Below are 71611 nucleotides of genomic sequence, written 5' to 3'. Positions count from 1 at the left end.
CTCACCCCAAGCCACCTACACACTGGTTAGAGGGTACTCATTCCAACAAGAATCAGAGGTTCTCTAAATTAATGTTTCTCATTACTTTTTTAACTCTGGGGTTAAAAATGTTTGATTGGATTTAATATTTCTCCGTGTATTATTAAAAATTTCAACTATAAGTTTGTTAATGAAAGAAGAGAGGAACTTCAGTCTTTATATGCAACCTGTACTATTGTGATTTCTGTTGTAAAGAAAACTAACACCATTTTGCAAATCTCATCAATGTGGCTATGAAGAATTTATAGACATTGTCACTAAATATTGAATCAAGAACTGTATAAACTCATTTCAAACATAAATCCTAACATAAAAAGTTAAGACCATTCAAGAAGGCTGAGGATATTTTTATTAAAAGTTCTTTTTTTTTCTTGCAAATAGTGTATTAGAAGTTTCATATAAATTTAGTATGCTGGGTTTGATCTTTAGCACCGCATAAAAAAATAAAATAAAGACGTGTGTCCACCAAAAACTAAAAAATAAATATTTAAAAAATTCTCTCTCTCTCTAAAAAAATTAATATCTTTCATGATACCTGCATTGATTTTGCCTCATAATTACATGTTGATGAGAAACTGTAATGAATTTTTTCTTCTATGATCTTAGTCCATTTTCTGTTGATATAACGGAATACCAGACACTAGGGAATTTATAAAGGAATGCAGTTTATGTAGCACACAGTTCTGGAGGCTGGAAGTCCAAGATTGGGTGACCGTACTGGGCAAGGGTCTTGGGCTACCTACCATCATAACATGTTAGAAAAGCAAATGGGGGTGTGAGCGTGGGTGGGAGGACAGAAAGGATAAAGAATCCAGTGCCTTGAGAGGTAGAATTCACTCACTCCGGGGAGAAATAGCCCAACCCCCAAGAAAGCACCATTAATCTCTCTCCACTTCCTGACAACTTCCAATAATGGCAATCAAATTTCAACCTGAGTGTCCGAGGGACAAACCATATTTTAAACTGTGGCTCATATAAACACCCTTAAATTAATAAATTCTCTCCAAAGGATTTATCCCAGAGATTGTGCAAATGTACCATCTATGTTTTTCGTGGGAAATCTTCCCTTCAATGAACAGCCTTCGGCTGTAAAACCTATGGTGACCAGGGCTTTGCACGGGCCCTGGTGCAGTGTCGGCCCGCCCTCCTCTTCCTTTAATATATTTCTGCATTTAAAGTCTATTTTGATGAATGGCTAGACGTCAACCATTGCTCAGATGACAGTTCATCCATTTATTAATTGGTATGTCGACATTTAATCAAGCAAACCCCTTACCTTAGAAGAGGAATCTCCTGCTCATCCCTGAAGATGGCAGCACAGGTGCCACCAATGCCAGCTCCTTTCCTACTCCCAGAACCTCAGACCGTGTGCACTGGGGCCGTGTGCACCTGTGCCCTTAGCTGGGTGCATAGTGGAAGGCTGAGGAAAGCCCAGGGCCCAGGGCAAAGGGCCCAGGGAAATGACTCTGAGGGCAGAGAGGTAAGGCCTCAAAGCCAGCTCTCCACTTAGCAGCTGTATGTCTTTGGGCAGTGCTTTTATAGGCAGAATGTAGACTATGATCCTAACTCATTAAGGTTGTCACAAGCCAGGGGAGACGCTGGACAGGGAAGAGAATCAGAGACCGTGGATCCTCCCATCCCGGCCTCCCAGCAGTAGGAAAGCATCCATTCTGGGCAGCCTATCCTGGCCTCAGGGTCTGGGAGACAACTGGAGGGGCAGGTGTGGGTGACCTGGAGGGCCAGCCTACAAAGTGGGAAGCTGCAATCAGGTTTTTGGTGGAGGTATTCACAGGCTCCTTAGGAAAAGATGAGGGGGCAGATTTTAATCTGTTTTTTTTCCTGATTTTTAATTTTGTTTAACTTAAACAAAAAGACATTGTACAGGCTGAACAGTAAAGTTTGCAAGCTCTGCCCATACTGAGTCGGGGCGATGAGCTGTACCACAAGCAAGGCCCTCCAGGAAAGGGGCAGATGAGGGCAGCCACAGAGGCCATTTCTTTTGCTCACAGGGTTCCAAGGGACACTGAAGCCACAGAAGCTGGCCACTCGGGATGAGTTCATCTAATCCTTCAGGGAGAATCGGGCTAATTTGTCAACACTCTGGCCTCCTTTAAGAACTAAAGCTATCAGACTTCTAGAAAAATCATAGGAGAAAAGCTTTGCCACTCTGAGTTAGCCAAAGATTCTTCTTAAAAAAAAAAAAAAAAAAGAAAGAAAGAAAGAAAGAAACAATCTGTGAGGTGAACAGAGAGCCTACATCCTGGGAGCAAATCTTTACTCCTCACACATCAGATAGAGCACTAATCTCAAAAAGCTAAGCGCCAAAGAACAAACAAACAAACAACCCCATCAATAAATGGGCCAAAGACCTGAACAGACACTTCTCAGAAGAGGATATACAATCAATCAACAAATATATGAAAAAATGTTCATCATCTCTAGCAACTAGAGAAATGCAAATCAAAATTACTCTAAGATTTTATCTCACTCCAGTCAGAATGGCAGCTATGATGAATACAAACAATAAGTATTGGTGAGGATGTGGGGAAAAAGGCACACTCATATACTGTAAATTGGTGCAGCCAATACGGAAAGCAGTGTGGAGATTTCTTGGAAAATAGGGAATGGAATCACCACTTGACCCAGCTATCCCTCTCCTTGGTCTATACCCAAAGGACTTAAAAACAACATACTACAGGGACACAGCCACATCAATGTTTGCAATTCAAAATAGCTAAACTGTGGAACCAACCTAGAAGCCCTTCAGTAGATGAATGGATTTTTAAAAATGTGGCATATATACACAAGGGAATATTACTCAGCAATAAAAGAGAATAAAATCATGGCATTTGCAGGTAAATGGATGGAGTTAGAGAAGATAATGCTAAGTGAAGTTAGCCAATCCCCCCCAAAACAAATGTCAATTGTTTTCTCTGATATAAGGAGGCTGATTCACAGCAGGGTAGGGAGAGGGAGCATGGGAGGAATAGATGAACTCTAGATAGGGCAGAGTGGTAGAAGGGGAAGGGAGGGGGCATGGGGTTAGAAAGGATGGTGGAATGTGATGGACATCATTATCCAAAGTACATGTATGAAGACATGAATGGTGTGAATATACTTTGTATACAACCAGAGATATGAAAAAAAATGTGCTTTATATGTGTAATAAGAATTGTAATGCATTACACTGTCATATATAAATAAAAAAAAAAATATATATATATATATATATATATATATATATATATATAAATAGTTGTATGGATGTATTTTCCTCTGAATTTGGCAAATGTCAACATTTCATCACATATATTTCAAGACTTGTATAGAACTAAAGATTACCAAAAAGTTCTTTGTGACCTTTTCTAATTCTACAGCATTTCTTCTATCCCTAGAAGCAACTGCTATTCTGGCAACAGCAATAACACTTCTCCACCACATTTTTGTATGTGTACACATCCCTGAGCAACGCGTGGCATGATTTCATGTATTGTGAGAGGTGTTTGGCAACACCATATATAAAGCCTGCAGCCTGCAAATGAGCACCTGGCCAGCTACTTATAGGTCCTGAGAACAGATTTGGTTTATACAGATTTGGTTTTTGCACTTTTCCTAGAATGAGACATTGAATTTCTGGGTTTATGCTTAACTTTTTAAAATACCAAGCTGTTTTCCAAAATGACAAAGCCACTTTACATTCACACCAGTGACATCCGAGGCTTCCAGTTTTAAGCACATCCTTACCAATGCTTGACAGGCACCAGTCTTTTAGACGATAGCCAATTTAGTAGGTGTGTGGCAGGAACTCATCATGGGATTAATTTGCATTTCCCTAAAGCCTAAATATACTGAACACATTTTTGTGTGCTTATTATCCATTCACATGCTGCATTTTTCTTTGGTGAAATATACATTCAAACCTCAGCAATTTTTTAAAACACTTTGAGATAGTTTTAAATACTCTAGTTGGACACAGTATCTTTATTTTATTTATTTACTTTTATGTGGTGCTGAGGATCGAACCCAGGGCCTCACATATACTAGGCGAGTGCTCTACCGCTGAGCCACAACCCCAGCCCTCAGCAATTTTTAAGTAGGTTGTTTTCTTATTATGAAGGTGGTAAGAGTTCTTTGTATATTCAACATAGCAATTATGCTCCTCGGTGCCTATGTGATAGAAATAAAACATGTATTCATATATGTAGTTGATGTGAAGACCTTATGTGAATATTCATAGTATTCATAATAGCCCAAATCCAGAAATGATCTGAATGTCCATCAACTGCTAAATGAATAAAATATGGTGAATCCATAATGCAATACTATGTGGCAATACCAAGGAAGAAGGTATTGAAACATTCTATAATATGGATGAACCTCAAAAACATGCTAAGTGAAAGAAGCCAAAAGATTAAACACTAATGAATCCCTTTATGTGAAATTCAGAAAGACAAGTCTACAGACCAGTGGTTACCTGGGGCTGGGAGTGGGCATGAGGGAGCTTTTTGGGGTAAGTGACATGTTATTAAACTGAATTGTAGGTGGTGGCTGAATAACCCTAAGAATTTATAAAGATTATCAGTGGGTATGCTTCTATAGAGTGAATTCTATGGCCTGTAACTTATAGCTCAATAAGCTGTTTAAAACACAAACACACAAACAGAAAGAAATGATACCAATCATAACTAAACCCTTTCAGAAAATAGAGTAGAATCCTTTTCAATTTTTTCTATTAGGCTAACATAACCCTGATACTAAAACTCAACAAAGACTTTAGAAGGAAAGAAATTTATGTACAGACATCCCCCATGAGCGTAAATGCAAAAACCATCAGTGAAATGCTAGCGAATGAGATCCATCAGTAAAGAACAAAGGTGGCACATCACAGCCATGTGAGGCTTGTTTCGTGTGATCCCAAGGGTATTGAACATTTGAAAAACAAGTGGTGTTCACTACCTTTCATAGGCAGAACGACAGTCCTCCAAGGATGTCCGTGTTCTAACCCTTGGAATCTGTGATTATCTTTCATAACAAAGGGAAATGAAAGTATCAAATGGAACAATGCCATCAGCTAGCATTAAAATTGATTCCTGGATTATCCAAGTAGGTCTAATGTTATCACAGGGACTTTAAATGTGGAACAGGGAGAAGAAAGTGGTGATGTGATATAATTAACTCTATTGACCAATGGGAGTTTTGAAGATGAATGGGGGTCATGGTACAAGGAACGCAGGAAGACTTTAGAAGTTGGAAAAGACATAGAAGCTTCCAGAAAAGAACAGTCCTGCTGACTCCCAGTGAAACACTTTTTGGATTTTGACCCATAGAATCATGGGATAATACATTTGTGTTGTCTTAAGTCATTAACTCTGGCAATTTGTAATAGCAGCAACAGGAAACCAATGTACCACATTAACAGAGTCAAGAAAATAATCATGTAATCATCTTAGCAAAAGCATCTGACAAAACCCACAATAAAACATTTCATTTTATACTTGAAATAAAATAGACTTTATGTCAAAAAGCATGTTCCAAAAAAAGGAGAGATTTAACAACGGTCAACGTGTCTAAATTCACTGGAAGATATTTTAAAAAATATCCCCAAACTTTGAAAATTAGGCAAGAAATTTGTAAATACACATGGGTGAAAAAAGAAACCACAACTAAAATGAGAGAGTATTGAAAATACCACATATGAAAACATTTGGTGTGCCGCCCACGATGTGCTTGAAGGGAAATTTAGCTTGGTCACAGTATATTATCCTTTTTCTATATCGCAGAACTTGATTTATTAGTATTTTGTTTAGAACTTTTATAATTTTCAGTGCATATTGTAGAAAAGAAAAAGGTTGAGAAAATAAATGAACTTCCTATTCACCTTAAAAAATTCAGAAGGAGCAAGGAGATTAAACTCAAAGAAAGTGGAAAGAAGAAAGATCTAAAGAATGGGAATAAATGAATTAGAAGACAACTCCACAATAGAGAAAAAAAGGCAAAGTTGGTTTCTTTGAAAACACTAATACAGTTGATTAAACTTTGGTTAGATAGATCAAGGGAAAAAAATGAAAGAAAAGGTTCAAACTGCCAATATTAAGAAGAAAGAGCAGACCAGTATAGATCTGAAAGACACTAAGAAAAAGCACAAACAACTCTTTGCCAATAAATATAAAAATTTAAATACAATGGCTAAATTCCTTTAAAACACAGCACACCAAAATGGATACAAGAAGAAATAGAAAATCTGAAGAGTCATATATAATTTAAAGAAATTGATCCCTAATTGAAAAACTTCCCACAAAGGAAACACTGGGTTCAGATGGCTTCACCAGTGGATGCTTCTAAATATTTAAGGAAGAAATAAACCATACAAACTCTCCCAAAGAAATGATAAAAGGGCAAACAATTCTCTTCTCATTTTATAGGCTTGAATAACCTTGATATCAAGTCTGACAAGGACATTTCAGAAAAGAAAATCCCAGGCTAATCTCTCAACCAAATATAGATGTAAAAATTCTAAACAAAATACTAATAAGTCGAGTTCTGTGATATGGAAAAAGGATAATATATTGTGACCAAGCTAAATTTATTCCAGGCATGCATGTTTTATTTAACAACATCCCAAAGGGTGAAATATTGAACACTTACCCTGAGACTAGGAACCAAAATAGAATACCCACTGTCGTCATCCCTCCTACCCAGCACAGTCAGACAAGGGAAGGAAGAAAGAGGTAGAACATCCAGAGAGGAGAAAATAAAAAAATAATTATTCATAAGCATTGTGATTATGTAGAAAATCCCAAAGAATCTCCCTATAAGCTATTAGAATTAATAAATGAATTTAGTAAGATCACTATGGACAAGATCAATAGGCAATACTTGTATTTCTACACACTGAAAACAAGCAATCAGAAAATGAACTTAAAAATTGACATCACGTACCACATCATCCCAACAGCTGGAAAAGATATCTAAGAAAAGATACTTTCAACAGCTGGAAATATATTCAAGAAAAGATACCCAAGACTACAATAACCTACCTACTAAGCATAGCTAAGGGAAAGTGAGGGTTTGCTCCCTCTGGAGTGTGAGATGAATAAGGGAGAATGAGGTTGGAAGGGCTATTAGATGTCCAAACAGCGTCTAACATCAATATTTGATATTTACCTTATTATGACCTTGTAAATATTGACATATAGTCTACTATGATTACATTTAGTTTGTTGTACAAGTTTTTCCCATGGATTTTTACCAGTTCCCTAGTTTTCTGCATAATTTTCACCAACTAGCTCTTCCAAGTCTTCCAAGACACTCTCAAATTCCCTCAGTAATGCCCACTGCATCAGACAGCCACATACGGGCGCCATTTTTTTTCCCCCTGTGGCGTGCCTCCTGGATGGGTCTGCCCTACTCTCCCTGGACTGTGTTCATCCTCTTCATGACAACTGTTCTCCAGATACTTCCCATTTCCATCCTCCTGGGAATTCCCTGGGTCCTTCCCTTGTGTAGGAGCTTCCTGGTTCTGAGTGGACCTTTCTTGGTCTGCATTCTTGGATGACCCCCATGGCTCATGGAAGGTGGATTTTCTTTGAGACTTGGAGTGTTTCTAAACATTTTTATTGTGTTCTCACCCTTGATGGAGATTTTGGCGAAGGCTAGGACTCCAGGCTGGAAATCATTTTCCTGCAGAGTGTTGAAGGCATGGCCTCCCTGTTTTCCCACTTCTGTGCTGCTGGGAAGCCTGACGCCATTCTGATTCCTGACCCTTTGCAGGCAACTTATTTTATTTCTATTCTGCAGGACTTATTTGTCTCCAGTGCTCTGAAATTCATAATCATAGCTTTGAATGGGTCTGTTTTTATTCATTTCTCTCTCTCTATGTCACATAATCATGGGAAATTTAGCTGACTGACATCTTCAAGAATTCAATCCTTAGCCGTTCCTGGCACAGATTGGGCACCATGACAGTGTTCCCTGGGACCATCATTCTCTTCCTGTCCTTTGAAGTCAGACATTTTCCTCAAGTCTGGGAATATCTGGAGGTCCTTCCATTTTGAAGAGTGAGATGCTAACATGCTGTGTTGATGACCTATGGCTGTGTAATGACCTCTCTCTGAGGGAGAATAAAGAGGAAGCCAAGAGGCTTTTCTGTCCTAATCTTTAGTGTGTTGAAGACAGGATCTCTGGGTTGAGTTAGAGGCTGAAACCATCGACTGGTGTGATTTTGGTGAGGGCTTTGACACCTTTGAATCCTTTAGAGAACAACACATCAATATTGTCATCATAATGCCAATGACAGTGGACAGGAGGGTGGAGCTGGCTGGCATTTATGGAGTACTTTACCTTTTGGGAGGGACTTTTTTTGGTCACTGTATCACTATTAACTCATGAAACCCCACAAGAAAATGCCATGGTAGGTGTAACAGTTATCCCCATTTTACCAGTGAGGAGACGGAGATCAAGAACTTGCCTGAGTCAGGTGCAGATGGCAGAGCTGGGCAGGACTTGGAAGACTTGCTTTGGGATCTGCATTCCTCACCTTCACTCTGTCCTGCCTGTTGGCCATCAGGGTCCAAGTCACAGGCCTGCCTGAGTCAGAGATCTGCAAGGAGGGGTCCCCAGCTCACGGAAAATCTCCCCCAAGCCAATCAATATTTATAGAGGGAAACTGGAGGCTTCAATCATACATTAATGGCTCCTGACTGCACAAGACAGCTTTCAGTCAAACGAGACTAGTGGCTAAGAGGCCATCTTTCCAGAAAGCAGCCCATTGGATTCTTGCCTAAATGGCCTTTTAACACTCTGGTTGAGCTTTAAAAAACATCAAGTGAAGCTTTTATTGCCAGCGGCTTCCCTCCCACAACCAGGTTAACAGATTCGCTCCACTGAGTTTCTCCTGGGGCTTGGGGAAGGGGATCTGATGCTTATGACACGGAGGCCAAAGGGTGTCTGGGACCCACGCTTGCCTCATTCCTGGGGGTGGGACTGCAAAGGACATGGGGAAGAGGTGGCCTCCAAGTGCCTCCTTTTACTTCATATTTGTATAAAGTCATAAAATGATCAATATTAATTTTCAGGTCTCCTTGGTGTTCACACATATATACGATACGAATATCAGCAGTGTTCACTGGGCACTTGGCGTCTTGCAGTCATTTCCTTTTAAATAAAGCTTCCTCATTTTCTCTACCAACGTCCTTTGTCCCTGTGGGGACTGCCAGGGGGTCCCTCGTTCCTATTATCTACTCTTCACTAATCACACAGCTCAATTGTTCTTGGCCATTCATGGTTGTGGCTGCCCTTCTGTCCTCATGTCCCCAGCCTCTCCACAGTTGTCCCTGCCACCCTGGAGGGGAGTGTCCCTGCTTTGGTCCCTCCACAGTCAGAGCAAAATGATGGCTGATTCCTTGTGTCATGGAGGCAGTCAGCCGCCCCCCAGTGGAATCAAAGCCATCTCAGCACAGGGCGGGTGCATTCCCTTAGGAAGGACTCTCCTCTCTAATCAATCGCTTGCCTAAGCTTTGATTGTTTTCCTGGAGGCAAATGCCATGAGCCTTCAGCCAGGAGGCCATTTCTCTTTTCCTGTAAACACACATTCCCCACAGGGACAAGGGAGCTCACCACTGTGCCTCTACTTCTTTAGTTAGTTGGGAAAAAGAAGGAAATGACTATTTAGGGTCTTGTAACGCAACAGGCTTTTTGGTAAATGGACAAGTAAATAACCCAGAGATTTATTATTTCATTTTGGAAATGACAGATTGAAAGACCCCAGCCCAGAAACCCCAGGCCCCATTGTGAAACCATCAGGGCGTGTTGCTAACCCACGTAAACACCGGAGAGGTCTATCTGTTAATCAGTTAAGGGTAGTCTATTGTGAGAGGACAGGATGGTTGAGAAAGAACAGAAAAACAGATCCCAAGGCATGCCTGAACAAACAGGAACTGATAATGATAAGCAGGAACAGAAAAACCAGAGTGTTAATATGTAACTGTCATGAGGTTTATCCAGGAACATAAAGTGAAAAACAACTTTGCCCTTTAGGTAATCTATATGTTGGGTTCAAAATAACCAATAAGAAACCTGTTACTTCCCGCGCGCGCGAAACCTGCCCCTTTATCCTATAAAAGACCTGTACCCCAAAGCCCGGTGTGCCAGTTCACCAAAGTTCCGGCTGAGGTTTTGCTGAGCACCCGCAGGCGCCTGTGTATTAATAAATTGCCTCTTGTTTTTGCAGCCAGTGTCTCGTGCGTCTTTCTTGGACAGGGAATCGGAGGGTCTTTCAAGATCAATACGACTTCAAAGTAGTGACCATGTGTTCTCAAGGTGGAGATGCTGTTTTATCCAGGAGATGAAAGAACTAGCAGGGGTGGCCCACACTTTCTCCCTGGAGTGAGCCACCTGCGAGCTCCTGTGTGCTCCAAGTGGGGGTGTCCCCCGACTCTTCTTCAGAGGTGGTTAGGAGGTCGCTGGAGCTTCCAGGGACCTTGGCAGCTGACCGGTTGACAGGCAGAGCGCGGGCTTGCCGGAGCCCATGCTGCCCACTTGTCTGCACAATCCCCTTCCTTTATGGTCTTGGCCCTGATTTGGCTGCTTGCAGATCAGGATTGGCAAACACGTGGCACACCCCTCCCTTCCATCCAGCGCCTAGGATCCTTACTCATATCATCACACTCTTTCCTACTGAGCCCAGAGTGGTCTCAGTGCTGAATATCTAGATGACTGGTTGGAAAGGTGACATCTCTTTGTGGACCCTGTCTGGGCTTCTTTCCCATTCTCAAACCCGCCAAGCTCAGCTGTCCACTGGATATACCAGATACCTTAGAGCTCTTTGCTCTTTAACACTTAGCCCAAGTTGCTGCCTATTAAATTTATTTTTATTTTTATTTATTTATTTGTACTGGGGATTTAACCCAGAGGCAATTTACATCCTCAGTCCCTTTTTAATTTTTGTTTTGTTTTGAGACAAGGTCTTCCTAAGTTGTTTGGGGCCTTGCTAAGTTGCTGAGGCTGCCCTCCAACTTGTAATTCTCCTGCCTCAGCCTCTTGAGTCACTGGGATTATAAGTGTGAGCCTGGCTAAGCTGCTTCTCTTTAGAGAATCAGTGCTGAGGACAACCATGTTCGGAGAAAACGTGAGCTTTGAGTGTTCACTTGAACGATGTTTTTTAAAATATCAACTACCCTGAAGGTAGTTCTACCTGCTCAAGCTTTGCCAGTAGAAAATACTTATGCCTTCTGGCCCTAATTAGATAAAGCTTTGCCATTTTGCAACCCTTTCTTAAGATAATAGGTTCTCCTGGGGTCTTAAGAAGTTTTTTTGTTTTTGAGAAAGATTTATTGAGCTCTGGGTGGATGGGGACGGGATCAGCATCCCTTAGCTATATTTGTCTGTTACTTTGGGTTAAGCAGAAGTATCAAGATCAGGTTATAGAATCTCCTTTGAACAGGGCAGGAACCAAAATTAAATAGAGGAAAAGCAATTGTATAAGACCATTCATGGCCAAAATGCTTGACCCGACTCTACCACCCACCTCCACAGGCAGGGTGGCCACTCTTGTCACACTGGAGTCTTGCATATAAGTCACTTTCTGCAGAGTAAACCTGTGCCCTCTTTTAGAGCTTCGTCAATAAGTTTAGGCAGTTGGTCTTGGTAGAGTGACCCTCCACTCCTTGGAGAGCATCATTAACTAACTCCTCGGGTGATTATTCCACGCTCTCCCTCTACTCGATTCCTAGTCCTCCCTGGGGTGTGGCCCTCCTCTGAGAGAATCTTGGTCCAGGCTGTGGCATCCAGAGCCGAGCAAAGATGCTCCATGGCTGGTCCTGGTGAAATGGGAAGACACTTAGCAAATACTCAGTGAAATGTCCCTGGACGGCTACGTCCTTTCCCTGGCTCTTTCTCCACATTCATTCTCAGTTTTCCCAGAGAAATTTTCACCAAGCTTTTCTGAAAAATCTAGTTTATGTCAAGAGGGAGATTCAAGGAATAGGTGTTCAAGGCATTAACAACCCAGGGGGCAGAACATCCCAGCACCCTGTCATCACAGAATCACATAGAAAGATGAGCCGCAGGTGTGAAGCGAACGAGGAGGATGTGCAGACACTCCCATGTGGGGCTGGGTGGTGGAGGGTGGGAGGTCTGGTGGAAGTGGTGGGGCTGGTCCAACCCCAAAAGGCCAGGCATGGCTTCTCCACCAGAAAGGTGGGGAAGAGTGTCAACATGACAGGGAACAGTATGTGCTAATGCAGGATGGTGTGAGGGTCTGTGGCTGTTGGGTATCTCTTGATTGACTGGTTTTGTTTTGTTTTTTGGTACCATGGATTGAACTCAGGGCCACTCGACCACTGAGCCACATCTCCAGCCCTATTTCATATTTTATTTTAGAAACACGGTTTCACTGAGTTGCTTAGTACCTTGCTTTTGCTGAGGCTGGCTTTGAACTTGTGATCCTCCTGCCTCAGCTTCCTGAGCTGCTGGGATGTGGTTAACTATTCTAAGGGGACAGTTAAGAGAGACTAAGTTGAGAAAAAACTGTGAGGACAGATTAGGGGGCTGAGCCTCACTCTCATGCAATGGGGAGCAATTGGAAGGTTGTAAGTAAGAACATCACGTGGGCAGATCCTTCTAGCTGTAGTGTGAGGCTGTCCTGGGTGATGGGCAGAAGTAAGGAAGGGGCTGCTTTCTGTCCAACTGGTCTACAGGATCTTGAAGGTGGGTCCTTGGAGGGTGCATCTCTCCAGTGCAGTGCAGAGGCAGCCCGAGCTGGAGCCTCATCTGGTCCCTTCCACAAACCATCTTGTGAAGCTTCACCAAGGGTCCCCTGGATCCAAGATGACTTTGGGCAGGCAGCCTCCATTTCCAGAATCCTCACCCAGCCTTTCCTGAATCCTCTGTAGGATAGCCAAATTCCCTTGTGCAGCCATAGAAAGTTTCATTCAGCTCTCCCTTCTGGAAAGAATTTGCTGATAAGCTGGGGGCCTCCAGTTGTTCATGCCTCAGAGACTGCCTTAGCTTTTGAGCAGAGGCTAAGCTCTACCCAGGCTGCTCCAGCCAGGAGCTGGGCATGGTGGGTTGTCCAGGATTTGGTCATTTTTGCTCTGTTTGAGACTCTTCTACTAGGAGATCTTTGCTCTGGAGCTCCATGTTGGGACTGGGTGAGCTTCCTACCACTGTCTGAGGGGCTCTCTCCCAGATCCTGTTCCCTCCCCTTTGATCTGTCATAGGTATTATTTTCTTCAACAACATTTGCATTTCTAACTGTCTCAGCATCCATCTCCCAGGGAACTGGACTGGTGTACCTAAACACATGACCAGTACGGTTGTTTTTTTTTTTTTTTTTAAAGAAAAGTTTTAAATCTATTAAATTATATAGATGATGAAGTACATAATTAAAAGATAATGGCCAGCATTTCTACTGAGTACTTTTTATTTCAGAAACACATCCATATTTGATCCTTGTTCTTCTTTCATACACAATAGCTCTAGAATATATGTAATAAGACTCCTTATATGTAATACAAGATGATCAGATTTAGCACCAACATAACACTTGAACTCAATAAAAGACTATAAATACAAATTAAAAAAATCATCTTAGAGGATATGCTTCTCAGTGTCATTTTAGATGATACATTAAAGGCATTAAGTCTGATAATAAACGGTCAAAAGATAGATCTAAAAAGTACATCTATGTGCACACCTACTACATTGAGATTCATTTTTTGAGAAGGTTGCCAGTAGGGTTGTTGATCCTGGAGGACTATAGGGGGATGATGGCTGAGCCATGAGTGTGGTTAACCTGATTTTCAAGGTACATCTTGTTCACCTGCAGGCAAGGTTTCCTTCTGGGGCTCTGCCACTGTCCCATTCTTTACCAAGGAGTAAGGACTTTTGCACCAAGTCCATTTAGAGAAAAAAAGAAGGAAACTGGGTTTTTTGTTTTTTTTTTTCCCCTAATGAAACCAAAATTTTATTGAAGACCTACCTTTTCTATCAGTTGCCTGAGCTAAATAATGCTTTCTCCAAAGACAGTGAATGTCTTTCTGGGAGTCTTTCATGAAAACCTGTCTCAACGCAGCCTGGTTAACTGGTGTTTCCACGGGAGGCCAACATGGATGGAAATGGAACAGGTGGAGCTCATCTCATCACAGGGGGGCCACCAAACAGCATGACTGAGATGGCAGACGGCAGGAGGACCTGGACTATGGGGCTGCAGGTTGGGGGAGGGGAGGGAGGGGAGGGGGAAAGGAGGTCAGACCTGGGGGGCCTTTGCAATGGACCAGATTCCATCACCAGGGCCTGAAGGAGTCACCGGTAACCCCCACAATTCTGACCTAGGTATCAGGTGGAAAAGGGTGCATTGACTGAACGGGGGGGTCCAGGGGGAGTTGGTGATCTGGGGGAAGAAAGTGACTTCTGTTCTGCACCTTTTCACTTGGAGACGCCTGTGCAATATTCAGAAGACAGAGCCCAGCTGCCTTTCAGTTTTCCTCGGTTCTGCATGCGAAATCAGAGAGGACCCACATCCTGTCAGAGGCTGTTGCTTCCCCCTGGCCCCTCTGCTGGGCTCTCTCCAGCCCCTTGCCCCCAGGCAAGAGAGGGGCCAGCTGCACAGTCTGCCTGGGGCTCGAGGAGCAGGCTCTTAACGCAGCGGGGCCCTTCAGATGTTCTGCAGCTGACAACCCCAGGCCCCGTGCCTGCCAGCATCTGTTCACACAGACACAGCTTCACAAACTCTCCGGACTGGAAGGGACGTTGGAGGTCATAAGATTCCAGTCTCCCGGTTGGCATTTTCAAACTGCTCTGATAATGCAAGAGTTCTTCCTTCTGCTGTACAGCGTCCGTGTCTTCTGACCGCCCCTGAATATATTGTTAAAGACACGGTCCCCCCCTCCCCGTGAGGCTCACTCCCAAGGAGAAGCATGCTTGCAATGTCTCAGGCTTGTGGCTCTAGCAGCAAGGAACACGACAAGCCCAGATTTGGGAACACAAGTTCTTTTTGTCCTTCACACTACAGCTACGAGAATGGTCTCCATGGTTACCGCAGCTTCTCAGAGGTGTCTCGATTTTCATTTTCTATATTCCTCTAAATGTCTAATTTATGAATAATCTGTTTAGGTAACCTGCTAGAAAGTTCCTGCATGTATATGAATATCAAGAAACAGATATTATGTATTCAAAAACCAAAAAAAAAAAAAAAGTAGGTCGACAGGCATTTTTGGTATATATATATTTTTTCTCCCACTATAAAAAGCAATTTGGATTGACTTAAAAAATTTTCAAGTTAAACAAGATTCAATGAAAGAAACATTGCCTTCATGTTCTTCAAAGGCATGTAAGCCAACGAGGGGTAGGAGCTAACCTAATTATGTTTTCTTTAATGTGGAATAGTTATTTGCCTGACATTTGATTTGCATTCACCATCACATTCAAATGGCTGGGACATTGATTTTTTTTTTTCCTCCTGTTCCCTTTGAACATGAAAGTGTTTTTTGTTTTTTTTTTTAATTTTTTTCCCTCTTATGAACACCGTGATAAAAATGGATCGATAATTACATTGTTGGATAAAAATGAATATAAATTTTATTGGAAAACACCAGCAAAATGTGGGAACAGCGTACATACACTACAGCCACGGGCCCACACAACTCAATGTGCACGTTATGAGCCATAATCAGGTCTCTAACTACTATTTACTCTAATGAAAAGAAATTATAGACCTCAGAGGAACCGATGTGGGCCACAGATGCATGCCACCTTTGAAATCTTTGCCAACAGCGAACGATGGGGCAATAATGTGTTTGCTGTGAGCAATCCGGTATACTGCAAGAATTAATTGGTTTAGAGAGAAACTAATCCTTCCAGTGAGCAGGGCATCTAAACCTCCACGCTATTGCTTTTCAAGTCTTTTGAGAAGAGAATCTCACAAACTTTTTTTTTTTTTTTTTGGCAACGTGTTCCTCCCGCTTGACAACAGGAAATAGTTCTTGAAGTCTAGCCTGAATCCCTCATGCTTCAGTTCATTGATTTATTTCTCTTTAATCTCAGCAGGCTGTGAGGGGTTTGTCCTGGTGGAACAATGTAACATATGGGGGGGACTCGCAGTGATCCCAATCAGACTGAAAACAGAGGCCAGCTGTGCTCCTGGCACTTCTGAAACAAGCTGAAAAGAAGTTAATTGCGGTGGTGGCTGCCACCCCTCTCCTCTGCCCCAACATCACTCCCCCACCCTTATGCATCCTGGCACCCATCCTGGGACTTTCCTGCAAATGCTCTGAGTTTGATCAGTTTCGGTCCTTCACTGGCATAGTCATGAGCATGATCAAAGCTGCCCCCATCCAGTCCCACGTCCAGCGTTTCTGTTTCAGAAAGGGATTTCCGGGCAAAACGCTCTTAATTCTTAACCACCATCTCTTCTCACCACGCCAGGCTCCCCTCACAGCTTGTGCATGGCAAAGACGGGCTGGGTGCACACACGCGAAAACGCCGAGAAACCACGAGAAAAGCACCCAGTGATTTTTAACATAAACACTCCACACTATTTTTTCAAGTTTTTTTGCCTAAAAAAACCAGGGAATGCATTCCCTCCTCGCTGTTTGCAGCGCCGGCAGCTCCGCACTTCGACCACCAGGTGGCGCTCGTGCCATTCCACCCGCCACGGGGAACTCGTGGAGCAGGAAACAAAGATGGGGATTTGAATAAAAGCCTTCAAAATGCAATTCCGAATTCCTAGCTTGAGCAGCGTGCGTGTAAAAATTCATGAAGATTGAATTTCGTTTCATGTATTTTTACTTCCGTGAAAAGAAAGGCAGGTGATTTCCTGACTGCGCCCACAGCTGTCTTTACAAAGGGGGTGCCTGGTTAAAGGAGGAGGGAGGGGCTTGCGGATGCCCGGCGGGTGCTTTGAGAGGCGGGGCCTCCCTCCCTGGTGCTGGGGACAGCTCCTGTTTTGCTGGGTAGCATCCTCTACATGCTCCAGAATGTAGGGCTAGCTGTGACCATCAGCGCTGCTTGCAGTGAGTGACGTGAGTCACCGAAGGCACTTATTATTTTGATGAAACGCAGCGCATTTCTTTCAACCCATAAAATCAAAGGTCTGAGAAAAGGCTGTTTTTCAGGGTGTAAACACTCCCCTTGTTTCCCTGGGATGGTGCATAGTGGTTAAGCCTCCCGGGCCTTTGTGCATTTTTCAGGCATGAGTGACACAGTGCTGGGTGGCAGACCCTGTTAGCGGATGCTGGACACAGGCCAGGGCATCTCAGCCTCCCAGGGAGGATCCATCTGGTGGAAGTTGGGCACCTTGTAACCAGGCTCTGGGCCAGGTCCATGCTGGGTGGCAGTGGGAACCTAAGTGGGAGGGGCCCCAGGGGATGATGGACTGAAGTATTGGGAGCCTGAAACTTCAGACAGACCTGGGGCCATCCACCCTGAGCTCTGGATGGCTGCGACTGGGCCACCCTGGGTTCACTTGTGTAGCCCCAGCATCTGGCGCAGTGCCTGGCACTTACCAAGTGTCCCAGGAGCATTTGTGAGGTACACACCTGGCGGATGAATGCAGAGGCCCCTTCCTGGGCTGGCTGGGGCTGCTGCTGAGCCTTGGGGCATGTGGAGCGACTACCAAGGATGGGTGCTAGGTCGTGTCAGCTCTCAGGGACCTGACATAGGCAGGGGCAGCAGAGACGAGCAACCCAAGAGTTCATCAGGGCCCACCCCAGAGTGTGTCCATGTGCCAGGACCACATGGGAGTGGCCTCACGGGGTCTTTCTTTGTCCTTCCCTCCCTGCTGCCCTGCTAGAGCCAGTTTTTCCACGGTTGCCATGACAACTTCAGCCTCAGTCACCGCTGAGGGTCAGCTGGGCAGTTGGGGCTTCTCAGGACAGGCCTGAGCAAGCAAGGGGCCTTAAACTCCCCCCACCACCCCCACAGAAGGCAGGATTGGCAAAGGCCAGGAGTGTGTGTCTCATCGCAAAGAAAGACAGAAAGATGGGATAAGGCTTTTCCCCTAGTACAAGCACAAAAATTGCTCCCAGGACAGATGCCCCCAGTTTGGCAGTGTGGTGGGGACTCTGGACCAGGCAGAACCCTGTTACCACCCGAGTCTCCTGAGAACTTCGATATAACACATTGCTACGCATTCACCCTACCTCCTACCCAGGCACTGGTCTCTACCGGGGTTACCAGCAAGGTTCCCGAAAGAGTCGACCTCTGGAGGCTTCCTGGGAGGGCAGGGGGCTGAAGAGGGCTGGGGGCAGCCCCAGGCTTTAGGCCAGATCAACCGCCCCGCATGTTTGTAGGAAGTCCCATAGTCAGGCCTCGCAACCTCAGACTCGGGTTGCAGGACTGAACACCACCATCCATCCTCCAGTCCCTGCTGGGCACCCATGAATAGGTGCTGGGTCTGCTCTCTGCTCTCGTTGTCCCATTCCTGGCTACCCGCAGGGACCAGGGATGCATAGACTCTAGCCAGGTGGGAGTCGGGTACCTTCCTTTCCACATTCTCTTTATTCCAGGGCTTTTGAAGAGCAAGGAGTGGCTAATAAAGAGGCAGTGGGAATGCATGAGATGGCCAGACCCCAAATTCCCTGGGTCCAGGAGCTGCAGAGAGATACCATGCGCTACTTGGAAAGGGTTCCATGATTTGGGGGTGACCACCTGGCAAGTCGTGCTCCTCTGGCCCATGGAGGAGAATTCTGTAAGTATCACGCAGAAAACTTGCAGCCTGGACCGCAGCCCGGCTGTCCCACATGAGCCCTGTTAACAACAATGGTAGCGTTAGCACAAGAAGGGGGCATCTGGGTACTGGGGTACGGTTCACAAGACCTTGGATTTACATAGCACCTTTATATTCTAAAAGGCCTTGCCTGGGTCCCTTCAGCAGTGGCCACACTGAGGGAAGCCTTTAGGATTCAAATATCTCAGCACCTGCAGCGGAGCAGGGAAACCGAGGCAGAGGCCTAGAAATGATTTTGTGCAGACTCAGTGGTGTCCAGGGCTCTCTGCACTTCCCCGGGGGGCCCTCTGAGGTGGTGTGAGTGGGGTGCAGGCCCTCACTGGGCGTTCACTTTGTATTTCAGGATGTAGGAGTAGAAGTTGTGGTTGGCATTCTCTAGCACCATGACGTAGACTTCCTGGCAGCCGGCAGTGCTACAGCTGCCCTCCCAGTAGCCCTCCTGGTTCAGGGTCAGGGGCCATGTGTCCTGCCCCTTCACCAGGGCTTTGGCGATCCCGTGCAGCTTCAGTTTGAATGGGACATTCCGGTTGGCAGGAAGCACGCCCGACAGAGGTTCCAGCAGCTCATTGTCCTGCCCCCAGTTGCCAAAGCTCTCAGGGAACACGGGCCAGTTCACCTTGGTGTTGGCGCAGCACAGGAGGTAATTGAAGACAAAGATGTAGTTGCCGGGCTCCTGCCTCTTCTTGACAAAGATCTTGAGAGCAAACTTGCCGGCATGGGGCAGCTGGACTTTCAACTCTGTCCTCTTCTCCCGGTGCAGCTGGAAGATGTAGCGGCGCTGGGTCTCCTCGGTGATGGGGCCATCATCTCCGTGTAGGGAAGCCAGCACGCTGATGCCCTCCTCCACACCAAAACTGACAGAGCAGCGCCCATCGCTGGTGTGGATGATGGGGTCAGGGTGGGAGGGCTTCACAATGCCCATCTGCTCTGAGAACCAGCTGGGGCCCACGGGCTGGTGAAGCTCTGCCGGCAGCCGGACACCCAGGTCCACGTAGTTGCACTTGATCGTGTACTCCAGCACCGAGCTATAGATGTCGGAGTTGCCTTTGGCGAAGATCTGCAGCTTGTGGGTGCCCATGGTGGGAGGGTACACGTCCAGCTTCATGCCGTTCTTCCTGAGGCTCAGCAGCCCATGCTCCTGTTTGCCATTGAGCATAAACATGAACAGCGTTGGGGCGCAGCTCTCAATGGTGATTGTGGCCTTGCCGTTCACTGTGGAGAGAAAGGCAGGGGTCAGGTGAGATGGGTCCAGCGGGTGCTTGCGTGCTGATACATACTTAACATACTAACTCTAACTTACTGGGTTTGCCCATTTCTGTGGTGTGAATATTTCACCAAGATTGACTTGAACCAACTGAGGTGATGTTACTGAACATGGTATAGGCCAACTGGTAGAGCTCCTCTACCCACTTTAGGTGGATCTTTTAGAGAGAGCTGAGAGCAGGGGTCTCAAGAAAAATCTGCCTGCAGCTGCATGGGCTCTTCCTACCTATTTGATGCACATTAGATGAAGGTTGCCTGGAGTCTTGGCCTGATTCCAGAGCCGGGGAGAGGGTCAAGGGGCAGAAGGGCACCATCTTGTTCAAGTCTTAGGTCTTGCTTTCACACCACTCCTTCCAGTATCTGTACATTATGGCTCAACAGCTGTCATGTCAACACGGTCCCTTAAAAACTTTACTCTTGGAGACTGTGCCCAGAGGGTGAGGGTGAGGTGCTTCCCCTGTCCCACCCACTCCTTCTCACATAGGCAAACCTGAGCCATGTTTCTAGGAATGGGACCTAGAAGACGCAGTGTGTGCCCCTGAGGGTCTTTTGCATACCCTCTTCCTTGGTCTTTTCCCTTGCCCTGACATTTTTAACTCCTCTGTCCTGGCCACTGTTTTTAAGGAACAGGTTCCTGGGTTTTGCAGCCCGTGAGGACTCACCTACCTGCCCTCCCTGGCTCCCAGGACCTCAGGGAGGGGCAGTGATTTCTCTGAGTCTTGCCTCACCTTCACCCAGAAGTTGACCCGCAGCCCCAGCCCCAGGATTCTTCTCAGCCCTGTCTTATAAGTGGGCACCAAGGGAGCTCCTCCACCCCAGCTCTGTCCACGAGTGAAGACAGGGCATCTGATCCTTGCTCACTGTGAACCCTTCCCCCAAACCTGGCCAGACCTCAACTTAAAGGCTCAGCTGTTAAGAAGCCTGTTCTGACCGTTCAGGCGAACCTGAGTTCTCAGGAAGCTTCTGTCCTGACCCTGGCTCTCTTCAGAGAACTCATCAGGGTTGTAATTAATTATGTGAACATTTTTGTATAACGTCTATCCTCAGCTGGGCTGTGGGGGTCTTTGGGAAGGGCCTATTCTGCCATGTTTTAGAGCCTGGCCACATTGCCTGGCCCAGAGGGTTCTTAGCAAAAGGAACAGAATGGCTGAGAAGCCTTTAGTAAAGGACTGTCGACCTTCGGGGCCCTGGGTAGAAGGCATGGCGTTTCCCCACCCTCCGGGGCTCCTGCTTCCCTGTCCCCATCTGTGCTCTCTCTCCACCCCTCTTGGGGTCCCCTTCCTTCCCTTCCTTTTTTGTCCCCCTCAGATTCCCTCTTCTTTCCTATCCCAACTCTTATGGTAAATTGCTACCATCAAGAAATATTTTTTTTTTTTTGATGTGTATCACAAATGTCTAGAATAAAGTTTTAGATTACTATAAATTAAGAAAATCTGGCATTCACAATTTTCTGTCTCGCTATGAGGCAAACTCAACTCAGGGACATTAGTTTGATGCTGTAGCCAGGTGGATTCTTTCCTGTGGCTCAATGACCCACAACAGACTGAACAGGCCTCCATCTGATGCAGGCGCAGGAAACCGATTCTCAAAAGTGAGCAGCCTCACACTGTTATTTTAGCAGCAGGAGCTGCCAGGCATTTGTGGCTGTGAAGAGAATGCAGGAGCTCAGCCTACTGGTTAAGGAGGCCCCTGTGGGACAGGAGAGACAAGGTGGCCACAGCTAACCTGAGGGCATGTGGGCTTCCTGTCTGCCTTCATGGCCCTGCAGAGTGGGGTGGGGCTGGGGGCCCCTCACAGGTCACCCTAGCTGATAGCCAATGTGAGATCAGTTCTCCGTCCAGGACGCCCCCTGGTGGCAATGCTTTGCCAAGGTGTGGGAGATGGGCCCACTGCCTTCTGAGCCCTGCAGGATGCCCAGCTGCACACCCAGCCCTGGAACGTGCGCTGGGCCCCCAGGGAAGCATGAGAGACAGTCCTCTAGAGAAAGGCTTTCGAGGCCTAGACCACACTTCTGGCCCCTCAGGCTTGGCCCTTCAGGCTCTGTAGAGCTGCCCTGGCCCCTCTGGGCAGGTGCGGGGGCAAATGTCAGCCCTGGCCAGCTGTGGGAGATAGCTAGGTGCACTGCCCTGGGCCTCAGGGAAGCTGGTTTCTGTGGGGCCCAGACATGCTCCCTGCCTGAGCCCAGGAGAACACAGCAGTCTGGTCAGCTTTTGTTGGGCTCCTGAGCAGGTGGGAGTCTGTGGTCTAAGAGAGTCCTGTCCTCTGACACGTGAGCTGAGACAGAGGGGCCCCTCCAGGCCTGGTCCTGTGACAAGACAGGCTATGTGTCCTGCCTTTAGGTGCTGGGACATCTCCTGACATCCTTTTCTTATGCAAGTGTGAATGGGGGCTTCTGTCCTTGCCAATGTGACCTACAGCCAGGTCCTGCCCTGATGGTCTTGGCGGTCTGGTGCCCACACACCCATGTGCACCTATGGGCTCTGGCTAGGGCCCTGCAGGGTGGCCTTCTAGCAGCACAGAGCAGATGGCTCTGTCCCTGCTGCTGGGGCCCAGCCTGGCCACCTGCTCCGCGTTACCTGTTCTGATCATGGAAGTCTCTGGGTGGGCGCTCAGCATCCCCTTGTTGTAGAATTCGCTCTTGTGATACATGTTGTTCTCAAACTGCCTCAAAGACTGAGGAGGTTTTAGCAGTTGCCAGTTCTTATTGTCCGGGAAGTGGTCCTCGATGAACAGGGCGGGGTGGGTGAGGAAGTAGAATTCGTTGTAGCTGGAGGAGGAAGAGCTGGTCAGGAGCCAGGAGCAGGAAGCAGATCAACCACTCCCACCCTGCTCTGCAGGTAGCAGGGCTTATGGGGGAAACTTTTCAGGCTTCTTTTGATTGACACACTCACGGGAGGGACCCTGCTGGCACCCAATGGGAAGAGGCGCCATCTTTGTTCTGACATGGCCACTGGACTCCTCAGTGGTTGCTTTTGGACCCTGGAGCCAAAGCAGAGTCCCAGACTCCTCTTAAGAGAAGGCCATGCTTGAAATTGTGGCCTGTCATGAACGAACTAAGGTGTCCAAGGGAGAGAAATGGTTCCCCTCTCAATGTCAAAAAGAAATTTGAAGAGAATAATGTAACCTGTGGACCAGGTGCTGGCAGTAGAGGTGTTGGGGGAGGGGGGCAGAAGGCAAAGTGCTTGAACGTCCCACTTCCATGTCCCCCCATCTGTGCAGTGGGGACTTCTATGGCTCCTGGAGGCCAGCTAGAGGCTTTGAGGCCAGTGATAGAGACCAAGAGAAGAATGGGCAGGCTCATCCTGAGATGGGGGAGGCTCCACTCCACCTAAGGGGACCAGCATTCAGAGCATCAGAGGTGACGAGGTGTCTGTGAGCACATGAGCCCTGTGTGTCGGACACTGTGGGCACGTGACATGGGGTTTGTCACAGTGTGGGAGGGTCAGGACTGGAGCTGCAAAAACCAGAGAGAATGTTCTCATTTTTCTGAATAAAAAGGAATCTGAGGGCTGGGGATGTGGCTCAAGCGGTAGCGTGCTCGCCTGGCATGCGTGTGGCCCGAGTTCGATCCTCAGCACCACATACAAACAAAGATGTTGTGTCCGCCAAAAACTAAAAAATAAATATTAAAATTCTCTCCCTCCCTCTCTCTCTCTCTCTCTTTCTCTCTTAAAAAAAAAAAAAAAAAAGGAATCTGAGCCGGGAACAGTGGCGCACACCTGTAATCCCAGTGACTTGAGAGGCTGAGGCAGGAGGACTGCAAGTTCAAAGCCAGCCTCAGCAACTACCGAGACCCTGCCTCAAAATGGAAAATAAAAAGGGCTGGGGATGTGGTTTAGAGGCCAAGCACCCTTGGGTTCAATCTCTGGTACCACCAAAAAAAAAAAAAAAAAAAAAAAAGGAATCCGAGCTGCTGATGGACATCATGATCCTTCAGGATGTGGCCTTCGGAGAGGGCCAGGGTCGCCCAGACCACTTCAGGGTAAAAACAGTCCAGTTTGCAACCCTGCCATGATGTCCTTCTATGGCCCACGGGGAGTCTGCACCACCCACAGGACTCCTCCCCACACACATAGCCCTTCTTCAGTACACAGAGGAGCTTGGCATGTGAGGAGGGAGCGGGAGAGCATGCTGGCATCTGGGTATGGTGACACGGGCTGGGCCTGAGTGGGACTGCAGACAGCTAAGGTGGCCTCTCAGCCCTACCCTCTGGACCCACGCTGGTGGTGAGTGAGGGAGGCCTTGGGGTTTAGGCGGAGGGAGCAGTAGGGAGCCAGAGGAGGGACTTGTCAGTGGAGGGTGAGGTCAAAGAAAAGTCTGGGCCCTCCCAAGTGGCCTAGAGCTGGCTCCTGTCACAGCCAGCTGCAAGGTGAGGCCGCTAGCCTCTCCTCCTGCCCACCAAGCCTTCTCTACCTGTTGCCTCCTTCAACCCCATGTCTTCCCAGCCCACCAGCCAGACACCCGGTAGGAGGGAGACTGGCACTCACAGGAAGGTGAACTTGGAGGTGGCGGTGTCCACCAAGCCGCTGCCCCACGTGCTGTCCACCAGGTGCCATCTCCCCTCCAGGTGCACAGCATTCCAGGCGTGGTCAAACTCGCCAGAGAAACTCTGTCCTGTCTGGTAGCCGAAGCCCTTGGAGTAGCCGGGCACTGTCACGCACTGCACGCCAGCGATCCTGGGGGCGGGACAGGAGTCTGAGAGAGTCTCCTGCTGGGGCTGGTCCCCAAGTGGGACTGTCCATGGCCCCAGGTTGCAGGTCCCTCCTTTATCCTGCCTCTCACACATTCACAAGTGTGCATCCTTGAGTGCTTTATCTTGGGGGTGGGGACAGGCAGACTCAGTGCTGGCTGATCCTGCCACTGCAAACTGGCTGTAGTCCCTCCCCTGAGACTGTTCAAATCACTTCTGAAATGTCTCCCTAGAGCCTGCTTGACACGATCCGCCACTAGCTCTTCCACAGGAGAAAAATGAGGCCAAGAGTAAAGATGGTCTCAAGAATGGAACCAGGGAAATGATGATGTCCCTGTAAGGGAGGTGAAGAGAAGCTGGAGGAACCAGTGTCCTTAGGGGGAGCTGGTCATGAAGGCAGGAGAAAGCTGACCCCTACCCCACCCCCCGCTAACTTTTCCAAATATGTCTGCAGGCAAGCTGGTCTCTGCATGCTGGCCTAGGGAGCCCTGACCAGTTGCCAGTTCCCCTCAGGACTGATGGACAGGTCAGTCCTCTGTGAACATCATGGTGCATGAAGATCATTCACAGACTGACTGTCCGGGCCACCAGGATGTCTTGGGAGGAGTGGAACAGCTGAGCAGTGTTAGCCTGAGCTTTGGGGTCCTTTTGGCAGTGCTCACAGCCTCCATAGCACCACTTTCTGGAAGCCTGGACAGTGGGGAATGGCTGTTGATCGCCTCTGGAGACCCCAGAAAACCAGGCATGTGGAGCTAAAACTCATGAGGTCCAGGCCTGGGCTATGAAACCACCAAAAGCAAGACCTCTGACCATCCCGCCATGCCAGCTGGCCTTCCTCCCCAGCAGCCCTGCATCTCACATGGCTGCCAAGGGATGGACTGTGTGGATAATTCCATGGCCAGTATGACCCAGGGGCACTCCATGCCAGCCCTTCCGAGGCCTTTGTGTGAATTAGAAAAAGCCACTCCTTCCCCAAATGGGTTTTCTTGCACTTGTAGAAAATTGTTGTAATAAATGCCTACATCTACTCAGATGGGGCTCCTTTGGCATCTGACAAGCTGCCCAGCCCTCCACACAGTGCTGGTCCTGCAGACCTCTCAGAACTGAGTTTGTAGCTCAGGACTTTAGCCATGCCTGTTTCAGGAGGGTGGCCCTCTGGGGGCCCGGGCCAGGTCCTGTCATGGACCGACTCCGTAGCTTTAGTTGCTCTAAATCATAGGGCCATGGGCTCTCAGGATAGTGGGGTGAAATTGTCATGCATGTACTATAAGGACAAGGAGAATTTTCCCTGGGAAAACAAACATTGAATTAAAAGTTAGCAGAATATCCGTAATATTAAAAATTACTGATCGAGAGGTTGAGTCAGAAGGATGGCAAGTTTAAGGCCAGCCTCAGCAACTTAGCAAGAACCTCAGCAGTTTCATGAGAACCTATCTCAAAAATAAAAAGGGACTGAGTTCAATCCCCAGTAGCACCCCTCCCCCCCACATTATCTATACATCATTTGTTGAGAGTCACTGAGGTAAAATGTGGTGTCCTGAAAGTGAGCTGATTTTATTTTCCCTGTCCTCCATGTTACCTCATGTGCATATAATGATTATGTTAACACATTGGCTTTAACCCTCCTCCAACTGCAGGGTCCAGGCCACTCATGCTGAGGTTCCTTAGAGGCCTGGAAGTTTGGCAGCCTCTGTCCTCCACCCACAGTTTCATGAAAGGAGGTCCAAGTCTCCTTGGCTCTCCAGAGACCCTGGTGCACACATACCAGCTGGGCCCTGCGGGAAGGACTTTGGGAACCCTTGTGGGCACCCACTGGCAGGCAGACCCTGATGGCAGAATTTTCTACTGGAAAAGGTCAAAAATGACTTCCAGAGCAGAAGGGCTGCCCAGAGGCAGGAGGAGCCCATGGGAGAGGAGAAGAAGCAGCACCCACACTTGAAGAGCCAGTGACCTCATTTCTCTGCAGCAGGGTGCAGGATGGCAGGCTGGGCTGAGGGGATACTGGGCTCAGGATAGGAAGCCTATCTTATCATCAGCAGAGAGGGGAGGGTGGCAAGCAAAGCCCGAGGGGTGGGATGGAGGGGTGGGATGGAGGGGTGGGATGGAGGGGTGGGATGGAGGCATGGGTGGGGCAGTGGGCCTTCCATAGGAGACAGGGCCCCATCCACACAGAGGTTGGTTGAGGGGGAAAAAAAATGTTGTAAAAAATATTTAGGGAGGTAGGTTAGTACTTGTGACCTAATGCTAAAACTCTACAATCAGTGCAATGTCTGCGTGTGGGTAAATATGTGCATGCATGTAGAGCAGGGGGCCAGTGGAAATGAGAGAGATCCAGGGCAAATGTTACCAGATCTCCTGATAATGGGATTATGGGTGATTTTAATTTACCTTTAAAAATTTCTCTATATTTTCTAAATTTTAAGTAACAATTATGTGTTATTTTTAGAATTGGGAAAAATCCATAAATACTACTTAAAATTATATTCTTCAGTAAATGATTTCCCACTGTTACAGAGATGTCTGTGCTTAGGAATTTCCAGCGTGTCGTGGAGGGATGAGGGGAGCCCTGGGAACCCTGGTGTTTAGTGAACGGCTCATTTTGCATTAAGGTAAACTGATCTGTGCAGCTCTGGGCAAACTGCCTGCTGATGCTGGTTCCATTCAGAGCCACCTGGGGACAAGGGAGGAGGAGGAGGAGCATTTGGGATCCACATAATCTCCAGGTGTTGGTGCAAGCTGGAGATGTGGGCAGCCTGAGGTCCCTCTGCAAGAAGCCGTGTCGCCACCCACCCATCAAAGGGGTGAAGTGGAGAGAGGGTCTGAAGAACCACGTGGGGAGCAGTAGCGAGAGCCTCCCCAACCATGAAAAGGGCTGGAAGAAAAACTAGGTGGCGGGGACATCCACCCGGACTGCTCCAAGCTGGAGGGGGTGGCTGGTCATCAGGCCTGGCCAGGAAATCAGGGTTCTACTGGAAGGTTTAATGGTTGCTTCCAGTGTGACCTTGCCAGACTCATGATGGGCAAAAAAGAAAGTTGGCATTAAATGATCTCCAGGGGGTGATTCTCCTCTGACAGCACCAGGAGAGTCTGGGAGGGCCATGGGGAATGCCTGCGGCAGAAAAAAGATGAAAAAAAGAGAACTCAGCTGTAAGCCGCGCATTGCTTGACTATGACATGAGCATATTTTATTATCTGGCAGCCACGTGCAAGGTGGAGTGGGCAGAGGAAGTTATAATGTAAAATAGTGCTGATAATCTATAGTTTTCACACAAAATAAAGTATACTCCATATGTATCAGATAATAATTGCAGAACTAGTAGGAGTTTTGTGTCTAGCCTCTGGTTGCTAGTCACAACGACCCGCGACCCTTTCCTGTCATCAAAAGATCACTAACTAGCCATGTGTGGTGGTGCATGCACACTACTGGAAGCCCAGCTGTTGGAGGAACTGAGGCAGGAGGATTGCAAGTTCAAGGTCAGCTGGGGCAACTTAGCAAGACCCTGTCTCAAAATAAAAAATGATTTAAAGAAATGAAAGGCCACTAGCTATATAAATTATGTACCAAGCACTGAAGTAGGCACCAGGGGATCATGTACCGTGGCACAGCATGACATCATGTGACACAACACAACACAATCACATAATAAAAAACTCTTCTAATGAAGCTCAGTGGCTGCCCAAAAGCAGTTCACGGTGGGAGGAGGGTAGATCTTTGAACTGTCACTAAAATGCCAGTGTACAAGCATATCCCCAGGGAATTTACTAGAGGTGTGATCACTGCCAACAGGAGCTGGGAGAACATGGTAGGATGGACCAGCTCGAGAAATAGCTCCACCTGTTGAAGAGCTCAACCAGGTCTTCAGAGCTAGAACACCCCATATCACCAAAGGCCATCTACAACCATAGGCTGCAGAGTCTTTGCTTTTACTTTTGACAGTCTTTCCAACCCCCAAAGCAGGCTGCACAGCTTGAGGCTGATGAGTATCTCAAGCCGCAAAGGAAACAAGCAGGCAGGAAGCCCCAGGGAACTTCCAGAGGATCCAGAGAAAGCTGCAGTCTGGTCTCCAGCAAGTGCCAGGACACAACCAGAGGAACTGTGAGAGCAGGGGTCCCTGAGGCTGCAAAGAACTAGGTGGCTACTCAATATGGCCTGATAGAGATGGATTGAACACAAGTGCAGGCAGACAGAAGGCAGTGTCATTAGCCGGCTACCACTGGTAATCCCTAAGGCCACTGCAGGTCTAAGAGGGCATTATCCTTATGTTAAAAAGATGGGTGTTTCCCAGCTTAGTGCGGTGTATCCTCAGGTGTTAACTGAGCAGGTGTGTGGGGGGTCAAGATGATGAGATGGTCCAGGACCTGCCATAGACATCCTACGACACTGCTAGAGCCATGTCACTGCCAGGCTCCAGGAACAGTATGGCTGAAGGTGGGCAGGCAAGGTGCCCTGCACCCACTGGGCTCTGACCAACTCTCCCAACTCTGATCATCTTTGCCAGGATGTCTGAGCCAATCAGGAAAAAAGGGAAGGGGTGGAGGAACCATAGCTGTAGGTGAGGCAATGAAACATGCTTTTCTTCTGCCATTTTGTTGAAAATAGTGCAGTTTCTGTACTCTGCAGGACAAACAACCCTTGGCTTATCTTTCACAATGTATGTAACTGATCTCTCTGCAAAATTGACAGGGGCTATGTCTCTGCTGTGTCCCCTCTTTCCCCTTTTCTTACACTACCCTCCTGGCTAGATCAATAACTTCTAATGATAACCTCACTCAAAGGCATTTAGAGCTCCTCCTAACTTACGACCTATGAGGTCTCCTCTCCAACCAGTCAGTTGTTCAGAGAGGAAGACTGCCTGACCTGGGGACACAGAGTGAGCTAGAGGCTGAAGTGAAACCAGGATGCAGTTGTCCTGAGGCACACGGATGGACAAAGAGACTTTCTGTTGCATCAGGCCTTTAGTAAAGCTTTGAACTTTGGTCTTCACCTGTGAACTTGTGGGTGGTGGGTTGAGTAAAATTAAAGCTGTGTTTGTTACAGAGATGTCATTCACCTTTGTATCAGAAAGGTAGAGAGAGTTTAGATGTCCCTTTCAGGGGGCTTTCATGACAAAGGGAGATTTGCAGTAACTTAAATTTATCCATCTCCTGGGGAATCTGCATCTCTCAGGAGGCTTAGATGGCTCCTTCCTGTCTTTGGGGGCATTTGGATCCAAGTCTGGTCATGCGGACCAGAAGCAGCCATCTGAGTATGCATGCCCCTGCACTTGCTCTCCGTGGCAACTGGAGGATGGACGACTGGAAAGCCAGATGACATTGGATTAGTGACGACCACCCAGTCTCAAAGCCTCAGACTAACCATAAGCTCCTGGTTATCCAAAATCTCTGGAAATCTGCTAGCTGGTGGTGCTAGAGAGAATTTAAAGAGGCTGACTCCGTAGCAGGAGCCTAGGGAATTAACCTTGGCCCCTGCAAAGAATTAGGCAGAATCAATTCAGGCTGTGGGCCGTCAAGGTGAAAGGGAAGAGATTAACATTTGATAGAGAATCAGAAAGCAACTGAACCAGCAATTATTAGCAATAGCACTAACAGAAACAAAAAAAAACCAAAACGTCATGTCTAGAACTTGAGAAACACAATGAGGAAATGAATGATGCTATAAAAATCTCTGAATTCCCCTCCAAATTACTTTATTAAATCAGTCTTTAATGAGACCATTACAAGGAGGCGGACTGCCCTGGTAAGAAGTAATGATGGTCAGATGGGTACAACTCTTGCTAAAAGGCCACCCTGTCAACCAATGAGGGATAAATCAGCAAGTGTGGATTGCATGTCTTCCGTGGTTAAGGAATTGGCTGATGAATTTACAAACCTTCGGCAGTTATTTCAGAGGTAAAGGGAATTGAGAAAGTGAGGCATGGCTGGATTACTGACCTTTAAGGCAGAAGTTAAAGGAATTTGGGGGAATCTGTGAGCTATTTCTGCACATCCTGGGCAGCAATGAGGAATTTTGTGCCTGCTAACTGCCAGGTTGAAACTACCTTTAAGTGATGCAAAATGTTGGGATGGATTTTAATGATCGGCTGTGGGCCAGAATACGGCCACTGCTAAGCATCTGGATTGGGCCAAAAGCTGACAGTTTCACTCAAGACAAGTGTCAATTTTCTTGAGTCTATGTGGGCTGGCGCAGTCTGTAGGAAAGTTCCACAGAACAAAAAAAAAAAAAACTCCAATACTCAAGAAAGACAGGACTTGTTTAAAAACAGCAACTCCAAAGTCAGGTGACCAAATCCCAAACTGCATGTCCTCACTCAGTCCCACAGTCCTGCCAGGTAGGCAACATGACTCCCCAGGTAGGCAATATGGCTCCCCAGGTACAGATGGGAAGACTGAGGCCCTGAGAGGTTCAGTGACTTACCCAAAGGAACAAAACAAAGAGGTGGTCAAATGGGGACTGGAACTCAGGTCTTTTGGGCTTCAAATCTGGGACTCCTACAGCATGCTAGAAAGCATGTATTAGATAAAGAAGCATTTCTCTTAGACTTAAAACAAACAAACAAACAAAAAAAACCAAAAAACTAACCAACCCATTGTTTTCAAATTCGCAAATCAGATGAAAATGATCATATTGTGAAAGGCTGGGAAAGAAGGTGACAAATTGCTAGACACAGTGGAGCTAAAAACAGACTGGTAGTTATTTCTTATGAAAGAGAATACACAAGGGGCTGGAGTTGAAGCTCAGTGGTACAGCGCTTGTCTTGCACGTGTGAGGCACTGGGTTCGAGTCTCAGCACCGCATACAAATAAATAAAGGTCCATCAACAACTAATAAAAAATGTATTTAAAAAAATGCAACTGTGCCAGGAATTGCCCTTCATTTCCTGTCGTTTTGAAAATACTTATTGAGGGCCTACTGTGTCTAGGATTCTGAGATGAGTGTTCACAGGGAGGCAGGAAGAGAGGGGGCTAAAAAGATCCCCAAAGTCACGTAAGAGTTCTAAGACATAAAGGAGAAATGAGCACAGCCGCGCCTAGACACACAGAACGAAGCCTCGGAAAGAAGGTGACAAATTGCTAACAGCGTTATCTCTAAGTGGTGGCATTCGGAGGCACTTAATTCTTTTTCTATTCGCTTTGTGCACTTTATAGATCTTGTACAATGAATAATTTTTTTTAAAAAAATTGAAAAAGTTATTAAATGAAATCATAAAGCAATGCACGAGCCGGCGTACAAGGTATATGCGGAGGACCTCCGGGAGGGGAAGGTGCTGTGGTCCCAGGGTGGGGCCTGGAAAGAAAGAAAGGAGCGGGCAACAGCGTGATGTCAAAGGGTGCAGGGGCTGGAGAGAGGGTTGAGGTCAGATTTTGGAGGACATTGTAGGATAGTGTGAGTCGTTAGTGGAATTTGGGAACCCAGGCTCAGGGCAGCCTGGGGAAGGGAGGTGGGTGAGGATCCAGTTTCCTGGACAGACATGTGAGTAGGGGTCTGGCGGTGGCAGTGAGAACATGGAGGAGTAGAGAGGGCTACACTGGCGGGGTAAACAGGGGTGGCTAGGGTGACTCTCTGCACCCTAAGCTACCCTGGTGTGTCAGAGGTGGGCCTTGGAAGGGAGGGAAGGGAGGAGTGGAGCTGGTAAGGAGTTTGGAACATCTCGGAGGCCAGGTGCATGTCTGTGTTTTGCACGGGGTGGGGGCTGGGAGGCAGGACAGTGGGGGAATAGGTTGCATCTCCACTACGAGTACCCTGCAGCTGCCTGAGCCAGAGTGAGGCAGCATAGTTGCCTGACTGTGGGACCGTTTGCTGCTGCTTCATCTCCATCTGCAGTCCTGGTGCCTGGCACCTGGGTGTGTGACCAGCTTTACTCTCAGAGGCCTGCGGAGACACAGGCAGCCAGGTGTTCCTTTCCTGGGGTTAGGGCTCTCGGGAGGTCCCAGGACTGGCTGTTTCCTGTGAGAACACAGCACACTTCAGAGAGGGAGTCCCCGGAAGCTCTGGGGGTTGGCAGTGTTCTCTGAGCCTTGATCAGTCTTGAGGTCACTGGGAACTAGCAAAGGCCCATCTCCGACTCAGGCCAGTAACCTGGTCATCCGCTCACTCCCAGAGCCCTGGAAATAGTGCCCCAAGACTCCCAGAGAAGCTGTTTCCTGCTTATTCAGCTTTCCATCTGACAGATCTTTTCAGGTAGAATTTCTGTTTCTCCCATGTGAGGACCCCGTGCCAGCCCAAAGGACAGCCTTTCCTAGTCCCCTTGGTGCCAGCAGCCACATCCTTTGTTCCCAGGCCTGCCATTCTTTAACCTTCAGCTGCATGGAGAAGGGAAAAGGCAGAAAAAGGGGCCTTTTATAACCAAATTATCTCTGTGCATTCATTTGCCATTATGTTAATGCCTCACGAAGCCCGGCAGATGGTACAAAGTCAATTATGTTGGTGTTAAAAAGGGAGAAATTGACCTTTTCAGCACTCACTTGGATTCCAGAGCAGAGTTTGCAAACTCAGGCTTCCGGGCCTGGCATGTGAGCCAAGGCACACAGCTCTTTGGAAGAAGGAGAAGGATGGGGTCGGGTGGTCAGCCCGGAGACTCCTGTCCCTTGCTGGCCACCTGTCATACCTGCACATTCTTTCAAAGAGGCCAGCATAGCCGTCACAGTTGGTCTTCTGGGTCCGCAGAATGTCAGTGGGCTTGAAGGCCTGGCGGTCCTTCTCCTGGGCAGCCTCAACGTCGTACTCTGGAGGGCAGAGGAGGGGACAGTGAGGAACCAGCGTGGAGCCCGGTGCAGAGGTGAGAGGAGGCCTCACTTCCTCTGGATGGCCCCCATCCAAGCGTGCTCTGGGCATCCCAGGCCTGTGTGGGGAGCGGGCCAGTGGGTTGAAGGGAGCCAGGCCCCCAAGAGCTAGCCAGGCCTGGGAAATGGCTACTCAGTTCAGCCATGGGGAGTCCTCCTCCCATACTTTCAACTCGCTCTGCACATACCGGTGATTGTGCAGGCAGGGAGAGGATGAGCAAGGCCAAGGCAGAGAGGCACTTGGTTCTCAGGCCTCTGATGAGGGCTGTGTGTGCCTGTAATAATAAATAAAATAAATAAAGGATCTATTTCTGCTCCTGGCATTGCTGGAGGGGTTGGGATGGGAGGAGACAGCTTCATGGCTCTATGCTCAGACCTTCTGCCTATGTCAGGTGAGTTCATCCTTTAAGCTGCCTCCAGAGAACAAAGGAAAATCCTCATGGCAGCAGGTCAGGGAGGGCCTGGCTGCTCCTCCTGTCAAAGGACTCAGAGTCCACCACATCCCCTGCTGTCCACCCTTTTATCTGTGCTTTCAACACTCCTCCAGGAGCAGCCTCTGCTTGCAGCCCCCTCTGGCTTGGTTTGCCCTGTTGAGGCCCCAGGCTGTCCTGTGGAGAGCTGTGGGCAGCAGCACAGGACCAGGTCCCCTGAAACGGCCTTTGGAGACTGGACTGAGACCAGTGGCCAAGGTCATCAGCATGGAAGCAGGGAGCAGGAAGCAGGGAGAGGAGAGCCTGTCCTTCCTGGCACAGGTACTGTATGAAACCTCTGGGTGGCAATGACTTCAGGTAGCCAGGACTCTCCTCAACCACTGGTCATCCTTCTTGGAGATCACTTCCTGTCCTGGGTTGTTATCTCTGTGGAGCAGGATCACAAGGAAGCCAGGACCAAGGGAAGGCTGCTGCTGGGTGAGGGGTCTCCTTGGTTAGTCTTTGGCTACTCAGTTCAGCCATGGGGAGTCCTCCTCCCCTACCTTCAACTCGCGCTGCACATACCGGTGATTGGATGGGAACAGGGGGCTACAGAGACTGACTTCTAGGGTTCTAGAGCCAGTGTGCTACACCATGAGCCTACCTATGTGGTGACAGATCCAGATCCAGATGGCGCGGACCCTTTCCAGATCACTGTGGGCCTCCTGGAGCAGGTCACTCACCAGCTCATCCAGGCCACTCTTGACTGTCACCTGGGGAACAGGACAGGTGTGCTGCATTAGGGCCTGGAGGAGGGTGGGGGAGGCCAGCACCTGCCACCTGCAGTCAGGGCTGCTAGGGAAGCCAGAGCTGAGGTGCAGAAGGACAAAGGCTGGTTGAGGGGTCAATTGCATGGACACGGGGGTGCTGGGCAGGGAAGGGGTGCTGACCAGCTGAATCACCAGCCCCAGAACCACCATGGGCTTTTCTGTAAAGATCCACCAAGATCTGGGCATCTGGGAGGCTATAGCGGCTTCTAGTCATGATGAATACTCTGGAAACCATTTATGAATTCAACCTAAATCTGATCAAAATTCTAGAAGCTCTTTTGGATGAAATGAAGAAGTCAATCCTCAAGTTCATGTGAGGTTACCAGGGATTCTGAATAGCCAAAGCCAATTGTGCAAAAGAAAGAGCAAGATGGATGGACTCACCCTTCCCAGTGTCACAACTTTCCGTAAAGCTAATCCAAGCAGTTTGGTGCTATTGTAAGAATCATATAGACCAGTGGAATAGAACTGAGAACCCAGAAGTAAACCCACACATCTATGGCCAATTGATTTTTTTTTTTAAGAGAGAGAGAGAGAGAGAGAGAGAGAGAGAGAGAGAGAGAGAGAATTTTTTTAATATTTATTTTTAGTTTTCGGTGGGCACAAAATCTTTATTTTATTTTTATGTGGTGCTGAGGATCGAACCCAGTGCCCCGTGCATGCCAGGTGAGCGCGCTACCGCTTGAGCCACATCCCCAGCCCGCCAGTTGATTTTTGACAAGGGTACCAAGTTCATTCCATAGGGGAAAGAGTAGTCTCTTTAACGAGTGGTACGGGAACAACTGGATTTCCACATGCAAGAGAATGAAGCTGGACTCTGCCTGACACCCTGCATAAAAGTCCAACTCAAGATGGATCAATGACCCAAATATAAGAGCTAAAGCCAGAAAACTCTTAGGAGAAAACATTGGGGTTCATCATTATGACCTTGGATTTGACAATGGGTTCCTTGATAGGATGTCAAAGACCCAAGCAAAAGAAGAAGAAATAGATTAAATTGGAGCTCATTAGAATTAGAATTTTGTGAACTTTAAAAAATATTGTTAGCTAGGCAAGGTGGCGAACATGCATAATCCCATGTGTGCTACTTGGGAGGCTGAGGCAGGAGGATTACAAGTTGGAGGCCAGCCTTGTTGACTTAGCAAGAAGGGCCTGGGATGGAGCTCAGTGGTAAAGTACACCTGGGTTCAATCTCTAGTATCCCTAAAAATAATAAGTGTGAGCACGACTGTGGAATAATAGGAATCCTGACACTTTACTGGTGAGAATGTCAAGTGGAGCAGCTGCTGGAGACAACATTGTGGTGATGATGGGTCTGAAAACTGAGCAGAGAATGAGCAGATGATCCAGCAATTCCCCTCCCAGAGAGATCCCCCCAGAACTGACAACAGGGGACTCGGACAGATACTCATCCACCTATGTTCACTGCAGCATTAATTCATGAAAACCAAAAGGTGGAGATAACAGAAGCATCCACCCAACACAAAATGTGGCACAGGCACACGATGGAATATTATCCAACCCATAAAAAGGAGGAATTAAATTCCGTGCATGCTACCACATGGTGCCAGATGAAATAAGACACAAGGACAGCTGTTATGTGATTTCACTTAAGCGAGATAGCCAGAAGAAGCAAATTCATTGATGTAAGCAGAGTTGACCAGGGGCTAAGGAGGGCATTGCTTAATGGGACGTGGGACATGGGACTCGGGACGTGGGATGTGGCATTGTTTAATGAGCGCAGAGTTTCTGCTTGGGATGATGAAAAAGTTTTGGAGATAGACGGTGGCAATGATTGTGCAACATGTGAATGAAATTAATTAATTAATGTTAGTGAATTTTCCACTTAAAAATGAATAAAATGAAGCCAGGCATGGTGGCACATGCCTGTAAATCCCAGCCCCTTGGGAGGCTGAGACAAAAGGATCCCAGATTTGAGGCCAGTCTCAGCAACTTAGTAAGACCCTAAGCAACTTTGCGAGACCCTGTTCCTAAAACAAAAAACAAAAAACAAAAAAAGAGCTGGGGATGTAGCTCAGTGGTTAAGCACCCCTGGGTTCGATCCCTGGTAGCTCCCCTCCAAATGAATAAAATGGCAAATTTTATGTTACATATATTTTATCATTGAAATAATAATAAATATGATAAAAGAACAAATGGGCTTTTCTACAGAGACCTTCCGAAGGAAACAGGCTTGAGAAAAGCAGCCCTGACCCTGTTCAACTCTTGAGAAAGGGTGGAGCAGCTCCTGCCTGGGGCCTACGTAGGTGTCTGTAGGTGTCCCATAAGTGTCCACACCTGGCCTCAGGGGACTCCCTGACTTGCTTTCACCTGGAGCGGTTCCATCACTTACTTGGGAACTCCCAGGCCCCACTTTCTGGCCACTCCTACCACGCTGGTACTTTGGCCTGGTGGGGAGAACTTGGAACCTGCTGCGGGGGGAGGGGGGTGTCTGAGGAGGGGGGAGGGGGGTGTCTGAGGAGGGGGGAGAGGGGTGTCTGAGGAGGGGGGAGGGGTGTTTGAGGAGGGGGGAGGGGGGTGTCTGAGGAGGGGGGAGGGGGGTCTGAGGAGGGGGGAGGGGGGTGTCTGAGGAGGGGGGGGGGTCTCTGAGGAGGGTGGGGCACTTGGTAATGGCCACCGGAAGTGGGGTGGATGAGACAGTGCACAGTGCCCAGAGCCCAGCCAAGGCTGGAGAACAGTGGGTGGCCCGGAGGGAGCCAGGAGGAGCAATGCCCCACCCTCCTTGGACCCTGGGCCCCACCCTTTCCTCACGTGGAGCCCTGGCAAGGCCTAGGCCTCCCGTGAGGCCAGGAAACACTTGCTTACTGATGAGGTCCTGCTCTTCCAGGTCTCCTGCCTCCTCCTCAGTCAGTGTCCTTCCTCTTCTGGGTCCCCACCCCTTCCTTCCTTTCCTGGCTGCCTTATGTCTTCCTGCTCCTCTACCTTAAAACGCCCTCGTAATCTCTTTCCCAGTCCTGCCAACAGCCGGCCCCCCTTCTCTGACAGCCTTCTGAGGGTCTACTTTTACCTTCTGTTCTGTCCTTCACCCACTAGTCAGAGAGCCCTCCAGTCCCCTCTGAGGGGGCACTTTAGCTCTTCCTCTTGCCCTCCCACCCTCCTCCAGACATGGGTAGGCCTGGGGTGGAGCCCATGGCAGCTCTTGCTCTCGGGGCTGAGCACTGCTGTGGTCAGTGGCTCTCACCGTCTGCATCCGTGGCCCTCCCCCATCCTCTCCATCCTTTCCTCCATGGGCTGCTGGCAGAGCTCAGCAGCAGTGACAACCAAGTGGTCAGGGCCAGGACACAGCAGGGCTGGCCAGAGGGGCCTGCCAATGAGCAGCTCTGGGGTGTGCTCCCCCGGTGGATGCATCAGGATGGTGGGCAGGGTTGGGATGGAATGCCTTTGGTCCTAGGCAGGGCCCTTGGGACATCCAAGGCCGTGAAAAGGCACCTCTGGGGCCATCCAACCAGGTGACTCAGGGTATGTTCGGGAGGAGCCCAGGTTGGGGAACTCCAAGTCAACTTTGGGAGACTTTGGTTAGAGGGGCCATCTCTCCTACCTGTGAGGCATAGGTGTCCAGTTTTTCAAACTGCCGCAGGTCCAGAGGCATGGATTTCAGGCTGGACCGGTCCCAGGGGTAGGCTGGAAACACAGAGAGGCTGGGTCAGTGACTGAGACCCACTGAGGAGGGTTGCTGGACCAGTGCTCACTATCTCTTTGAGGAGTTGTGACTGCCCAACCTTTAACACAATTCCCAAGAGCTGTACCTCCTAGAAGGGTTCTTTGGTAAAATTAGTTTGAGAACCATGGCAATTCCTCTAGTCCTCCTGGATATCCACGGGGAACACAGGCCTACCTGCAGAATCTGGCAAATCAGCATTCAAGAGACTGGCTTCACCTCAGTTAATCCAGCAACCCCCAGACGTGTTGGCAAGGGAATTTCCTTCTTCCCACTATTTTTCAACAGATTCTTATGGGAAATGTCTAAGCAGTGCTGCTAGCTCCTGACAAACGCAGGGACACAGGGTCAGCGCCATGGCCGTGTGCTGGATGAGGTACTGCAGAGCACCCTGTGGGTAGGAGGGCGTAGCAGGGCAGACTATCTGGGTCCCATAGGGTGAGGGGTGTTTGGCTTCCTTCCTTGTCCATGCCCAATTGGAGACTGGAACACCCCGGAAAACTAACTGTAGGTGGAGATATCCAGGTGCCAGGTGCCAGGTGCTCAAGGTACTATGAGGAAATCCCCGAAGGAGGCTGGGCCCAGAGACATAGGGAAGAAAGGCAACTCAAGACTGATGCTGACCAGGCCCAGCAACTGCCCAGGCTTCTCCACTGGACACAGGAGAGCTCCAGTCAGAACTGGGAGACAGTGTTGGGAGGGAGAGCTGGAGCTCACAGCACCAACTCCTGTTCCCATTCATTCCTCTGTGCCTGTTACCCCTGGGGGGGGGGTGGACACGGTAACCCTGGCAGGGCCCTGCCAAGCTTCCCCATGTCTCAATTCCTTCCTTCCACAGACACTGGCTCCTGCCATTGTCTGATAGGAGATATCAAGGTGACCTAGGTGAATACGATGCGGACTTACACATTTAAAAGGTTCCACTCGTGACAGCTCTCCCCTTATCCCATTTAGAAGAAGGATGGCATTTCTAATATGGGATAGCTAATAAACCTGTTTATTAGTTTTTCTCTTTCTTGGTTCCATTTTGCAGTATTTAATATTTTACACTGAAGAACATCCACAATGATTCGCATCTCACTGACTCTCTCTTCTGAGCAGATTATATAAATCCAAATACGACTTTTGCATAAATACATTTAATATGCCAGTTGCATTAACTAAATGGATCTCATTTTGAAGCAAAACAATAGGGAGAAGGGCTGAGTACATTGAGCCTTAGAGGACATCTGGTCTACCACGGGAGGGAAAGTGAGGCCTAGGGAAGTCAGGTGGGGAAAGCAGAATTCCAGCCCAGACCGTCTCTCATCTTAGCCAGTGTTTCCTTCCCTGCCTTAGTTTGCTTATTCACATGTCTCCTGCCTTACAGACATTTGGCATTCAGTTTAAAGTTACCATAATTCTGAACTGTTTTTATTGTTTCCCGTAATGGACTGCTTTGGCGTTGGAAAGGGTCAATATTCGGCTTTGGGATGACATCCCTCTTCTCCTTGTCCATGGCAGACATAGTTAATCAATCACGACACGCTTCCTTTCAAACCCAGAGGTGACCCCAGCCTCTCAGTGTCCCCGGAAGCCGTTGCCAGTTGACTGGTGACTGTCTCATGAGGCTAACTCAGTATGTTCTCTCTCGAGAATGCCCCTGGAGAGGGGCCTGGAACTTACCATGGGCATCTTTCCCTCCAGGTTGCCGGGGTCTCATGTTTCCATTTTTATCGCCTTGTAAACCTATAATATCCCAAAGGTCAGAAGTAGAGACATTTCATAAGAAATAGGAAGGCAAGCTCTGAAGAGGTCTGTGTGACGGTCCTTGCTTCTGACCCTCTGCTTCCATCTCCTTTTCATAGGTTCCTTGTTCCCGTCCCCACCCACTGCCCAATGGCTGCTGAGATTGCTGTGAACTTTCTTGTGGGGCAGAGGCAAGCCTGGGATCTAGGGAGTGGATGACAGAGCTGCGGTCTGTGAGCAGAGCCAGAATGTGCTCTGGCTTCAACACTTTGGATGATGCAATGGTTCCCCTAGAGCCTGACGTTCCTGGCCACCCCATGCATTCTCCCGCCATCTTGGAACACGGCTGGAGATGCTAAGAGTGTGTGCTAGTGTCCTCCCGAGGAAAAGAACTATCCATGGGTATAAATGAAAGAGGCAGTTTGTATGGACCTTGGAACCTAGAACCTTTGACAATTACCCATGTGATCGTCAAAGGGCAACTGAATCTTATGAATTCAGGGTGGTTAAGGAAGAACTCTAGTCAATCGTTGTCATATCCACAGGCAAAAGGAAGGGAACATTTCCTTCTGATTTGAAACCAGGTCAGGAAGATGTGGGTCCGTCCACATGGAGCTGGGGGTGGGGATGTCAAGGTAAGTGTAAAATCTACTTTGGGTCGTAAATATTACAACAGAAGTTTGCAAATGTACACAGGTAATTTTGAGAAACAGTGGTCCTGTTGTTTCTTACATCTACATTTTGTTTCCACCTACATCCTGGGATGGAATGGTGGGGGTTCAAAAGAGTAGCTAGCATTTATTGTGCACTTCCTATGCCTGGCCTGGGCCTTATTTTTACCATCTCTTCTGACCTCACAGTGATCCTAGGGGGAGGTTTATGTATTTTCTTCTTCTTGCAGATACTGAGTTCAAAATACAGGGTAAGCCATTTGCCCAAGGTCATACGTCTGAGAAATAGACCCAGCCAGTGGCCTCCCGAGCTTCCCTTTCCACACTGGACTGGGATCCTGAACACTGAGGACTGCAAAGCCTGCTAGCCTTGGGGGACTGTGGCCTATTGAGTGGACGTGGGAGGACTGAGGCTCAGTTTTCTGTAGCATCCTTTCCCTGGCCTTCTGAGGCCTCTGATTAGCCATAAGATGGACAGATAGAGGAAGCAGAAGGGACCAGTGAAGCTACTGTGGTCCTGAATATGGCCTGTGTACATGGCACTGGGCACTAAGTTAAGATCACGGTTTTAGAAACAGATCTAGGTTCTGACCCACTTCCTAGCTGGGTAACTTGGGCAGTTATTTTGACTTTCTGAGCCTCTGATGATCTAAAAACAAAACAAAACAAAAAAACCAAATGGGGGTAATTTCAGTTTATACCAAAGGGCTACAAAATTAATGAAATATTTAGCACTGGACATGCTGTTGCTCAGACAGTCAGCAAATGGTATCTAAAAACAACAGCACAACACTCTTGTAATGAAAGCTACCTTCAGCCGTCTACCCGGTGTTACCCAGGCCTAATTCCAGAGACAGAAGAACCGTGGAAGCTGGGTGGGCAGAGAGAGTATCCCAGGAAGTGGCTCAGGCCACTCTTCCCTGTCCCTCAGAAGATGCCCAGGCTGCATTCTGACCCACCCACTGCCCTCAGTGGCCCCTGCCACCCCTCCACCAGCAGCAGCCCTGTACGTACGTACGTTTAGCCAAGGAGAACTTCTTGAGGAACTGGGGCATGGCGTCTCGAGGGTGGACCTCCACGGTCAGCTGTGTCCCTGAAAAGGAGCAGGAGGTACTGTTTTCAGCCAGGTGCTGCCAGGAAGGGCGTGCTGCCCTGTGACAGATGTTTGAACAACAAAACACCATTTGTTTTAGAGCTTTCTTCTGAATATGCAAGTAATTCCTGTTTCTATAAAAAAAAATGAAACAACATACTAAGCAGACAGTTTCTGGATCTGAGCAAGATAGAATATGCACACTCCACCTCCTGTCTCCCACCAGAGGCCACTGCCCATCCTGGACAGAATGCACCGGGAAACCACCTGCAGATCCTGTGAGTCAATGGTAGAAGGCAGATGGAGAAGAAGATTAGGATTGAAAGAATCACCAAACCAGCACTGCGTCTATTTCTCCTGTCCTCTCTGGCATCACCTAGATTGGACTGAAAGGCATCCTCAAGCCCAGAGCTTCACAGTGGGTAGCCCATACAGGGTAGATCTGTAGAGCACCTCAGAGATTTCAACCCTATATTACTTAGCAGAAGAATCAAGAAAAATCTCAATTTGAAAAGGAAAAGATAATCAAGAGCTGTCAATCCCATGATGATACAGATGCAAGTCAGACAATGACTTTAAAGTAGCCATGACAGTCATGCTCCAAAAAGCAAGGGCAAACAGTTTTGAAATAAACAGAAAGATACAAAGTATTAGCAAAAAAAAATCGAAGATGTAAAGAAGAAATGAAGAGAGATGATGGAACTGAAATATAAAATAGTTTAAAGAAACGTCCAGATTTGCTCAAGAGGACAGGGGAGAGTCGGAGATCTTGAAGATAAAGCAACAGACACTATTCAGTCTGAACAATGGAAAAAGGTGAACAATGCCTCAGGGATTTATCAGATAGGAATCTAATAGTCTAACACTCATGTCAGAAGGAAAGGAGAAATAATGTGGTGCAGAATAACTATTGCAAGAAATAACAAAAATTTCCAAAATTTGATAGAAGGCATAACTTACATATTCTAGAAACTTAGTGAATCCCAAACAGGATAAATAAGGAAATCCAAGTCCAGACACATTATAATCAAACTATCGAAGGCAAAAGATTATTTAAAGTAGACCATGAAAAATAATACATTATGTATAGCATTGCTGCAGTTTTCTTGTTAGAAACCAGGTCAGAGGGATGTGGAACATTTTAAAAATGCAAAAAGAAATAAACTGTCAAAGCAGAATTCTATATCCAGTAAAAATACCATGGAAGAATGCAAGTAAAATAAAGACATTCGTAGATAAAGCAATACCAGGAGTTCATTAACAATAGAGTTGCTCTAAAAGAAATTCTAATGGAAGTTCTGCAGATGGAAGAGAAAAGTTGCTAGAGGGAAACTTGGAAGAGGAGTAAAACTGGTAAATACCTAGGTAAATATATCAGCCAATTCCTCTTAAATTCTTTAACATGAATGATGATTGAGAGCAATAATCCTAACATTGTTTAATAGGTTTTCAGCATATGTAGACATAAAATATATGATAACTACCTTTATGGAAGAAAAGTCTCTTCATTCTGTTTGAAATGTAAACATTAATAATACTTAGATTGTGAAAAGTGAAATTTGTATACTATAAGACATACAAAGGATCTATACAAAGAGAAAAATCTTCATAAAACAATAAATAATTTAAATGTAATTTTGAAAGACATAAAGATAATAAAGAAAGCAGGAAAGAAGTAACAGAAGAACAAGCAGAAAATAAAAAATAAAGTGGAACACCTAAATCCAAATATACCAATAATTTTATTAAGTGTAAATGGGGTAAGTGCACTACTTAAAAATAGAGATTGTAAGAAAGGGTAAGAAAGGAGACTGAACTATATTCTGTTCCCAAGGGTTCAACTTCATTGTGACATTGATTGGTTAAAAAAAGATGACAAAGAAGTTCAGTAGATTACACAAAGAAGAATGAGGGAAAGGGAGAGGGGACAGGAATAGGAAAGGGAGTAGAATGAATCTATGTACATAGGTAAATAAACCACAGTGAATCTCCACATCATGTACAAGACTAGGATCCTAATTAGAATAATGTACACTCTGTGTTTGTGTAAATATGTTAAAATATACTCTATAGTCATGTATAACTAAAAAGAACAAATAAAAAAAATTAAAGCTGGAGTTGCAATATTAATATCAAACACAGTAGACTTCAGAGCATACAAGATATCAGAGATGGAGAAATACTACATAATGATAAACGAGTCATTTCACTAAGACACGATAAGCTTACATGATAATCTACAACAAAGTTTTAAAATATATGAAATATATGAAACAAAAACTGATAGAACTGAAAGGAGGGCTGGGCAAATCTAGATCACAGTTGGAGATTTTAGCATTCTCCTCTCAGTAATTGAGAGAATTGGTAGAAAGAAAATCAAATATATAGAAGAATTGAGTGATACTATTAAATAACAGAATTTATTTGATGTTTATAGAATACTTCATCAAACGACAGCGGAATACACATTCAAGTGCCCATAGAATATCACCAAGATGGACTATATCCTAAATGATAACACAAACCTTAAAAAGTTAAAAAAAGAGAAATTATATGAAGTTTTTCTTTGGCCATTTTGACTATAGTGGAATTAAACTAGAAGTTAAAAACAAAGATTAGCTTGAAAACCTCCAAACACTTGAAAATTAAGTAACCTACTTCCTAATAATCCTTTCAAAGAGGAAGTTTCAGGGAAAATATTTTGAACTGAGCAAAAATGAAAATATAGCACATCAAAATATGTAAGATGAAGGCAAAACAGTCCTTCATGGGAAATGTATAGCATTAAATACTTATATCAAAAAAAGAGAATGATGTTAAATCAGTAATCTAAGCTTCCACCTTAATAAGTAGAGAAATAATAGAAAATTAAACCTAAGGCAAAGAAGGAGGGAAATGAAAAAGATAAAAACATAAACCAGTGAAATTTAAAATAATATCAATGGAGAATAATCAATGAAACCAAAAGCTAGTTCTTTCAAAAGATTTGTAAAATTGATAAACCTATAGTTTGAGTGATGAAGATAAAAAGAGTTATGACACAAATTGGGAGTCCAGACATTAACATTAAGATGTACCTCTCTATAACCCCCCCCCCCATATGTACCAAAATCATAAAGGAATACTACAAACAATGCTATGCACATGATTTCTACAACTTAGATAAAATGGACCAATTCCTTAAAAGTCACAAACTACCAAAAAGACTCATTCAAGAATTAGATAACCTGAACATTCCTAAATCTATTTTTAAAATTAAACTTGGTTAACACCTCCTCACCAAAAAGCAAGGCCCAAATGGTTTCGTTGGTAAATTCCAACACATATTTAGAAAGAATACCAATTCTTCATAAGATCATTCAGAAAACTGAGGAATAGTGAGCCCTTCATAACTCCATTTAAGACGCCAGCATTAGTCTTATACAAAACCAAAGACAGCATAAGAACACTACAGACTAATAATCCTCATGAAAATAAACACAAAATTCTCAACAAAGTGTAAAAATTAAACCCAGCAATACAACAAGATAATAATATATAGCAACCATGGGTGGTTATTTTGGAAGGGCAAAGTTAGTTTAATAACTGAAGATTAATAAATATAATTCACTATATTAACAGGCTAAAGTAGAAAAACCACAGGATCATACCAGTTGATTAAAAAAGATACTTTTCACAAATTTAACATCAATTCATGAAAAAACTTCCTAAAAAATTGGAATAAAAGGAAATTTTCTTAATTTGACAAAGGGTATTATCAAAATGTATATAGATAACAGCAATGTTGAAAATAGTATACTTTCTTTGTAGTATTGGAAACAGTCACAAATGTCCACTTTCAGTGTTCCTAATAACTTGCTCTGGAAATAATACCTACCCAATGCAATAAGACAAGAAAAATAAATAATAGCTATAATGTTCTTATTCACAGATGTATGTAAAAAAAAATTCAAAGTCATCTAAAAACTCCTAAAATGAATTTAGGATGGTCTCAGAATATATGGTTAAAATAATCTCTCTATATTAACAATAAAAATTAGAAAATTAACTTAAAAATTACCAATTCCCATATCTCCAAAATTGCACCATTTAGGTATAAATATAAAACAAACAAACACCGCCCCAAACATGCAGTAATTGTATACTAAAAAACTTTTAAATAAGATTAAACATATTATAGAGGACTTAAATTAGTGGGAAGACATATCAAGCTTATGTATTGGAAGATTCAGTATAGTCAATTGTTAATTCTCTCTAAATTGATCTAAAATTTAATGCAAATTCAATGAAACCTCTAGGGGAATTTTGTAGACATAGGCCCGATGATTCTATGAGTTAGGTGGTAAATCACAGAAATTAGAATAACCAACAGGGTTCTGAAAAAAAAAAAGTCAGAGGACTACCGCTATCTGATTTTAAGATGTATGAATAAAATTACAGTAATCACAACATTGTGATTTTTTGCAAAAGGATAGATAATATAGTCAATTAAACAGATAAAAGTCAAGAAAGAGATCCACATGAATATGGCAATTTTTTTTATAAAAAGTACAGAGGCAATTAGATAGGAAAAAGGGCTCAAGAACAGATATTTCTCCAAAAAAAAAAAAAAAAAAATTCCAGGTGGAAAATAAGTAAACAAAAAGATGTTTAGCATCATCAGCCTTAGGAGAAGGCAAATTAAAACCACCCTGAGATATTACAGCTATTGGAAGAACATAATTTTAAATTGCATGCTGACAGAGATTTGGAGAAACTGGATCTCATCTATTGCTGGTGGGTTGTAAAATAGAAAAGCTACTCTGGAAAAAATGTTTGGCTGTTTCTTATAAAACAAAGCAGGTCCTTACCATACAACCCAACAATTATACTACTGGGCATTTAACTCAGAGAAATGAAAACTCGTGTTCATATAATGCTGTACATGAATGTGTACAGCAGCTCAAGCTGGAAATGACTTAAATGTCCTTCAGTGAGTGAATAGATCAACAATCGGTGATACATCCACGTCAAGTACTTTTACACACATAGGAGTAATGGGAGGATTAGTCTTCACCAGGGAATATTTTTGGGGAGATAGAGCTGTTCTATATTCTGATTTGGGTGGTAGTTCAGTGAATCCATGCATGTGTTAAAACTCAGGACTACATGCTACAAAAATGATATTTTACTGAGTGTTAATATAAAATTAAAAAATTACATTTTACTGAGTGCTTAAATAAAATAAAAACACTAACCACATCCCTAAGGATTGGGGGAAAAAAAAAAACAACAAGTAGAATTAAAAAGAAAAAAAATCTGGATATTACAGAAAGATACAAAAGAGAATGTGAAAAATCCTTTTAGATGTAATTTTTACATTTAAAAATCCAAAAGCAGGAATACAATCAACATGCTTTATATAATCTGCTTTTGTCATGTAAGTTTTTACATGTGGGTGAATATGGCCACATGTTATCATCTTAAATGGCTGCATAATACTCTTTTTTTTTTCTTTTCTTGTGGTTCTGAGGATTGAACCCAGGGCTTTGTGCATGCGAGGCACACACTCTACCAACTGAGCTATATCTCTAGCCCATAATACTCTATTTTACAGATGGCTTGTAATCTATTCAAGCAAACCCTTTTTGTTGGATATTTTGCTTTTTCCCAAATGTTTGCTTATTATAAACAGTGATTTGATGAAGATTCTGACATAAACATCTCTAACTTTTCAAATTGGCTCATTCCAATCAATTCTTAAATATGGATGAAAGAGTAAAGGGGATTTTTAAGACTTTTGTTAGAAATCAGCAAACTTTTCCCACAAATTATTCCATTGGTTTGTAATTTCACCAACCATGCAAGAGAAATGCCCATTTTGCTTATGCTTGTGTGTTTGCACAACTGGCCACAATACTTTGTCCTTCTTTGCAATGAGAGGTCTTTTGTTCCAACCTGTGAATCTGGGCTGACCTTCTGACTTCATTTGGCCAATTCGCATGTGGCAGAAGTGATGTTATACAAGTTCTGAGCTTAACCCCCCGAGGGACTTTGCAGCCCTCGCTGTCATTCTTGGAATCCCAGCCACAACTGCCCCAGGGACGTGCTAGGCTGGGTAGGAGAGACCACAGGGAACACAGCAGAGCCTCTCAGGTGAGGCTGAGAACAGCTGGCCTCCTGCCAAGCCACCAGCTGATGACACACAGACGCAAGCTCAGCCAGGAGCCAGGCTCAGCTGAGAACCGGCTGACGAGTAGAATGTCCAGCCAACCTGCAGGCTTCAACCTGGGAAATGCTCACCGTTTTCAGCAGCTGAGCTATGTGCTGGTGTGTTATGCAAATAAATAGATGACGGACATTTGCTTTGATTAATTCTTTAAGCTTTCATCAGTGAACAATGATACTGCATTGTTTCGTATGTTTCCTTAATTTTTAAGAGTAGTCTTCCTATATTTGTCATTTAAATTTCTATTTTATGAATTGATTAGTTCCCTATGGATTTATTACTTTTTCCTTGTTGATTTTACTAGAGTTTTAAAAATTAACCCTTTGTCTGCTAAATATGTTGCAGTTATTTTTCTGCAGAAGAATGTGGTTGATTTTCTTGTTGTAGTTCTGCAATGCCAAACAGGGCAATTCCCAAAACGATTAAAAAAGATACCATGTGGTCTCACAGGCATTGCTGTAAAGGGTTAACTAACATTCATTTTCTTTCTTTCTTTTTTTTGATACTGGGGATTGAACCCAGGGGTACTTTACCACTGAGCTATATTCCCAGCCCTTTTAATTTTTTTATTTGGTGACATGATCTCATTAAGTTGCTTAGGCCCTTGCCAAATTACTGAGGATGGCCCCTCGAACTGGTAATACCCAAGTCCCGGGATTATGGCATGCACCTCTGCACCCGGCACTAACATTCATTTTGAAGTGTAGTTTCTAGCACATGCGTTGTGTCGAAGAAAATCAGCCTTGTGATTTGATAATAGAGACATGAAATGTTTCAGAGTTGAAGGCACAATTCAGTTCTGGTCATAGGATCAGGTGCTATCACCTTCACTGGCAAATACTTCCTGTGTGTCTCCCTCTGGAGACACAGGCAGGGGTCTCTTCTGCTTTGCCTATTCACTTTCTCTATCCAAAACACTCTGAGATATTTTTCAAAGTGGGTGTCAGGTGGTAAGAGGCTCCAAGATGCCTCGTGCAAGATGAATTGAGAAACATGCCCCCTCTCTTCCCTCTTGCAGGTCACACACCAGAATGCTCTGAGAAGTCCTGCAACAAGAAACTCTATTTAATGCAGGATTATTTTATCAAATACAGAAAAAAAAATGCTGGATTGGAATAGTCTCTGTAAATTTCGAGGAGTTGTGAAAGTAGGCAATTTGTTGGTATCAGGATCAATAACAAACCTCTTCCCAAAATTCTCATAGTGGCCAGGTACTTCCAACCACTCCCTATTCAGCCATGTCTCTCTGGTAAAGTGCATTTGAGCTAACACACAAAATGTTGTGAAAGTCCCATTTGGAACAAGGGCCTGGCCCAGAAGCTCTGCCCATCACCACTTCCAATCCCTTCTCTCCTTCCTGAAGTTCATGCTGATCACTGCCTCAAAGAAAAGAGCAAAGCTCTGGCCTCCTTGATCTGTGGGAGTGTGAATCCTGCTTTCATTCACAGGTGCCTGAGGGCACTTCCGGGAGGTTTCTCTGGCTCCAGGACCAAGGGTGGGGTGGGCATGTGGTCTCAAGGTGGGTAGCTTCCACTAGAGAGCTTCGAGCTTCCTAAAAGCATGAACTACTGAGGGTTTGTGGGCTTTGACATTCCTGTATCAAATAAATCTCTTTTTAAGGAAAAAAAATGTTAACTTGATCAATCTCTAATTATAGAGTCATCATGTGGGATAATATTCACAGTCAGCTCTAAGTGCAACTGAATCCCCTTCAGATCAGATGTTCCTGGGACTCTAGATGGCCTGTCCCACCTCTCTCAGGGCACCCTTCCTCTGCTCTACTAGCTGTCACCCAGACAGCATTTTTGAAACTGCAGCTCTGGCCATTTTAGTAAAAGCATGTTAGAGATTATTTCCCACGAACCCCACGAGGTGGCTCCCAGGCCATTTTCCCAAACCCCACTGGCTTGTCTTCCTTTCTGACCCTCTCAGAAGTGGAGATGCACAGGAGCAAACAAGCTCAGCTGTGTGTGTACCGCCTTGGGCCTGCCTTTTATCCAGTCAGTTTGCTTCTCCTGCCTGACATCTCCTCTCCAGATATCTTCAGGTTTCAATCAGGATGTGTGCAAAGGCCTAATTTGCTCAGAATACCTAATGCAGGGAGGGCAAACAGGTTTCGTGTTGTTCATTAGCTCTGTCTGATTGGAAGTGGCTGCCTGGAGCTCTGATCAATTAACAAAGACTGCCAGATATGTGAGTGTGTGGATGCGTGTGAGTGTGTGCATGCGTGTGAGTGTGTGTGTGTGAGTGTGCACCCATGCGTGAGTAGACAGGTGTGAGCAGAGCTGCCGGATTGCCATTAGATACTTTGTATCCGCTACTTAAGGTCTCATTAACTCTTTCTATAACAGGCTGCCAACCTGGATTATTTGCCTTGGAAATTTTTCCTCTATTAGCTGACAGTTGGGAAAACCTTCGTTAAAGCTTTTGTCATTGTAAAAACAACCTTAAACAGACCCTGGGCAGGTATTCAACAGAGGTGTGCTGTGGTCCTGCCCAGGGTGCTATAGTCAGGAAGTGGTGAGCTGTAACATCCCAGCATGCTAGGAGGGGACAAGGGAATGTCCGGTTCTGTGGAACATCAACAGAGCGCCACCTCAATAGGCATTACCAAGTGCAGCATGAAGGGCCCCCTTCCGTATTAGCTGCTCTGGTATGAGAGGACACCCCAGGGTGCCATAGCTCAGGGCTGAACTTGTGTGGGTCCCTGCTGATGCGTGAGATGACAGGTTTCTCTCACAGTCCCCACGGCCCCTGGCTTCCTACGGTCCTTGAAAACACAGGAACATTCATGACTCCTTCTGCAGAATGGAGTTCCACAAGGAAGTCCCAGGTCTGCAAATGTGGCAGTGTCCCCAAGCTCATGCATGATCATTGAAGGTTGCTTCCCTTCTGGTCCAAGAGTGTTTGCTTGGTACTAAGAGCTGATGACTAGGAGGACAGGAGCCCGAAAGAATACTGACTCCTCAAAATAACCCGCTGGACCTGAAGTCACAGGGCCTCCTACAGATCACTCTCCTGTCTTCCAATCCATACGTGCATCACAGATCCGTCTTCTGAAGACCATCTGTATGAAGACCTGAGAGTTCTGAACAGCCATCTCCGGATGAAATCTTGGGTTTCCTTTTGGGAGTGGGATGGAGGTCCTGCATCCAACTTGGCCACCATATTGGTCCCTGTCCTTTATGGAGGAAGTGGCATGATGGTGGACTAGTTAAGCCCACTGGCTCTGGGAATGTTCAGCTATGGTTCAGCTCCTGGGTCTGGCTTTGCTAGCTGTGTTACTTCGGGCAAGTTATTTAAACTTCTATGAACCTCAGTTTCCCCATTTGTAAAATGGGGGGGGTGTGTGTGATAACCCCATCCCCAGAGTGTAGTTGTGAAGATTAAATGAGGTGAGTTATAAAAGTTGCTCAGCTCGATGGGTGGCACGTAGTAAGTCACTGTATTTACTGTGATAGATAGAGCTTCTGGTAGTCCAGAGAACAGAGCTTAAGAAGTCCAAGGCTCATTGGATAAGGACAAAGTAACATGGGAAACACTGACTGGAGTAAGTCACTGTTTTCGAATGTGATAGGTGCTGGCAGCAACCTCAACAGGGCCCAAATCTGAACTCTTCCTGTTTCTTCTTGAACCCATCCCACCGCACCTCCTCTCCCTTCATCCTCCCCACTGTTTAGGTCCTGTCCTTGACTCACATCTGGGATCCAGACCACAGGAAAAACTTGCTACAGGATCATGCCTCCTAGGGGGTCTTCTCACTTCCAACCTTGGCCCCTTCAGTTTATTCTCCACATGTTGGAAGCGGTCATGTCCCAAACCATCCAATAATTTCCAACACACTCAGATTAGAAGCCAGCATGCCTAGGGTAGCCCCAGGCCCTGCATGTCCTGCCCTAGATCCTATCTGACTCATTTTCTCCTTCCCTCCCCTAACCATACCCCTCCCTCCCCTTCCAGCCACTGCCACCTGCTCCCTGGATCCTGCCTCAGGCCTCTGCACCCCATCGCTCCCTCTGCCGAAAGGTCTTCCCCAGATGCCCTCATGGCTTGCTCCCTCCCCTCCTTCCTGGTTCAAATGTCACCTTCTCAATGAGGCCTTTCTCACCTACTCTATTTTGATCCCTCATGGTAGGATGAATTATGGCCTTTACAGATAAGCGTGCCAGGATCCGTGGAAGCTGTGAAAGTTGCTTTCTATGGCAAGGGAACTTTGCAGATACCTTTAAATGCAGACTCGGCAGGTAGAGAGATTCTCCTGGCTGCCCCTGGGCCCTAAAGGCAACCATATATACCCTTATAAGAGGGAGATGGGGAGACTCAACTGCTCGTGGGGAGAAAAGGTAGGTGGTAATGAAGCAGAGACTGGAATACTAACCACAAGTCAAGAGCACCAACAGCTTCAGGGGCAGGAAGAGGCCTGGAATGACTTCCTCTCCAGAGCCTCCAAAAGCCCAGGGCAGCTGATTTCAGATTTCCCCTCCAGAAGTGTCAGTATTTTTGAATTGTGAAAGCCACCATGTTGATGGAAATTTGCTAGCAGGTCCCCTGCACCCCATCATCCTTCCTGCTTCGGCCTCCCCTGCCTCACTGAGTTTCACTTGTTAGGATCGTCCTCACTTCCTCGCAAGATGTCGGATGCACAAGACCCGGAACCTTTGTCTGTGTGGCTAAGTGACACCAGTGGCCGGCTAGTCTACTCTCTTTCTAGCAAGGTAGCTCCTGGGCCACGTGCAGTTAAGTTCATTTCAGAGAAACAGCAGGGCCCGGGCTTGTCCATACGGTGGTCAGGGCAGGTGGCAGGTCTTGCTGGGCCCACTAACTGGGCTCTAGTGTCTATCCTGGGCTGCAGTCCCAGGGATTCTAGCATAAAACACAGGATGCAAAGACAGCTGGCTCCCTCGGGCTCTCATGCTGGTGACCCGAGTTGACTGGCCCTTGCTCACTACCTGCCAGCGCCTTTCTGTGAAGATGGTTGAGGAGGCCTGCATTTCAGAGAGCAATTTCCCCGAGAGGCTCTGAGTCCCCTTGGGTCTCCAGAGGCTTCCTGCTTCAGAAGGGAGGGGGTACCACTATCCTCCCCTGGATGTCATCAGATGATTTCCTTGCAGGTTAGGATTTCAGGGCCCTGGTGACAAACTCTTTGGGCTGAGCCTTTGAGGGTCCTCCGACACCAAGCCATGAGACTCTACTGAAGAGCTGTTAACCATGGTGGGTGTGGGGGGTCTCTGATCAGCCCTCACCTCCAGCCATGACCTCCTATCTCTATCCTGATATGCTCCCAGATCCAGTTGATTGCAGAATCAGCCTGGTGATGCTGTTGCCTGCCATTCCTGAGCTCCCATGAACCCGTCCTGGGAAAGTAAGGATTCTCAAGGAAGGGCCCTATCACTCCATCTTGGCACTAGGTGGAAAGCGCTTGGCAGGCTCAGTTTCAGGAGAGGCCAAGGAGCCACTGACTCAGGCCAGAGAAGGGCTTGGACACCATCAGCCAGCAGGGGGAGACCGGTTTCCAGGGGAATTGCAGAAGCTGAGCCGGGTAACAGCTGAGACCTTGCTGAGGGGTAGAGGGCAATGGATCAAAGTGCCGACTTTTATTCCTGCTGGCCGTGTGATCTTGGATATATGACAGCCTTTCCAAGCCTCAGTTTACCCATCTGTAAAATGAGGACAGTGAGAGCACCTATCAAATAGAATTGCTGAGAAGCTTAATGAGAATAAATATGGAAATGGCTTGGCAGAGAGCCTGGCACAGGGTTAGCACTCAATAAAGGTTAGCTATAGAGATGATGGTGGTGACGATGATGATGGGGTTTGGTGCCACAGGACTTTATTTTGGGCAGAGGTACCAGGGATTGAACTCAGGGGCACTAGACCATTGAGCCACATCCCCTGTCCTATTTTTTGTATTTTTAATTTAGAGACAGGGTCTCACTGAGTTGTTTAGCGGCTTGCTTTTTGCTGAGGCTGGCTTTGAACTCTCGATCCTCCTGTCTCAGCCTCCCGAGCTGCTGGGATTACAGGTGCCACTGTGCCCAGCAGGACTTTATTTTTTGACCTTCGATGAAGGGCAGACACAGACCATGAAACCTCTCAGGGCTTCCTCTGGGATGCCAGGAGAGGACAAGTGTGCTTGCTCCAACCTCCACGGGCACAGAGAGGAGCTGCTCTCCAAGGTCTGAGCTCCACATCCAGGTCTGTCTCTGGCTGGGGCAGCAGAACCAGAGGGACAGTCACAAGGGAGGTCACCACTAGCGAGCGAGTCACTCACCTTGGTTGTCGTAGGAAGTGATGACCTGGGGCTGCTGAGGGTGCTGCTTCTCTGCCAGGTTTCCTATTTAAGGAAGACAGAGAGGACTGCAGTGACCACTGGGAACACAGTGGAATTTTCCCTGGGCAGAGCAGGGAGTTGTGTGTATCTGCAAGAAAGGCAGGCTTGAGCACATCCACAGGCCTGGCCCATTCACATGCACACCCCTGTGGACACCCCCATGGTGTGCACACCACCTGTGAACCAGCACAGAGATGCACCTGAATATGGAGGCAGATGCCTGGGAGCCCATGTGCACATGCCCCTTCCACCTGCCAGCAGTAGCCAGCACAGGCTTGGGGCTCACAGGACCAAGCTGGTGATGCCCCTAATGTTGTGGAGCCATAACACCCTCCTGGTGTCACCGCACACTCTCACATGCAGGGAGACCTCATGCGATCTTGACATACGGGAGGTTGGCATAGGGACAACTTGAACACCCAGTTTCCTAAATCTTATCTTAGCTTCCCACCTCTCTGGGAGGAGAACAAGGGGCAGCTGTCCCTATGCCAGCCTTGGAGTGGGGACAATGTGCAGTTTGATTCAGTTTCATAAACATCACAGGACAGGTTCTATCTATACACCACAGATATTTCTGTCCTTTGAAAACCACTTGTCCTTAGAGCCTAGTAGGGTCAGGCTACTGCAGAGAGATGCCTAGGCTCTGCCATAGGCAATCAAAGGGGAATCTTCAGGCTTCCCTGCTCCTCCTATGAGAAGCATGACCTCTCCCTCATCCCTGCTGCCTATTGGCTGCCGGGGCTGTGCCTTGGTCTTACAGAAGCTGCCCTTGAACCTCTGCTTCAGGGGACAGAGGAGGAGCTGGGGAAGGGCCAGACGATGGCAGTAGGTGGTTCCACCACGACCGCCCTGTCCTGCCATCTTCTTCCTCTGGCCTCCGGCTGGCCTGCAGCAGGCCTGCCACAGGGAGTGACCACGGGAACCAGTGCCTCAGCCTGGGAATTAGTTTGTCCCTGGGGTGCTGAGCTGAACAGATTCCATTTGAATGACTCCTTTTGTACAGTCAACCAAATGGGTCACTCAGATGCTTCCCATGCCTGATCCCAAGCAGAAGACAGTTGAGGTGCATGGGAAAGGGGACCCTGAGCCCGTCAGGACCTGTGATCCACCTGGCAGGGCCTTCCCTGGGACAAGCCTGACTGCTCCCAGTCTTCTCTGGTGTATAAGCTGAACCAGGCCCCTGAAGCCCCCAGGCCAGGGTTAGTTAGCCGAGGCTAGGCTGTGTCTGCCAATGCAGGGTGATATGGCATGTTGGTTTGGAGCCCCAGGCCAGAACCAGGCAGGACAGGGAGGCTGCCTCTTGTGGGCACAGCTGGCTGCATCTCCAGGAGGAAACAGGATCCGGGAAGGGAATCCTCAAGGAGGGTGATTGGCTGGCACAGCTTCTGTGCGGTATTTATAGTCAGGGCTCTATGACTGGTTTCCCTCTAGCTGTAGGGCATTGGATACTGTGCTGCTAGGCAGACTTTGGCCAGGACCAAGGAAAGCAGCCAATCACAGCAGGGGAAGCCCGTTGCTGGGCAAGCTATGGGTGGCAGTGTGGCTCAGTGCCAACACCTGCTGCTTCTAAAAGTTTGGAGCTCTCCAGGGCCCCCTCCCCACACCTGCCAACACCCAGGTCCAAGGAGTGTATAGGGCAGCAACAGAGGGGAAAAAATGTGCCCTTCTGGATCAATGCCATGTTCATTGGTGCACACTCTACCAGCCCAGGCCATCAGCTGCTTCCTTCTGAGATGAAAGTATCCAGTTGCCAGGGCTCGGCGGCCTGCTGGTCACCAGGAATAGGTGTCTTGGGCTCCACCAGGGCATGTATGAGAAAAGATAAGCTTCAATACCTGAAGCCCAGATCTTGGAATTTAGAAAAAAAGAAGTAAGGCATCTTCTTCTTTCTGTTTTAATTTTGGCCTATTACAGACATGCCATTTGAAAAATAAATGAAAATTCACTTTGAATTACATGCATTGGTGGAGTGGTAGAACCATCATCTTTTCTGGAACCAGGACTCTGTCGAGTCCCTTCCCAGCTCTGCATTTACTCCAAACTCTCAGCTCTCAAGGTGGTTTTGCAAGAACTATTTTAATCATCCTCTTTATGGACTAAGACCCACTTCCTGTCTTTTTTTAAAATATTTTTTTTTGGTTGTTGATGGACCTTTATTTTATTTATTCATACACAGTGCTGCGAATCGAACCCAGTGACTCACACATGCCAGGCAAGTGCACTACTGCTGAGCCCCAGCCCCAGTCCCCACTTCCTGTCTTTTACAAGAGTCTTCTAATAGTCTTGAAATAGTTACTGCATTATTTTGTATTTTCCACTAACTTTCCCCAAAATGAGGACCCTGGAAGATGGTAAAAAAATAGCAGGAGTTCAGTATATTCCAATTCATTCTTGAGATTTCCTAAGATGAATGCCAGACAACTCGGGCAAGGTCAGAGAGAACTGCAGTAAACAAGGATGCTGTGTCTCTTTGCACCCACCTGAGGCTTACTTTGCCCACTTGCCCACTCATACGCTGCCCAGCACACACGCCCTGCAGGCCATTTCTGAGGCTGACAGGTTTCCGGAGGTCTGGTCCTGATTATAATTCTCACTAGCCCATAACTAGCTATGGTGCCTGCTAGAGCAAAAGCTGGCATGTCTACTGTCTGATGGTCCCAGGAACAAAGTAAAGAAAGCCTTTGTACTCATGCATGCCCAACAGCCAGGACACAGAGGGGTGGTCTCCCTGGTGAGGAGCAGGCATGTCCTGAGGATGACTTCTACCCATGAGCTGGGCAGGGGAAACAGGAAGACACTTCACTCTATTTTGAGACTCTACAGCAATGAATGTTATTATGATAATAGTTTTAATGTAGTCCTTCAAAGACAGGGGTTCTGGACTGCCTTGTTCACTGTTTCTTCTGAAACTGTATCTGACACTAAAGATATTTGTGGAGGGAATGAATGAATGAACTTACTTTTGAAACCCCATCCTTTCCTTTTGTTACTGTAAGAGGGATGACAGAGCATCTTTATGTGGTTTTACTCAATTGCAGTCCTATTTGCCCATTTGGGAAGGGTCACGGAGGGTGGTTTTTTATAGACTGACATATGATAAGCCCGTTATCTGATTCCAGGGCTCACACAGTTGGGGTCTGATGGAGTTCCATAGGGGGGCTCTGGGAGTGCAGGTCTGATTCCTATTAGAATTCTCATGTATCATCACATGTACTGTCACTGATGTTTGTCCCTGAAGCCTGGGATTATGAATCCCTGAAAGGCAAAGAACAGGGCTCATTATAATCAGCCCATGCAAACCACTTCCAGAGGGATGCTGAGTTTTCAGAGAGGAGAGATGTCTAGTACCAGAGAGAGAGAGAGAGAGGCTTTGGAAACTGACTTCTTATTGTATTCTGGGTCCCAGGCCTGCAGGCCAGTAGGGAACTATAAACAGAATCCTTGACTAGTGCCTCCCCAGGCATCAATGGCCCAAGGCAGGCCACCATCCCCTCCGTTCAGAAAATAAATAAATAAATGGATAGCCTTGTGACATGCGCAGACCAACCTTCTGTGGGAACACAATCAAACCTCATCACCCCAAGGGAGGCCAAGTCTTCCCTTATTGCTTAGCCAGCAAACAAGTGGGTGCTCAAGTTCATGGCATTGCTCCCCAGCTCCAGCCTCCAGGAGAGCAGAGGCCCTGATGCCAGGGAAAACTTTCCAGGTTCACAGCAGCCCTAGAGGCCTGGCTGAATCACAAGCAGCCATTCTTTGCTCAGAGGTTAGATGTCTAGAGCCAGTCTTCAAATGAATGAAACCCAACCCTTCCAGCTATTTTTCAATGTATTAGATTGCAGAGGTTGAAAAGAAAACAGAAAGGAAAGGAGAATTTACCATAAAGTTCATTTCCTTCTAATTTCTGCCATTTCCGGATTCCGTTTCCAACACCTTGGAATCCTGTGAAATAACAAGGACACTGGAGTGAGGCTCTCTGCAGAGGGAGGCCCAGGCAAGCATGCATGTACTAAGTGCAGACTTATTTGTGTTAAAGTGGGGCTGGTGGAAGTTTATTCTTTTGGGATCTAAGGGAAGCTGCCCTCAAATGAGATGTATTTGAGGAAATGAAGGCAACCCTCAAAATTCAAAAACATTTTAAAAAATGTTAAAATAGAATTGTCATAGAGATAGTCGTGCCCACCCCTCTATGGGAATGGAAAGTGACAGTAGCCTGCTCTCCCAGCTTCCCTTGCAGCTAGAGCATGGACCTGTGTGACCTAGGCTCAATCAGATATACCTGAGTCAGACTCTGCTGCTGATGCAATGGGGAAGGGAAAGGAAGACTTCTCTGACAGCAGCTGGAAGTGGTAGCTGCAAGGTCAAGTTCCTGGCACGAAACTGACATATGTTCTGGCAGTGGGAGCTCCTGCAATCAAAGTGAGTTCCTGGCATGGAAGAAAAGTCCAGTGCACCTTGGTGGCTGCAGAAGTTCCCTCAGCAGACCAGCTCTGTAGCACACTTTGTGGCACAGTTCCTGGAAGCTCAGCCTCGAGTCTAGCTCTCCAAACTTGCAATCACTCACAAGCCCCCCAATTCCTCCTTAGACCCCTTCTTTTTTGTGAAGTCCTCCAAAGACCACTTGGAACTCCCACTGATGTACTAGTGGAATGGAATGCATGAGTCACATAAACTTCTGGGATAAAAATCTAGGCATATAGCTCTTCCAGACTTGGTGCAGGCAATTACAGGCTACCTCCTCTACTGCCACAGGTATATATGAGCTCTCCCCACCAAAGCAAGCTTTGTGAGAAGTTCTGCTCTAAGGGAATAACTGGGAAGATGCTAGAGCCAGAGAAGAAAGGAGAGAGCATTCACTGGCTTTGCAGCCCAAAGCCCTTGCAACTAGCCTATCTGTGCTCACCTGGCTGTCTTGCCCTCTGACTCCTTTCTGCCACAAGGCCACCCAGTGTCTGAATTGTGGCAGTAACTGAGCTTCACTCTTCTGATATGGGGCTCAGGTCCTTATTTGCAGAGGTGAGGAAGAGCCATTCCCCAGTTGGGAAACAGTCATATAGAGGAGACACCTGCAAGTGGCCGGTGTTTGGGATTTTGTGTAATCATAAGAGGCCTTGGGCAAGCTAGTTTTGCTTGGTGTTTTCGTCCCTTGGGGCTGCAGCTCAAGGAGCAGGCCTGCAAACTGACTTGGCCTGGGGTCTCCTGAACATCACGGACTGGCCGGCATTATTGGAGACTTGTTTCCTTTTTTTCCATTCTAGTGCAGAACTGTCTGGTTGTTAATGAGTGACACAGTTTTCTCCACTGTCATAGCATCTTTGAGAAACCTCCATTGGGAAAATATTTGTAGAAATATATCAGCTCCTATCAAGCAGGGGTGCTTTCCTCCCTGAGTCATGGTCATGAGTACAAAATGTGATGGTCTAGAGTCATGGGGAGCTGTGCTATATTCCAGGTACCTTTCAGGGAGGTGTCCCTGCCTGGCATTTTCTGCTTCTTTGTGTCCTTTGCCCTCCTCTGGTGTCAGAGTCTTTAGGACAGACATGATCAGAGGGGTGAAGATGTGGGAACTCATGGGGTGACTTGGAATGGGACCTCCTCCAGCGCACACACACACCGAGGGAGGTCTGGATTGCAGGGCATGTGGTAGGAGCAGTCTCCTGTCTTTCATGAAGCTGATGACCTCTGCTGATTTCCTACTTACAAATACCCTGTGGGCCATTTATTTCCCTTTCTCCCAGGATCTGCTCTGAGAACTAGAGAACCAACTAACTTATACAACTCCTGACCCCCATATCCTCCCAAGACTGGAGCACCTGTCCATGTTCTCAGCCCTCCAGGGTCTATTTTTTTCCCTGGACTGCTTCCCCAAGATCTCTCCAGCCTGGGTGGCTTGTGGGACAAGACCATTCACAGAATTGGTGCTTTAGTGGGATAGGTGGAGGGTGGCTGGTCAATGTGCATTGGGACTTTGGGGACAGAAGAGCCAGGGGCAGAGTGGCAGCGGGCTCCAAGGAGCTCCAGAACTGGAGGGGAAGTTGGGGGCTGGGGAGGCAGAAATCATTTCCTCATAAGGGCTGTCAAACATCACTCCTAAAGACCTGGTGTACTGTCCTCTGGTGTCAGAGTCTTTAGGACAGACATGCACCCCCACACCAGCCTGGGAGACCAGGACCCTTAGGTTCCCATGGTTCTCAGGGCCTTATTTAACCTCCATTATTAACCATTTATACTCTATTCACATTGCTTCTGAGTTGAGGCCAGGGTCCCCTTCCACAATCGCTCTATAACCAGTTGCTTTATTTGACTGCTTTTCACTTCCCCAGAAAGTCTGTAGAACAAGTTACATTGATGGACAAGTTCAAGCTGAGAGAGCAGAACCATCCCACCCAAGCCTGTGCTCTTTCTATCAGCAGGAGGCTGGGAATGAGACTGAAGAAGGGAACACTGAGGTTATAAGTTGTGCAAGGCCACCTAGGGAGCTCCTCGTCTCAGAATCTGGCTCAGTACACAGATGCCCCTTGGGTCCCTCGTGCCCCGCAGTGTGCTACATGGGGCAGCAGGCCTCTGCCACACATGAGTCAGCCCGAGGCTCTGGCCCCCTTTCTCCAGGGCATCCTCCAACCCTGATCTGCACCCTTCAGGGAGTGGTTCCGAGGAAACAGGCTCCCGGGTGACCGAAGCACCCAGAGGCCCACACTGGGAGTCAAGCTAGGACAACCACCCGGCTACGCGTTGCCACGGGACGCCGGTGCTAAGGCGTGGAGGCACAGGGGAGAGGACTCGGCTTGCTGACTTCTTTCGGGGGGCATACGAGACTTCCCTCGGCGGGCGAGCCCTGGGGCGTGGAGGCCGAGGTGCCAAGGGGCCGAGGGACCCGGGCCGGGCGCGCTTTACCTCCTCGGCGCTGCAGCAGCGCGCCCGGGTCCGCCTGAGAGTCCATGTGCGCGCCCTGTGCGGCGCGCCGCTTCTCCGAGTGCACGATCAGCAGCATGTCGATGGACACGGCGTTGCTGTCCTTCTTCAGCTCCATGGTGCCACCTCCCTCCGGGCCGGCGCGCCGCGGCTGCTCGCGAGGCTGCCTGCTTTGCAAATGGCCCCGTGCGCACCGCTGCCTGGCGCGGGAGAGGACAGGGCGCGGGAGAGGGCGCTCCCCCGCCGCCAGAGCCACTGGGCGCCGCGTTTCGCTGACTCTGCCAAACACACTCTTAGGACCCGCCCGGGAGGGCGCTATCCTAATGAAGCGGCTCTAAGTCACCTTTGAAAGGAAATTCCCAAGCCTAGCCCTGACCTGCACCCCAGGCCGTGGTCCGCAGAAGCGGCGGGTTCCAGAGCGTCCCTCCTGGTGTCCCTGGTCTCTCGCCCCCTGTGCTTGAAGCGCTGGTCCTGGGCTGCGGGACTGTTCTCCCGCATGGCTGGCTGCTGTCTCATCCCCACCATCTCCGGGAACTTAGGGGTAGGGGGTCCCAAAAGGGACTTCCTAAAAAGAAAAGTCACTGGCCAATGCCGAAATGGCACAGTGCCATCAATATCCAGAGTTAGTTCAAGGAAGGAAAGACAGCAAGGAGGTTCCCGAATAAACTGCAAGGTGTGCCGAAACTGGTCAGGTTTTGGCCTTGGCCTCATTCATATTTTTGGGGTGGGTTTTGGAGGTTGGCAGCTTTCTCTATAGGAAGGAGTTGGGTGGGTGTTGGGGTCACAACCTCAGCAGTATGGCTAGTCCAGAACTAAAATCATGTCCACTGGACATCAGGCTAACTATCTTCTTTAGCCTGAAATGGAAGTGGTAAAATCTCTGTTCCTTCTGGAAGACTGACTCCTGCTCTCAGGGGAAAGGAGGCGGGAGGGAGGGAGGAGGCTGGGGCACAGGGGGCTGCCTGCTGCTGTCAGGGAGCTGGACCTGAGAACCCTCTATTTTTAGCTGGTCTAGCTTGCCCAGCCAACAGCAGCAGGGCACTTGGCTGTGGGTCTAAGGAGTGTTTACATGGGCATCTGCCTGGTAGCCTTTGGCACTACAGGCCCACGGGGTAGAGGACAGTTCCCTAATTTGAATTTCCACCATGAATAAATGCTGTCCACATGGAGGGCTTTCCTCTGGAACCCCTTCTCACATTGGACTATACTGACCTGCTTTGCAGCATGGCTAGGAGCTTCCACCCTCTCCTTGGAACTGCCAGTATTGGGCAGCTGTGTTCCAGTCCCGGCTCCACCACTTGCTGGCCATGTGATCTTGGAACAGCCATTTCTCCTCCATTTTCTCACCCATATCATTGGGGTAATAAAAATTCTCACAAGGCTGTTGTGAGAATGACATGCATGTAAGGTGCCTGGCACATAGTAAGTGGTCTCCAAATGTTAGCTGTCATTCTTATCTCATTTTGAGGGTGAGGAAAGGGACAGGTGGAGTGATAAGCCAGTAATGAAGCCGGGTGGTGGTGGGGGGGTGCACACAGCCACACCCCCAGATTCTGAAGGTCTTCCTCGAGTGCCTTTGGCTTTCACATGGGCCTATATAAAGGTTGCTGCCCCTTTGTATCACCACTACCTCATCACCTACTGGGCAGCTGTCATTGGCTTTTGGTAAGTGTTGAACTGGTGTCCCTAGAGATCTGAGCCTATGGATGGGCAGCTGGAGGTGGATGACTCCCAAGGCAGGATTTTTCCTGCTAAATTGAGTCCTGTTCCATGTTTACATGTGTATGGGCTCTTTCTCTCTGTGTCATGCATACACATGGGCACATACATGTTCAGGAGGGTCTGGGAAGCTGGGGGAAAAGGACTATGGACCATGCAAACTTTCTGGGTTATTAGAAACTGCTGAGGTGGCTTTCAGGTGCCCGAGTTCCCTCCACTGATCTGGGTCTCTCCTTCAGAGTGTAGAAACCACCAGCAGCTCTTGTCCAATAACCTTTGTTGCTGGAGGGAGCTGAGTGGGGAGAGCAGGGAGGCTGACGTCCACTTACCTTATAGTAACAGGCTCTTACTCCCATGCTGGAAAGTGTCACTCTTAGGGATTCTCTCACCATGATGTCCCCTCCCAGAATTGCCTCTGGAGCAGATGAAGACCTGCGAGTGTACCAGCCAGAGGTCTAGTAAGACAGTATGGGGGCATCCTGCTTCTCCACTAGGTCTGGAATCTGAGACTTTGGAACAGGGCTTGCTTCTCATTTGGCACCATTGACCTTTTGGGCTAAATAATTCTTTGTTGTAGAGAGCTGTCCTGTGCATTGCAGGATGTTTAGTAACAAACCTACTAGGTGACAGTAGCCCTTACTTTCCAATCGTGACAACCTAGAACATCTTTAGAAACAGACAAATGTTTCCCAAGTGACAGTGAGAGCAAATGAGGCCAACTTGGCTGATCTGAGAGATGCTACTGCCCCTGAATCCTAATGCTACCAGTACCTGGATCCACTCCCCTGGGGCTCTCCCTCATAGCTGTCATGCAATAGCCCAGTTCTTGGGGCTTGCAGAGATACTCTCTGCCAAAAGCAGGAGCATAAAGATGAGACTAGCTTCTCACTCCCCTCTGTACTTCCTGGCTTTGTTCGACTCAATTGCATCCCTTTTCCCAGGATCTATTCATGGAGACCTCTTCCTGGAGGGAGAGAGAGATATTATGGGGAAAGAAATGTATGTACATGCATTTGGATATATCAGGAAAGGGGAGGGGAGCAGAAGAGAAGGCTGAGCTACTGACATAGCATTAGACAGAGGTTCTATCCCATCTGCTCAAATCCCACCTCCTGCTGTTCCTACAGGACAAAGAGCAGATTCTAAGTCCACAGTTCACACCCTGGGCCCACCCTCCTTCTGTAGACCCAGGTATCCTGCAGCCAAAGCCATTTCTTCTATGTCCCAAACACATCTGGCCTTTCTGCCTCTAGGTTTTCCTTAACATACAAATTCCACCATCCTGCTGCCATCTTGAATAAGACGGGCTTCAAGGATCTCTGTATTCTCGCCTATGAAACATTTCAGTCAGTGATGGACCATGTAGATAGTGGCTCCATACCATTATAATGGAGCTGGAGAATTCGCATCACCTGGTGACATCGTGACCATGGTGATGTCATAGCACAACATAATACTCATGTTTGTGTTGATGCTGGTGTAAACAAACCTACACTACCAGTAAGTACAGCACATACAATTAAGTTCAATAGATAATATTGGATAATGATAATAAACATCTATATTCTTGGTTTATATTTTATTACTTTTTATCATTATTTGAGAGTATACTTTTTCTACTTATACAAGATTTTCTATAAACAGTATGTGGTGTTATGTCACAGAAGCTTCATACCCCTCCAATTAATTAGTCTCTTGATGGCGCCACTTTCTCTTGTGCTGGACTTAATCTGATCTTTTTGTTCACCATGGCCCTGGGAGCAATAGGCTGCATAGGTGTGTAGTAGACTACATTCCATCTAGGTTTGTGTAAATGCACTCAATGATGTTTGCAAAATGATGAAATCACCTAAAGATGCATTTCCCCGAATATATCCTTCTTGTTAAGTGATGCATGACTGTCACATGACATGTCCAGCTGTCACAGCTTGAAGCTTCTCTTTCTTTTACTTGAGTTGGGATTTGTCAGTTGCCTGAGTGGTTCTGGCCCTGAGCTGGCTTCGTTGCCTTGGAGATGAGGGCTAGTCATCAGGCTCCTGGTAGAGGAGACCCTGACCAAAGGGGGGGGGGTCCTGATTCTCTCTTTCCTCAGAAGTAGGCGTGTAGGCGTTCTTCAGGCGCCACCAGTCATCATAACCCTTTTAGTTTTCTTGGGTTCTCAAGAGGCAAGTTTCTCTCCCAACAGATATGTGTGGGCCAAGGAAAGGAAGGCTCTTAGTGGGGATTTTGCAGACATGGCATGCTCTTCTCCATGCACACAGGGGGAGGAATATGTCTTTCTTCCTGTGTCACTCATTGTTCGATGTCACCATTCTGCTAATATAGAGAAACTCAGTGAGCCACAGAATCCATTCCTTGAAGATGCGACATCAGGTCTGTGCAGCTGCAGCCTCTCCAGCAGGGCTCATGGCTCAGCTCTGCTCTGCTTCCTTCCACCCCCACCGTACTCCCAACACCGTGTGTCCTCCGTGGGCTGTCTTTGCATGGTCCACGCCTGATAGATGAAAGACAGATGCTTAGAAACCTAGGGCGACTTACATAAGGTCTCACAGGCATCTTACGGGAAGCAGGGGACATCTCAACCTTTGATACCCACCCATTTCATATGCTCCAAAGCTCATAGGCTGAACAGTCCCTACCCTGTGATCTGAGGCTGCTTAGTGCCCAGGCTAAAGGGAAGAACAGCTGTCAGCAATCACTGTGAACACATCTCTCCCCACAGGCTTCTACCTAAGCCTTGGAAAAGATTCTCTGACCTCAAGCCTTGATCTGGTCCTTTGAGGACAGATTTTTTCACTCTCTGTGGCATCAGTAGGGGGGGACACATGGTGGCATTGGTTGTAGTCACAAGTTGATGGCCAGGAGCACTCAATAGTCTTCAGGAACAGTGAAATAGCCCTGCCAGGGATAGAGAGGGAGGCAGAAGTCCACCGTTTTCATAGACATTAATAGGAATTTAATAAGCTCCTCACTGCTCTGAGGTGAGAATGACTAAACTTCTAAGAAGGCTTTCTGCTTCTGCTCAGTTGGCCATGAAGGTGCAGCCTGGCACAGACAAGGTTGGTCTTGAGCTCCTACTATGTGCTGTGCTGCATAGTGAAATGAAAGAGTAAGCCCAGGGGAGGGACTCCTATCCTAGGTGAAAGTGACGGATGAATGAGTAGGACAGGGGCACTGAAGTAGGGTGTGGGACCTCCGGGGAGAGGGGGAGCCTGGGTGGAGAGGCTGGAAGGAGTGCTCCAGGTGAGAGAGAAATTGCATGTTTTAAGGAGCGGAAGCAGAGCCATCTGCCTGGTACTGTGTGGTACAGGGAGAAAGGGTTGGGAGTGGGCATGGAGCTGTAGAGCAGCCACGGCTGGTCTGCCATGGGCAGGGCTTCGGCTCCCATTTGAGGAGCAGTTCAGGCCATTGTTAGGAGCGAGGGGAGAGCACAGAGTATTTGCAAGGGTGAGAGGGTCTAGGTCTGGCTGTTCCCATGGGCATGCTCATGGCCACTGCTTCCTGAACTTGGCTCTCTGGAGGAGATGCAAGTCAAGGACAGTGGCAGTGTGAGAAGACAGGCATGCATCAAACACAGGGCTGTGTAAGAAAAGGAGGATCTGGGAAAGTAGGGCAGAGTGACCCGATGGAGAGAGGTCAGGCAGGAGCTGGTTGGAGCAGGCAGAAGATGCAGAATCTCTCCTGCAGCTGAAGACCAGAGGCCAGCTTAGTGCCAAGACCCAGGGACCCTCTCAGTGAGCTGGGTCTTGGAGTTCTGTGGGCCCACAGTAGGCCAAGTTGCTGTGCCAAACTTATGTTCACTGCTGAAAATTCAGAAAAAGACATCAACTGTATAAAACAAGTAAATACCCCCCCATTCCACCCCACCCCGCATTCTATCAACCCATCTTCTAGAGATAATCACCTTTAAACATTCTGTTATTTGGTATTTCCTTCTATTACCACTGCAATCCATATAAAATAAATGAATATTACACATATACATACAAATATATATAGAATATCTTTAAAAACAAAATTAGGATCTTATCATGTACATTTTGGTATCTTGATTTTTTTTTTTCCCTACTCAACACACGTAATGAATGGTTTACTAAAAACCTTTTCAGAACCCAATTTAGAAGGCTGCTTGATTACGGATTATATTGACATGCCACAATCCAATTTTCTTCTTTTCTTATTGTTGGCATTTTAGTTTGTTTCGAATTGTCCACCTTCATAAATGATGTGATGATGAATATTTGTGTGCTGCTTATACCTTTGACCACATATCTGGTTATTTCCTTAGAACAGATTCCTGGAAGTGGAATTACTGAGTCAAAGGTTATGACTATTTTAAGGCTCGAGATATATACAATGTCAAATCACTTTCCAGAAAGATTTTGCTTATTCACAAACTCACAAGCTGTGTATGTTGACCCCTCCGTACACCATCCCAAGCATCAAATGTTATCATTAAATAAATCTTTGCTATGATGATAACTGATACATGGTGTAACTTTTCTAATTTTCATCTTGTTTCACCTCTGAGATGGAACAATTTTTAAACACAAATTTACCTGTGTGTGCGTGTAGGATTTTTTGGATTCATACACATAGTTGTTTTTTTTTCCCCTATTGTAATAGCACAAGCGTTTAAAATGTTAGTTGGAAAAAAAAAAGAATACTCTTCCAGTCTTCCTCTGATCTTTTGTATTTTATAATAAAGTTTCTGGTAAATGCACTGCCATACCTCTGACCTCTTTAAACCCTTGGAAGACCAGGTCACGTTCTAGCTCATTACTGAATCCCTCTGAGCCCCCCACTGTGAAACCTGTGTTGTACGCAGGAGGTGCTCAATAAAGGTCTGAATCCAACGGAACAGAATTAATGCTCCCAGAAAGCTGAGACTTCTCCCTTTAGCCTGGAGGCATAGCTGAGCCTTTCAGAGATTTGTAGCATTTGCTCTTCTGAGTCTTTCTCACAGACCTTCAGGGAGTGGAGGAGAAGGAAGTCACATGAGGACAAGCGGCTCTAAAGGCACCTTCCTCTGCTGTTGGCAGAAGCTTCTGGAATATGAATTTGGGGAGAGCTTTGTTCTGACACACAGCTGCTCAGTCCTATGCAGTCACCGCCCCTAACCCCACCCCGGTCGGAGCCAAAGCTGTGTCTCTTCTTTTAAAAACAATTTCCATTCTTAACCTTTCTGGTATCTCGCCCCAGATGAATGCCCGTCAGCCATTCCTGGTTCCAGTGTTTCTGTTCACGACACCTTAATTGACTTTCCATATTTTTCTGTCCATACCTCATTAAAATCCCATCTTCTTTCATATAATTGTGTGCAGATGTGGGAAGCCCTCCATTCCAAATTTCAAGGAGTTTGACTTTTGAAAGTCTTTGTACTCTACAGCATTCTTGGCCTTTTCCTGGGGATGGAGATGATGAAAATCAATTTGTCTCTCACCACCATTTCCAAAATATCTTGGGTAATGCCAAGAGAGGTATCCAGTGGCACATGAAGCCTGCGGAGAGATTACCTCTTCAGCCTTGCCAAGTCCGTATTACCCAGCTCTTGACACACCCCTTGCCTGCTCCTCCATGCGCCTACCTACAGAACCCGACAAGAGTTCTGCACACCTGGATCATGCCTCCTCGTCTGCCCGGGGTCAGAACTCTGCTTCGGTTCCAAAGTCTGCATTTGTATTTCCATGAACTCATTGGGTCTTCACAATAGGTCGAGGTGAGGCTGATGGATCCGTGCCCATTTTATTGACAGAGAAACAAAGGGTCAAAAGATTGGTTCACACAGTTCCCCAGTGGCTTGGGGACAGACCCTCTGAGTTCAGAGTACTTGCCATTCTGCATGCTTTAGTGAAAAAGGGCACAGGTGTGTTTTCCAGGGACAGATTGAGATTTGAGCTGGACATTCGAAAGGACCTGGGTCCGGGGGAAGCACTCTGCATGACACTCTGCTAGGACCCTGTCCTGTCCTGTGGGGGTGAGGAGGGGCACAGAAGAGGCTTTGGAGTATGTGAATGAAACCACAGATGAACTGAGTGGACTCTTGATGAGTATCTCAGGACCCCCCAGGGGGCTATCAGGGAGATGTTACTGCCATCTGCCCCATGAGGGACAGGCCCAGTGGCCTGGATCCCAGGGGGCGTGCGGGAGTCAGACTTTAGTGAGAGTGCCGTCTCCAGCTTTGCGTGTTCCTGGCACAGAGCTTCTAATAGGAGCCGGGGATATTTTTAGTCTCACGTGTGCAGGCGCAGGACAAGGTGAGCTGGACGGGAACAGCTAATAAGCCGTAGTCCTTATTAAGTTGGGCAGGATGAAATGAGGGGAGGAGAGGAGCCTGGTGGAACTTTCCACAGGCCTCCCTTGCAGAGAACTCTCTTTCCATAATTCACAGAGAAAGATTGAGGTCAGGGCGATTATGTACAGCCCCAGTTGCAGAAACCAAAAAAGTGGGGCATGTCCTGCGGCCTGCCCACTCCTCCCCACAGGGCCCTGTTCTGCCCTGGTGGGTGAGGCTGGGCAGGAGGGATGGGCAACTTTGGGGTTTGACTCTCAGGGTTCCAGGGTCTGGGTAAGTTCTTAAAAGGACCAGATTAGAAGTTTCCCTGAGAGAGTTGAGTGTATCAACCATCATCCTGAGTTCATAGATGAGGAAATGGGGGCTCAGAGAGGCACAGGGACCTAGTGCAGTCACACAGTTGGGAAGTGGCCAAGCTGGGTTCAAATTCAGGGTCCTAGATCAAGGCTCATTGGTTTCCCTCAGGGACACTGGGTTGTATCTAAGATACATCATCTGTTTTCCTTAACCCACAAACATTTTTTTTCTGGGCCAACTTTGTGTTCAGAGTTGGCCGCTGGAATGGTGCGAGAGGTTACGGCTACTCCTGCTGTCAAGGAGCTCTGGGTTGGTGAGGGCCACCCAGAGGTGATGCCCTGATGAACTTCATGTGGTCAGAATGCCAGGGTGACCCGCGGGGAGGGAAAAATTGATGGGTTGCCAGCCTTTGGTATTGAGCGAGAGGACCCTGAAAACTCTGCTGGTGCAGCCAGTTCTCCTCCTCTGCATCTTCTGAGGGTGGATTGGGGACATGGCCAGAGAGACGCAAGGGTTGCCCTCCACCCCTTCTTATTTTTTTTTTAGGGGGATGACAGGGATTGAACTAGGGGTCACTCAAACACTGAGCCACATCCTCATATCTATTTTGTATTTTATTTGGAGACAGGGTCTCACTTAGATCTTGCTTAAGGCCTCGCCATTGCTGAGGCTGGCCTTGGTCTCTCCATCCTCTTAGCCTCCTGAGCAGCTGTGATTACAGGCATGCGCCACTGATGCCTTCCACCCATTCTGGAGCCCCGTGGCTCTGAGGTTTGTGCTGTGTGGAGTTGGTGGCAGGACCCACTAACTGAGGGCTTGGGCGAAGCTAGATGGAAGTTGCTCCCTGGCTCTGCTGTTTCTGTCCCTCCCTTCCTTACCGCCCTGATCTTTATGGTTTGAGAGCCCTGGGTACAGGATGAGAACACTGGTGTGGGGTAGAAACATGGAAGGGAGCTCCTTACAGCCTTCCTGTCTTGGCCCAGAGCCAACCATAGCATGTGCCTGCGGCCATCTGTTTTCCATCCACTAATCCACCCTCTCGGATACATGAGCACCACCCTTTGACATCCATTCATCTCACTTTGCTGTTTATTCACCCATCCCTGCATCTCTGCTTGGACATCACCCCTCAACCCATCTGCCAACTCCATCCTTCCACCCCTTCCATCGAACACGCTCCCCCTCTCCACTGAGTCATGATTTCTCTATTTGTCCTCAACACCCTTCCAATTCCAACTCCCTCGCTCCACTGCAACTAGAAACTATGTTCTCGGCCTTGTGCAGGGACACAGAGATGAATGAGCCTCTCTCTCATAGCTGACCTAGAAAATAGCGTGCAAATCCACTTAGGAAGGAAAGGGTGGAACTGAAGAGGGTTATTAGAGGGAACTCGAAGGCTCACAAAGCATCTGACTGGGGGAGAAGAGAGGGAGCTGAACACGGATAGATTAGGACAGTGGAAACGCTCCTTTCTGGGAAGATCCAGAGTGGGCGGAGAGAAAGGAGGCAGGAAGAGGGAGAGGATGAGGGTATTAGCTGTGGTCTGAAATTCATATGTTGAAATCCTAATACCCTCAAACTTGAGATCCTCCTCCTCCTCCCTCAGCCTCCAGAGCCGCTGGGGTTACAGGGGTGCACCATTGCACCTGGACTTCCTGACAATCTTTTGATGTAGGTACCTACATTTTAGAGTTGGGGAGCTGGGGCTCAGAGAGGGCACCTGCTCAGCATGTCTAAAGTGTGAAACCCTGAAACCCCGGGGGAGGCTGAATAAACTTGCTAATCCAAAGCATCAGACTGATGGAACAAACAGGTCGAAGACAGTTGAAAAGCATGCTACTTGACAGAAACTTCTGGACTGGTGTATGTGGACAGGAAGCACAAAGTCTGCTGCTCGTAGGGTACCCAGTGAGGAGGAAGTTGGGGGCTCAATCAGGTGCTGGG

General features: G+C 47.3%; 1 protein-coding gene across 1 annotated transcript; it reads right to left on the bottom strand.

Annotated features, from left to right (window-relative positions):
• Positions 1 to 17572: 17572 nt before the first annotated feature.
• Ky (kyphoscoliosis peptidase) lies at positions 17573 to 61619 on the bottom strand. The gene is made up of 11 exons (XM_076868546.2): positions 61339 to 61619; positions 58324 to 58386; positions 54388 to 54450; positions 41834 to 41908; positions 40082 to 40144; positions 38297 to 38379; positions 34572 to 34680; positions 33323 to 33440; positions 24514 to 24702; positions 22603 to 22793; positions 17573 to 19975 (listed from the first exon to the last, which is right to left on the bottom strand). The coding sequence occupies exons 1-11, from the start codon at positions 61472 to 61474 to the stop codon at positions 19080 to 19082; spliced, it is 1986 nt and encodes a 661-aa protein (XP_076724661.2). The 5' UTR covers positions 61475 to 61619; the 3' UTR covers positions 17573 to 19079.
• Positions 61620 to 71611: the final 9992 nt, after the last annotated feature.

Source organism: Callospermophilus lateralis, chromosome 10, assembly GCF_048772815.1.
Source record: "Callospermophilus lateralis isolate mCalLat2 chromosome 10, mCalLat2.hap1, whole genome shotgun sequence".
In the NCBI taxonomy this organism is placed as follows: domain Eukaryota; kingdom Metazoa; phylum Chordata; class Mammalia; order Rodentia; family Sciuridae; genus Callospermophilus; species Callospermophilus lateralis.
This window is presented reverse-complemented; position numbering and strand designations above follow the sequence as displayed.

Coding starts and splice junctions, on each gene's coding strand:
- Ky (XM_076868546.2), bottom strand. CDS start 61,474: ATGGAGCTGAAGAAGGACAGCAACGCCGTGTCCATCGACATGCTGCTG. Junction 33,441..34,571: donor CTGGATCTGTCACCACATAG/GTAGGCTCATGG, acceptor TCTGCCCTCCAG/AGTACGACGTTGAGGCTGCC. Junction 19,976..22,602: donor GACTTCCATGATCAGAACAG/GTAACGCGGAGC, acceptor TTCTCTCCACAG/TGAACGGCAAGGCCACAATC.